General features: G+C 41.0%; 1 protein-coding gene across 1 annotated transcript; it reads right to left on the bottom strand.

Moving 5' to 3' along the window:
- Positions 1-999: 999 nt before the first annotated feature.
- On the bottom strand, positions 1000-58005 carry zp2l1 (zona pellucida glycoprotein 2, like 1). The gene is given in 12 exon segments (XM_052141845.1): positions 1000-1281; positions 14017-14114; positions 14166-14338; positions 14423-14615; positions 14687-14844; positions 14911-15011; positions 15074-15273; positions 15341-15488; positions 51099-51398; positions 51801-51922; positions 53630-53698; positions 57735-58005. Coding segments are annotated over 12 exon segments (2115 nt in total).
- Positions 58006-72089: the final 14084 nt, after the last annotated feature.

Raw genomic sequence — 72089 nt, forward strand, 5'->3', positions numbered from 1 at the left:
GGTGTAATATCTTGTTTAATCCAATTTGTGTATTATATAATTTAGTGCCTTGCAGATATAACTTTCTAGATAAAATGTTTCATATTTCCGCTTTGAAGTATTTTAATGTTACACTGTAAAAATGACAATATACTTTTCTTTCAGTTGATGAAAAACTGCCGTGTCTGCAACACCGGATAATGAAAAGCCGAGGGGTCTTACAATTTCTTCGCGCATCGGCCATATATATGAAATATTATGTATGATTTCCAAAAAACAGTGTCAGGACGAACACAGAAAGTGAGGGGGAGCATCCCATTTAATAGTTTCCAAGTCAGGGAACTCTTCTCCGGCCGGACTTCTCAGACCACTTCCCATCCCTCTCGACCGTGGTCACACATCGCCTTAGATTTCATCACCGGACTCCCTGCGTCGGCTGTCACTGTCATCGATCGATTTTCTAAGGCGGCCCATTTTATCCCCCTCACTAAGCTCCCCTCCGCCAGAGAGACGGCGCAAATAATCATCGAAAATATTTTCAGAATTCATGGCTCTGATATTGTTTCGGATAGAGGTCCGCAATTTACGTCCCAGTTTTGGAAGGAGTTTTGTCGCTTGATTGGGTCTTCCGTCAGTCTCTCGTCCGGCTTCCACCCTCAATCTAACGGTCAAGCCGAACGGGCCAATCAGACTGTCGGCCGCATCTTGCGCAGCCTTTCTTTCCGTAATCCCGCGTCCTGGTCCGAACACCTTCCCTGGGCAGAATACGCCCATAATTCGCTTCCGTCGTCTGCTACCGGCCTGTCTCCTTTTCAGAGCAGCCTCGGGTACCAACCTCCGCTGTTCTCGTCGCAAATCGCCGACTCCAGCGTCCTTTCCGCTCAAGCTTTTGTCCAACGTTGCGAGCGCACCTGGAGGGGTGTTAGATCAGCTCTCTGCCGTTATAGGGACCAGACTGTGAGGGCTGCTAACAAGCGTAGAACTAAGAGCCCCAGATATTGTCACGGCCAGAAGGTTTGGTTATCCACTCTCAACATTCCCCTTAAGTCTGTCTCTCGTAAATTGACTCCGCACTTCATCGGTCCGTTCTACATCTCGCAGGTTATTAGTTCCGTCGCGGTGCGACTTCTTCTCACCCGCTATCTGCGCCGCGTCCACCCAGTTTTCCACATCTCCTGTGTTAAGCCCGCTCTTCGTGCTCCCACTCGTCCCTCTTCCCTCCCCGTTCGCGTTGAAGGCGCTCCCATCTACAGGGTCCACAAGATTCTGGACATGCGTGCTCGTGGTCGTGGTCATCAGTTTCTGGTTGATTGGGAGGGTTACGGACCCGAGGAGAGAAGTTGGGTCCCCTCTCGGGACGTGTTGGACCGTTCGCTTATCGATGATTTCCTCCGTAGCCGCCAGGTTCCCTCCTCGGAAGCGCCAGGAGGCGCTCGTTGAGGGAGGGGTACTGTCATGTCTTATCTTGGTATGTCTCACTTCTGTTCTTTCCCTCTACTCTGCCGCCCTCTGTTGATCGTTATATGTTACCTTCCCTCTCCTTCCCTCCTCTTCCAGCTGTTTCTCATCTCCCTGTATTCCTCGTTAATCCTCTTCCCACCTGTTCCCTCTCTCCTCTGATTAAGCTCTCTATTTCTCCCCTTGCTCTCGCTGCATTCTTTGTCGGATTCTCACTAAGTGTTACTCTCCGCTTACCCTGTCTGTTGCCCATGGACTTGCTCGGGATCTAAGGAAGCACTTGTTTTGTTCCGTTTTTTATCGCCCTCTCTGCGGGCTGTTTGTTTGTATTCCTCTCAAGGAGAAGACTTTGTGTTTGACATTATTCCCTGAGCTTCATTAAAAGACTCTGTTTTGCTACATCGCTTTTGGGTCCTCACTTACCATCATAACATATTACTGCACAACCAAATTATGAATCTCTGTTAAGTCTCTTAACAGCCTCTTATTTAACCTAACTCAACCAGCCAAATTGTCATAATTCATAGTTTCTGTTTATATATTCATGCCACAGTATAGAAGCTTAATAGTTTTAAAAAAAGCCATTTTGAAAGCTATTAAAGGCATTTGCTACAATAATTTGCTGACAAGATTTCCAGAGTGGCCCACAGGAGCCTTTCTACATTTGATGCAATTACCATAATTTTGTTTTAGGCAAACAACTGTATGTTACTGATATAATGCAAAGAATCTGGTTGCGAAACACCTGACTTTGTGCCTTTTTTGTTGTTAATCATGCTGAAACAGAGGGGAAGCTGTTCCCCAACAATCCAACACTAATGGTTTCATTTTAGTGGTGAGAAATGACTTGATGTTGGGTTGGAGTGATGAGCTGGTGAAAGCAGATTAACATGAACAATTCTACAGACATTTATTTCAAAGATCCAGGAAGAAGACTGGGCATTTTTCCCAATCGTTAGTCTTTTATTGCCAACATATCATTCAATGGCAAGTCATATTCCATCCCACACTCCCACTTCACTAAATTTAACCATCTGTTCAAACCCAGTCTGCTGTTTAACTGAACTTTTGGGAGTTCTAAGAATCATGGTATAAAAAGTTGACTAAATTGAATACCATATCATGATGGGTGAGTTTATTAGAAGTTTTCCTATATAGGCAGTGGCACTCTGCTTACCAGATCAGTTGTTTCTGAGTCAGACAGGATAGATGACCACTCAGCTGGGTCAACTGGAGGAGCTGCTGATCCATGGTGTAAGCTGGAAGTTGCTAAGGGAGTGAATGTGACATCGATCCCAATGACCACAGAAGTAGAAGGACCTATAAAGAAATACATGAATAATTATAATTAGAAATATTAATCTCAGGATATTCTACAGTAAACTGAGCAAATACAAAGGCTGCTGTGCTATTAACTTGCCACATCTGCTGAGGTTGAAACAGACATGGAAGGAACAGTAGGATCAGTGGATGCACGTGCTGGGAAGTGCTCCTCGCCTGCAGAGGATGGACCTGATGAAAGATGAAAATAATAATAATAAAAGCTAGGCATGTTAGATGTCATATTAGAAGGTAATGCAACTGTCTGTCAAAAACAAAGGCATGGTTTTAATATGGTTTATTAATGATGTGGAATTGTTGAAAAATCATCATCAGCTGTAGCAATTGCACTTGGGGCAAGTGGGGCACAACCAAAGTTGGTTATGCCCCACCTCCAAAATATTTCAACAGTGCTCCCAGGGAAGTTTCATAAGAGTACATATTTGACAGAATATTTGACAAAATATGTTATTTTCTCAACACAAATTATTATACACAGCAGCAAGCCATCTGTACTCCAACAACAACTCTTAATCTATAACTAGCTAACTGAGGCATAATGATATTGGAATATAATAGCAAAGACCCCAAAATGGTACACTAATGTAAATAATGTTAAGTTGTTATCAATACAAAGTTTATGGAACAGAAGCTTATTTTATTAAAAAAATATATACACAGGAAAGTTATTTTTACACAGAAGACAAAAACTTTAATCTAAAACTTGCGAAGTAATATGTTGTACTATAATATATTAAGATGTCAAGGCTATTTATGGATGTTTAATCAAACTTTCCTAAAAAAAGAAGATATGCTACATAGGCTATGTTAACTAACTAGCCAGCTAATGTTAGCTCGTAACATAGCCAGCTGCTTAACATACCTTTATCATGCATTTTTTTTTTTCTTCCTCTGTTTTCTTCTTTTTCCTTTTCTTTGCACCAGAGGATATGTCCTTTTTTGCTGTCTGAATGTGCTTGCATCCTGCAGCCCGTTAACAGAATATTGCGTTTAATATTGCGTTTTTGTATAATTACCATTGTCCATTGACAGTATAATCACACACACACACAAAAAATATCAAGCTGTCATTTCATGTGCTCTTGGGGGCCCCCTGGTGGCCACCAGGGCCCTAAGCAGCCGCTTAGTTCGCTTATGCCTTGGGCCGGCTCTGGTTTTGACTGTAAACAGATCGCAATGCCTGCACCCACCCTGCCGCAATGCAAGAACAACATGCTCTTCCCCCAAACACACAAAACAACACTGGTGTGTGTTAGTTTCAGCCAAAGAGCATAAACATGAGAACACACACTGCTTGCTTTGTTTATCAGCCATTCTTTTGCTTCTTTTTTTTTTTAAAGAAAAGAGAAAGGTTTCTGCGCACTGCCTAACAAATTCTAACTCCTAACAGAGGAAAGAAAGTTCTGACAGGTTCATGAAACACACAAACACAGAGTGATCTGAAGACAAAAGATCTGACGGTGCACCTGTGACACATCTATTTATAGCCCTGCCACAGGTGCATCCAATGATTGCATTCTGGTCAATGTTCATTGACGTGTTGCACACATCTTCACAGCTGGTTGCACCTAAAGTTGTTCCCAAAGCGCTTTTCAGCGCAGCATCATAAGTGTAGCTTTTTGGAAGGGAACACTTGTCACAACTTTCGAGCATTGTAATCACATACCTTAGCGTAAAATGTGGTAACACTTTACAAAAAGGTTGTATTAGGTATCATAAACTAACAATGAACAATATATATTGTACAGAATTTATTAATAAAGTTAATAAAAATACAATTGTTCATTGTTAGTTCATAGTGCATTAACTAATGTTAATTTACACAACTTGTGATTTTATAAATGTATTACTATATGTTGAAATTAGCATTAACCATGATGATTTAATAAATGCTGCAAAAGTATTGTTCATTGTTAGTTCATGTTAACTTATGTTGTTAACTACTGCTGGCCATCATGGTAGCCGCAGTGTGCATCTTCATTTTTGCAGTCACATGTAGGTTAATGTATTGTGATTGTCTTTAGGGAGCTCCGATGTTTTCTGTCATACTGATTTCGATTTTTATGCCTGCGCTATAGCTGAGCCTTATAACTTCCAGTTGGGAGGGTTACTTTTAAAATGTATTCCACTACAGATTACATAACACATGCGGTAAAATGTAATTTGTAACATATTTCATTAGATTATTCAAGGTCAGTAACGTATTCTAAATACTTTGGATTTCTTCTTCAACACTGGTTGATTTCACTTGTTTTGACTATAAAAACTCTGCCACTACAGTGAGACAAAATAAACATGTTAAAAATACATTCTCTGACAAACCTAAATATCTTTTGCAGTATTGTTTCTAAAACAAGATCAATTAAATGTTTTGATATTTTTACAGGAAAACACTACAAAAATTATTATCAAGAATGCACTTTTTGCTCTAATTTTCTTGATAATTTGTTTTTGTAAATGTCTAGAAATAGCATTTTAGCTTAGCATAAAGCTGACAATTTAGACAAGGTTTATTTATATTTCTTCTGCTCCAAACTTACTTCAAACATCTCTGTCTGCTCACACATCATAAGAAAGTGTTTCACTGCTTTGCAAAGGCACTTTGGATTGCATCATTAATATGTATAGGTAAATGTTGTCCATCTGAAAGGACTAAATATTAAATTAAACAAATGACAATAAATTGCAAAGTAATCTCCTCAGTAATCAAAATACTTTTTGAATGTAACTGTATTCTAGAAGACATGTTTTCCGTTACTCCCCAACCCTGCAGCTCCATTATTCTACATGCCTGATTTCAAGTCTCAGCTAACCAGAGGAGTAGAAAGGCAATATAAAGAAATACAAAATATAAGACAGACCTGATTGAAAGGCTAGTTGCATTTTCCAACAATTTTTGTTTGAAAAAAATCTTCTGGATTGCCTTCTGTTAATTGCAAGTAATTTCCTCAGTGTACAATATTACACTGTCGGCGCATCACAGAATTAGTTGCAACATAATTAGCGCTTGCAAGCGAACTAATCATTTTTATTGGTTCCAGTTTCAACGACATATTACTGTTCGGGTTAAAATAGATGGGACATGAACTGGCAGCCTCAGCTCCTCTGATGCTCAAAATGGCTAGAGTTTCACTAATAATACAGTTAGGGGTGCCATTAAAATTTTCTAATACCAGGCCTATCTGGGTAAGCCAGTTATTGAAACACATTTACACCTTTGAGCAGATGTGGGATCTTGAATGATAAAGCACATTTTGTAATTTGTCGTATAAATTTAGATAATGGTTTATAAAAATGCAAACCAATATTTACAAAGAAATAATGAGTGACTATTTTAACATTTTATGACTTGAATTCTAAACTGAGCAGAGGCAGTTGTATTTGGGAGACAATGTATGGCTATTAAACAGAAAGTTGGGAAAACATTGCAACATGCATCTACATTTCAAATTGTAAAAACTAGGGCTGTCAATAAAAAAATACTATTTACATGATATGCTAATTCATTACTCAATCACAATGAATCAGTACCTAGAACAATATTTGCAGAAAAAAAAAAAAATGAAGATGATTCATACACATTACATTGTGTCAGGCAAGTAAACAACTGAATAGACAAAGTGGTTTTAAAAGTCCTTATATTGTTTTATCTTTCAATATTTCACTGACCTATGTTAAAATGTGTCAATCTCTGGAAGATTACACAAAATATGCAACAGGCCTAAATACGTATCAGATCACTGTATTTGACCATTGCATTATTTTTTTTTAAATAGCTAAATTAATGTGTTAAACTGACAGCCCTTGTAAAAAATAGATAATTGTTTTGCTCTCTTAACATCCAGGTAAAACATGCAAGAGACATTTCTCTTGAGCCTTTTTCCTAGCATCCATTATTGAAGTAGATCAATTCTTGATATTTTTGTTCTACTGTTAATTCCCAAATGGCTCATACTCAGACAATAAGACTTGTAGTTCCAGCATATGACATATGTCATTTGTGAATGCTGGAGGTGCTGACATACATGCAATCACCCAATTCAATCATAGTGTCTCTCCAATATCTATACACATGACCTAAAACCATGCAATATTTATAGTTCAACAACAGATGATCATGCAGAAATTGCTAGAGTAATGGCTCACTTTATTATCTGTATTTGGCACAGTATTTTTCCAAAAAAAGTATAATCACTTTTCAATTCAGAGAACTGATGTGCTAGAAACAACCGCAAGTCTGTCCCTCACACAGCAAGACATGTCACTGGCAAAAGGAAAAGACCAGGGGATTCCCAGACATGCAAATGGTGTTTGTCAATGAACATCAGCAGCTGCCACCAGCACAACGAGTATAAAAACGTACTACAAACATTTGCTCCCCAGATGCTTTGTAGACAGTTGTGAATGACGTTATGGCACAGAGGATTGATACTGCCTGAATACAGTCACAGGATCACATTAAAAACATCCCAATCTTTTCACAAACTTGTGAGCATCAAATTTGCTTGTGTAATTTCATACCTAGCCATTTGATATTGCAGCACTTGGTGTGAGAGAAAACGAATCGGTTACTAACGTAACCTCGGTTCTCTCTAGATGAAGGAACGAGTATTGCGTAAGCTAGCTTACGCTACGGGAAAAACTCATCTTTTCTGAGATATTGAAGCCAAAATATTATCCTTAATTTTGTATCCATTGTCAACGCAGTGCGGCAGCTGCAGACCTTGAGCGGGCTAGCTAGCGAGCTCATTGGTTGCTCTGCGGCAACTGCTGCAGCCTATAGACGAGCTTGGGCGAACTCGCATCCAATGAGAGGCGTCCGCGCGCTCACTGCATCAAAGCCCGCCAAAAAGGGCGTGACTAGAGTGCATATAAGCGTAGTCCGTAGGCTGGAACCCTGGTCTTCATTGAATGAAGTGAAAAATCGCTCGTGGCGCGAGCACGGCCGGTTACGCAATACTCGTTCCCTCATCTAGAGAGAACCGAGGTTACGTTAGTAACCGATTCGTTCTCTTACGAGAGGTTCTCTCATATTGCGTAAGCTAGCTTACGCTACGGGAACCCTTTGTCAACGCCTTGCGCGGCAATCATCCACTGCATGAGCCCCAGGGAATTAAGGGGGACCCGGGGGAGCCCTTGTGAGTGGGGAATTAATATTTTGGCGGGCCAGTGTGTGTGTAGTACATAAGCACATAGACAGAGCGGCGGTGCCGGTCTGTGTGGACTGTGTCCCATTAATGCAGCTCACCAGGGGAGCTGTAGCGTATTAAACCGCTAGCAGTTTAGCCTGCAGAGCGGGTACTTCCAGATTGTAAAATCTGACAAAGGTGGAGGGGGAAGCCCAGCCCGCTGCCACACATATGTCTGAATGGAAATCCCACTGGACCATGCCCATGAGGAGGCCATGCCTCTAGTGGAGTGAGCCTTAATGCCTAGCAGGCATGGTAGGTCTTTTGACGCGTACGCGGCAGCAATAGCGTCCACTATCCATCTGGACAGTGTCTGTTTCGAGGCGGTGAGACCTTTGGTGCGCCCTCCGAACGAAACGAAAAGCTGCTCGGAGCTTCTGAAAGATGCGGAGCGCGCAGTATACAATCTCAGTGCTCTGACTGGGCAAAGGAGATTGGCGTCGCGTTTGCTATCAGATGCTGGTAGCGCCGACAAGGAAAATGATCTGTGCTCTGAAAGGAGTACCGACCACCTTGGGGACGTAGCCCTGTCTAGGCTTTAAAATGACCTTGGAGTCACTTGGTCCAAACTCAAGACACAGGTCTCCCACCCGTTTAACTGATGATAGGGCAGTTAGAAAAACGGTTTTAAATGAGAGGTGTTTCACATCCACGGATTGAAGCGGTTCGAAAGGGGGGCTTTCATAGCTTCGAGAACTATAGAAAGGTCCCAGATAGGAACCGATGGGGGGCGCGGAGGGTTCATCCTTCTAGCTCCCCTGAGGAAGCGGATGACCAGCTCGTTTTTACCCTGTGACTGGCCGTGCAGAGGTTCATCGAACGCCGCGACGGCCGCCACGTACACTTTGAGCGTGGATGGGGATCTGCCCTTATCCAGCAGCTCTTGTAAAAACACGAGCAGCGGCGACACCCCATATGTCCGTGGGTCCAGGTCTCTGTCGGTGCACCATTTTGAAAACACAGACCATTTTGACGCATAGAGTCTTCTCGTGGAGGGGGCTCTAGCGTGTATGATGGTGTTTATTACTCCTTCTGGCAAAGCGACGGGTAGTCGTTGATCACCCACGCGTGTAGCGACCAGCGCTCTGGGTGGGGATGCCAGATCGTTCCGCGAGCTTGCGAGAGGAGATCTGCTCTCACTGGGATGGGCCACGGCGCTGTCAGTGACAGCTGCGTAAGCCCGGGAACCATGTTTGATTCTCCCAGCGGGGCTATGAGGAGCACCGAGTGGCGCGTTTCCCTGATCCTCTGCATTACCTGTGGCAATAGCGAGACGGGAGGGAAGGCGTAAAGCAGGCGGTTGGGCCAGTCCTGGGCCAGCTGCGTCCTCGCTGTTCGAGAAAAATATTGGGCAGTGAGAGTTCTCTTCTGACGCAAAGAGGTCTATCTCTGCTCTGCCGAATATGCGCCATAACGTCTGGACTGTTTGAGCGTGCAGGGACCATTCCCCTGGGGAATATTGTCTCTGGACAGTCTGTCTGGGCCGTCGTTCAGGTGGCCTGGCACGTGCGTCGCCCTCAGCGAGCGCAGGTGGCGCTGGGACCAACTCAGTATGCGTTTCGTCAGATGGAAGAGGTTCCTGGATCTGACACCGCCCTGATGGTTTAGATAGGATACCACAGACCTGTTGTCCGAGCGGACCAGGACGTGGTGACCCTGAATGATCGGGAGGAAGCGCACGAGCGCGTACTCGACCGCTATCATTTCCAGACAATTTATGTGAAGGAGCTTTTCCTGAACTGACCATAGGCCAAAAACCGGAGCCCTCGCAGACCGCACCCCAACCCGTGTTGGACGCATCTGTCGAGATGACTTTTCGGCGAGATACAGCTCCCATCATCACTCCCCGCTGATACCACTCGGCCACTGTCCAGGGCTGCAGAGCTGAAATACAGGTCTGAGTCACTCTGATTGGCTGGCGGCCTGTGGCCCAAGCCCGGCGAGACGCGCGGGTGTTTAGCCAATGCTGAAGCGGGCGCATGCGCAGTAAACCCAGTTGAAGTACTGCTGCGGCTGAGGCCATGTAGCCTAGCACTCTCTGAAACCTCTTCAGAGGTGTGAGGCTGTTCATCTGAAATGACGCGGCTAGTCGCTGCACACGGCGCGCGGCTGTGTAGATAAGCGAGCCGTCATTGCCACTGAGTCTAGTTCTATTCCAAGGAAGGAAATTGTCTGACTGGGCTGTAGTGAGCTCTTGGTCCAATTGACTGCAAGGCCCAAACTGTTCAGATGACTGAGGAGAACTGTCCTGTGAGACAGAAGCTCCGTATGTGATTGTGCCAAAATCAGCCAATCGTCCAAATAGTTCAGAATTCGCAAACCCTGACTCCGCAGGTGTGCGAGCGCCAGCGTCCATGCACTTCGTGAAAGTACGGGGTGCTAAGGACAGGCCGAACGGAAGGACGGTGTATTGATAAACCTGGCCGTCGAGGCGAATCTCAAGAATGGCCTGTGACAGGGATCTATCTGAATCTGAAAGTATGCATCTTTCAGATCGAGAGAAATAAACCAGTCCCCTGGCGCACATGCGCGAGGAGTTTGCTGGTTGTAAGCATTTTGAACGGTCTTTTGCAAGCGCTTTGTTCAAAACCCTGAGATCTAATATTGGTCTGAGGCCGCCGTCTTTCTTGGGGACAAGAAAATAACGGCTGTAAAACCCCGACTCAGCTCAGGGAGGCGGCACTCTCTCTATGGCCCTTTTGCACAGAAGGTTTGCTATTTCTGAACGAAGCATGCACGCTGCTTCCGTGTTCACAGTAGTTTCGAGCCGTGCTCTGAAGCGAGGAGGGCGGCGATCGAACTGTAGTAAATAGCCCTGTTTTATTGTGCTTAACACCCATTCGGATATCCCTGGGATATCCTCCCACGCTTTGAAGCGTAATGTTAGAGGGTGAGTGGCCAAATCGCTCTGATTGCCGCACACAGCGCGCTGAACAGAATGTGTGAGCGCGCTTACTGTGCTTATGCTGGACTGCTCGCAGACAGCATGGACAGGCTGTTCTGTGAGTGACTTCCCCGATTGAGGTGAATGGGGAAAGAGTCACGTCTGTTAAGTGATACGCAAGCATAGTCACGGGCACGGGACTTACATACAGAGAAGTGTTTGCTGGCCGTGTGACAGAGCGGCAGAGTATGGGCGTGCGCACGTATTCGTGAGCGCATTTATTGACTCTAACACTCGAGTGGTTCGTAACCGCTTTTGAGTGTGCTCTGATGGGGACATGGAACGTGTAATGCTTGTGTGTAGAGGTGAACACAGGATTGTGGGCACATTTTCTACACATAAGACATGTTTGCTCTCTGGTATGGACACGGGATGTGTAATGTTTGTATGTAGAGGTGAACACTGGGTTGTGGGCACATTTTCTACACATATGGCATGCTTGCTCTTTACCAGATTTATTTGGGTCGCCGTGAAAACGGCGTTTGAGCGCAGGCAAGCGGGCGTTAACACCGGCTTGTTGGCTGCTGAATCTACCACTGTAGTAGCCTGAAGGAAGGGGACTGACAGGGGCTAAGCTTTGACGGTGGTCCGGCCGCAGCGGGACTGATCCGTCGCTTTGTCAACAAAGCTAGGAGGACTTCGGTTGTTCAGGTTTCAGCGCAATTCTAGTCCGAGGCCCGCTGGGGCGGCGGTCTACGGCGGCTGTCTGAGCCTGATCGAGGGCGGCCGCTCTGTCGACGCTGAGAAGTCTGGCTTTGTTGAGCTGGGCGCTGTGAAGAGGCTCGTGCAGGAGGCTCACGTGGGCGGCCTGCAGAGGAGCTAGCGCGACGAGGCAGAAAGAGATTCATGGCTTGTGTGGCTTTTTGGACCTCTGAAAACCGGTCAATGATACCACTCACCGCGGAGCCGAAGAGACCAGATGGAGAGAGCGGTGCGTTGAGGAACGTAGAGCGCCCTGCTTCTCCCATGTCGGCTAGCGTTAGCCACAGATGTCTCTCGGTCACAGTCAGCGCGGCCATGCACTTCCCTATAGCTTGGGCTGCAGCTTTGGTAGCACGGAGGGCGAGGTCTGTAGCACTCCGTATGTCTGCAACTGCCTCTGTATGCCTGCTTTCCTCATCCCACTCCCGCAGAAGGTCCGCTTGGAGGATCTGTAGGACGGCCATAGAGTGAAGAGCAGATGCAGCTTGGCCAACACAGGCGGAAGTTGTTCTGCAGGCATTAGACGGGAGCACTGGTTTAGACCGCCATCTCGCGGAGGGCGGGCAAAAGGTGTGCTGCTACCGCATCCTCGACCTGAGGGATGGAAGCATAGCCTTTCTCAGTGGCGCCGTCCACCGATGTTAGTTCCCCTTCGACTCCGGCGCAGGTCCTGCTGGATTGCTGGGCCGAGGAGGAGGCATGTGAGCCTGACCGCTCCTCGCTGTCCGAAGCCATGATGGAACAGCCCTTATCCTCCGCTTCTTCGTCCGAGATGGCAGCAGAGCAGCCGCTCGGCAGCAACTGCGCGTCCCGGGTGGGCGGGGAGGGTGAAGGCGATGCTCGAGGGATGGGCTCCGGCGAGGCAATCGCTTCTACCACTGTTTCCGGCAGCCTTTGAGAGCGGCGCTTTTTTCTGCGCGGCTGAACGGAAGGCGGCGCGGCGGCTTCGGTCCTGAGCGCTTCGAGTCGAGCCCGCAGGGTCGACATCGGCAGCTCCTCGCAGAGATCGCATCCGCCTTCGGCGAGGGCGAGCTCTGCATGCCCCAATCCCAGGCAGAGAGCGCAGATGATGTGGCAGTCTCCGGTGCTGAGAGGAGCGCGCAGGTGGAGCGAGGCATCTTAAAAAAGACGCTCGTACTCTTTTGTGAAGTTCTTTAAGAACTAGCTTGCTTTTAAAAAGGATACGTCGCCGGATGGCGTAGCTCGCAGGACGGCTGAAGGTGGCGAAGACGGCCGGCTTCTTCGAGCTCTGTCCACGCTTGCTTGATGCCCCTTGAACGGCGACGCGGCTTCCAGTTCAGTGATGCGAAGAGCTTCGCTGAAGAGATGAAAATCAGGGTTCCAGCCTACGAACTACGCTTATATGCACTCTAGTCACGCCCTTTTTGGCGGGCTTTGATGCAGTGAGCGCGCGGACGCCTCTCATTGGATGCGAGTTCGCCCAAGCTCGTCTATAGGCTGCAGCAGTTGCCGCAGAGCAACCAATGAGCTCGCTAGCTAGCCTGCTCAAGGTCTGCAGCTGCCGCACTGCGTTGACAATGGATACAAAATTAAGGATAATTTTTTGGCTTCAATATCTCAGAAAAGATGAATCTTTCCCGTAGCGTAAGCTAGCTTACGCAATACGAGAGAACCTCTCGTAAGAGAACTGATTGTATACTGGTCCTTTGTTTTAGCACCACTGGATACAAAAACTTAAGCTCATGGATGTTAACCTGATGGCAGAAATGATGCCCAATAACCCAAATATCTGAAGCACTACACAGTGTTTAAAAAAAAAAAAAAAACCCCACACACACCTTCATCATGGTATGGTAACTGGAAAGATGCAGATGATCGCTTTAACAGGCACAATTAAAAGCATAGCAATTGCAGTGGGTCCATGTACAACTTTTGCTTAATTCTCTCATAACAGCTTTATTCAAGACAGAGTCATTAACTTCTTGGAAGAGTTAAATTTTTGGTCCATGGAGGAAAAGGGTTGCTTCTTGCAGAATCATCTAGTATAACCCATTGCAGGGGACAGTAAGGCAAACTGGATTTGTTCAATTTATTATTGAAAGGGGAATGACAAGTTATTGTGCACACCACGAGACCAAAACAAGACAAATTTTCCTTTGGGGGTCAATTACAGTGGTTCATACCAACCAGGCAAACTAGAAACTGAAATTCCACAGCTGACGTCCAGGCATTGTACAAAATAACCACAAATCACCCAAATATATTATACACTTTATTTTAATGCAAAAATGACAAAGCTTAAGAACAGAGGATAATTTTTCCACTAGAGACAAGAATATGGGCACCCTCCTCTCCTGTCCCAGCGCCTCTCCCTGTAGAGAGAAACATTAAAAGAAAGGTCTCAAGATGTCACAAGTATTTTGTAACAAAGTTACAAAATACTTGTATTTTTGCAACAGAATCACTCCTTCTGTTGCAACTCTGAACACAGGAGTCTACTGTAGTTGGAGTGCAAACTGATGTACTGCAGTGAATAAAACCTAAGAAAAAGGGTTTAGATGCATGCAAACAAACAGGATACAAGATAGCACAGAGCTTCAGAAGTGTAAATTTCACCATCTGCATCTTTGGAGCCATAGTTGCAGAGTCCACAAATGTGAACATCTTGATAGTGAACCGTTTGTAATGGGTTGGAAACTGCAGACCTGAAGACTGATCCACTGAAATAAAGTTGGTCAGGTAGCGGTCATCCTGGTAAGGACATCTGCACAACAGTAAATTGTTAAACAAACAAGGTACTCTGCATTAACAGATGGGTGAAGAATACTGGAGTCACATTAGCAGTTACCCATTCACAAGAAGATCCCACTGGGGCAGGCTCACAGGGTCAGGTTTAGAAGTTGCCCAACAGCGACCCAGAGTAAGTACAATTTTGGGGTCAGTCCTCTCTAGAATGTGCACTTCTACATAGACTGGCTCCCGCAGGACTTTGGTCACCGGATACTCAGCATCACTGTAGTATGTGGAGTATGCCTGATCTTCTGTACAAGTTGGATAAATTCAGGTCTAGCCCAGTAACAAAGGACTGCATGATGAATGGAAGATGCATTACCTTCCACACATCCCTTTGCAAAACATTGCCCATTAGCCAGTCTAAGCTCCACTCTCAGGGGGCCTAGAGCAGCAACAGGAGGTGGTGGAGGAACTGTGTTGACTTCAACAACCAGTGCTTCAATACTACTCCCAGAATATCTACACTGGAAGAGGAGCCTAAAAAGGAAGGTTTAAAAGTTAGCAGAAGATCAGAACCAAAAACATTTTTTAAAAAGGCAATACTCACTCTAATGACTATCTCTTGTGATTGCACCAAGTGGACCAACACCTACTTCAAAGGAAGAAGTAATTCTGTTCTCATAAACTAGATAGTCAGAATCCATCTGCAAGGAGATAAAATTAGCTTTGGACAAGCATATTGCACTTTAAAATCTCACATACCAACCATCATTGTGGTGCCACAAGCAGTGACAGGGAACTGGTAAATGGCAAAAGCTGTAGTTGTGCCAACAGGACCACAAGGAGGATCACGTCCACCCTAATAGAGTCTAGACTTGGTAAGTCTAAATAAGTTTAGACTTGGAAGAGTTGAATCTCTTAGCACCACAATTACAAATTGCCCATGTCTTGTACACTGGACAGTCACTATTAAGATGAAGCAAGTTAGTGTCCCATCTACATTTACTGCCAGGGAATAACATTAAGGACTCACCTGCTTTCCCATAGTAGCACTGCTGTCCATCAAAACAACAGTTTATAGCTTCACAATTTGCAGGAGTAATTGTAGGCTCTCCACACTGCACCTTTTCATAATCTTCTACATTACACTTCTGAACTGGGTCTGCCTGAGGTGGCAGCTGCTTAGCCCCAGAATTGAAAAAAACTTGAGATTGCTCCCCAAGCCATTGCAAAGCTAACTAACTTTGGGCCAATACTCTTTCAGCACAAAAGCTACTGGAGGTACAAAATACTATAACTACCAAGCAACTCAAAAGTGCTGCCATTGCTCCCCAACTTGAACACAACTGTTTAGCACCCTCAAACAGCTACATTTAAAGGTTGATAATTAGTCATTTTGAAGGGACGATCATCTCCTCCTCTGTTTACCACCAATTAGCACCCAGCCCTGATCCATTAAGGTCTTACATTTTCAGCTGATCTCTTCAGGTGTGACATCACAGAAGTTCACTTATAATGAAACTTAATTGCTTAATTCTCCAATTGTGTGCTAATTTAATAACTCAAATTATCATATATAGTTATTTATATATTCTCTTGCAATACTGTGATCTGTAAACATAGCTTAGCCTAGTGAAGTTAGCTTTTGCTCCTCTCTCAAAAGGTTATTGCCAACTTTCTTTGCTTTGTTTTGATTTCAGTAAGGCCTAGTTTTCATATTTGTCCCTTATTATTTGGATATAATATTTGATTTAATATGCTGTCTGAATGTGCTACAGAAACTGACACTTTGTTTAGCAGGAAATTTAGGGGATGTTTACACAACTACGTTTTCAACTAAAAACAGAAAACATTTTATGAGTTTTGGCTGTTTGTTTACAAGACAACAGCATTTTGGGGCCTGAAAACGCAAACTTTTGAAAACGGGTTTCAAAGTGCCAGTTTTTTAAACAATGCTGTTATCGTCTCTGTGTGAACATACAAAAACATGAATTTGTGAAAACGATGACGTCATGCCCATGCGTATTACATGTTCAGTCTATAGGCATGAACTTCGAGAACTTCGTCCTTGCCTCCAGATCGAACAGACCAACATGAGATCAACAGTTAGAATCCTTAAAAAGGTGGTGTGCTTTATAGTCCAGGGTCACTTGTAGTAATAAAGCAAACTCTTCGTCCATCCAGACAAAATTGCTTGATGCTTTCGCCATCTTCATTGTTTGTATTCATCGCTCTGTGGAAGAACACTAATGTGCGCAGGCGCGTAGTGTTTCTTTACAAAGTGACATCACCAACTACTGGCCTGGCATGCACAATACAGCATTTTTTGTAGTTTTCGAGGATCCGTGTGAACGGGGACTGTTTTGACATCGTTGTTATCTGTTTGCGAAACTTTTCAAAAACGCAAAGGAAAACATTTCCGTTTTTAGTACATCGTTGTCATGTAAATGTACCCTTAGTGTTATTTGCACTTACAAAGACTGCTTAATGTGAAGATGGACTCAGCCAATGTATTTGACCATCTGATCCCTTACAGTACACACCCTCTCTCCAAAACCTTGTCCTATAAAGACATTTCAAAATTAAACATTGAAAAGGCAAAGAAGTTCTCTAATTGTCTAAATATTCTGATTAGCTTATTAGTTAAAGTGTCTTCTGACTCTATATTGCTGTTTAACGATTCTAGGGCTGTCTCAAAGACAGGTGTGACTTCTATTTTAGTCAGCTTGTAGGGACATATTATGCATGGTATTCCAAAATAACATTTACAGCACATTTAAGAGGACTATATGATGCGTGGCTAAATCAAGAATACAAAGTACAATTAATGCATTAACAATCATTATCACCTGCATTAATACAATTTCACCCTAATAATATTTCACCTATGTCTCACTTTTACAAAATATAACATTAGCAACAGCAGAACTCAGAGGGCATAAATTTAAATTGTTCTGTGGTTGATTCAGTTACTTTACTCGCACTATGCAAAGTAATGTTCAAAAATCTTAAGCACTACTGCATGGTTGACCTGTAGGCCATGTAAAAAAATTGCATTTGTGATTCATTTGTCTTACACTTTGTCAAACATATTTTAAATTGCTAACTTTCTCTGGCTTCAACCTAATTCAAATCTGACCTCCCATAATCATAAGAACAAAAAGGCAATATGGTAGTGTCATTCACACATTCCATTGCACAGCAGGTAAAACAGAAAGGAGAACAGGCAATAAAGGAATGCAAGAGGAGGTCTGAACTTATAAACCTGTATATGAACAGTGTGCTTAAATTTGAGAAAGTCTTGCATCAATTAAACAAGTGAAATGAGAAGCATAATGTATAAGTGTCTCTCCACAGGGTGGATGTGGCTCAAATTCGATTTTTGCCTACTTGCAACATTACCTTTCTTAGAGGAAAAAATTAACTCTTGGAGCCCAACATAGAGAGAACATACAGCAGAAGTACTGTAACCAATATTTGGTGATATGCTTCATTTTAAACAACACATGAGGGATTGTATCACAATTGAACAGTATTAGCAAATAAACTTTATAATGAGTGCTGGTTCATCATTTTATTCGATAGATTGTCTTGCAAATTATATTTTTCCTTTATGCATGTACGGTGATTAATTTGAAGTTCTTGTTTTTGTAAATGTGTAAATGCAAGTCTGTACAGTGTGGCGGTCTCTATATATACTAATGAAAGATCTACATGCAAACAGTCAAAACAAAGATTGCTTCTATGCAAAATCCCTTTGTGGTTATTCTGCGATGTCCTCCAAGTGGTTTTTATGGTGTATGGCTGAGAATTGAGACAATCTTATTCACAAACTTTACATTTCTCTGTGCATTTATCGGTTTTTGCTTAAAAGCAAAGCAGAGACGTATTCAAGGCTTATCAGTCCAAAGCCTAAAGGATTTGTTGGAATTCAGAAGTATGGTCTATAATGTGAACCAGGGACTATAATGTAAATCTACAGTGCAACTATTTCAGTAGTACATAGTAGTAGCGTAGATGTGATAGTAGTTCAGTTTTAATTTAGCTTGCAAGGGGACCTAGTTCAAATCCCCTAATGTGAATGTATCACATTCCTTCTTGATTATCCTTGTCTCACTAACAGAGATGGATGTTCTTTAGCATATTAATATAATCAATATACAATTAATATGACATATGATGTACATATAATCAGAATCTGTAGATTTGTGAAGGGCATTGCTTCAGTCTAAAAATAAACAAACCAACAACCACAGCTGTCTATCCGCCAAGAGCAATGTCTGCTTGATGTTCGAATGGGTGCTTGCTGATTTACGTGTTTGGTAATGACATTATTGGGGCTCTACATAGTCCTCCTTTTTCTCTGTGCCTGTGTGGTTTTGCAATTTCACAGGCGATGACTTTAAAAAAACATACACAATATGTTAACCTATCTAAAATGTCATATTTCCTCAAAAGTGCTCACACAGCTATTCATTTAAATGGAAATGGAGTGAACTTTGAAACGTACAACCTATGCTTTCCCTACTAATTTGAGGGCATTTCACCTCAACAGGGACTGATGAAGTTAGTTGAATGGGGCTAAAAATAGCATAAATACATCTGGTCAAAATTTAGACTGGTAAACAAACCTGTCAGTTGTACATGAAATCTTTTTACCAAAATCAGCTGATGTATTCTTACTGTAAAACTCCTGTGCATATTCCTGAGCAGAATATACGTGTCTGACACTGTAATCATGCATACAGTGGTTATTAAGGGCGTTGTACCTGTATGGTCAGATGTAGATGTACACCCAGTGAGTGGACATTTTACAAACACATACAGTAAACCACATTCGCATGCCTTTGTGGTTATTCTCCGATGTCCTCCAAGTGGTTTGGCTGAGAATCTAGACAATCTTATTCACACACTTTACATTTCCCAGTGCATTTGTCAGTTTTTGCTTAAAAGAAAAGGAGAGACGTATCCAAGGGTTATCAGCCCTGAGCCTGAAGGATTTGTTTAGATAGCTTAGTAGAGCCCATGTTTAAATATGAGTAGTGTAGTTTTGTCTCTCGCTACAGAGATTATTTAAAAGAGATGGGCCACTTTTATTCAAATGAATGTGAGAAATTGGAACGCTCAACCAAGGAGCTCTGAGCACCCAACAGTCAATGGATGTAGAAAGGAAGTCCCGCCTAACTGTTAAAAGAGAAAATCACCTTTTAGATACAGACATCACCTGTCAATCAACTCTAGAATGTGCATGGGCATTATCTATACATGCCGGGAAAATTGCGTTTTTGCATAATATGAGGATAAGAATCATAATTTATGACTCCAGTATTGTCAGACTTTATTGCTGATTTGAAATATGTTCTTTGATTGCAATCTTGTCCAACCATTTTTGAGATTTTGTTTTTCTCCATTCAAGTAGATTGGCTTGAATGGAAATGTGGACTGACTTGCTAGAAAGACTTTGCTACAAATGAGCCAAGAGAGAGAGAGTTTGTCTCCTGAGAGGACAGAGAACTATCACTAATATATCACCCATAGGAGTTCTGAACACTGTGTATAATCAAACTCAGTTTCACTGCCATGCAGATGCATTATTCAGGGACAGTGGTAAATTTGTTCCCATTGAGTTAGTTTCTTTTCCTTCACAAACAGTCTGTTTAGAAAACCTAATAACCTGCCACTCCATATTGCCTATGTAGGCAGCTGACTTCTATGTCCAAACTAATACATTTTCAGTTGAAAAACAACATAAGTGACTACTGTACAGTCATTTGAAATGCAGAAAATGCCATTCTCAATCAGTGCTCCACACGGGAGACAACTCACAACTGATTCCAATAGAGTTAGCTTTATCATGTTGCTAAGCTAACAATAAGTCTGCACAGAGCGGGTGTAACTGTAGCCATCTGGTATGTGATATGCCTTAGGTGATGCAATAGAAACTGAAGCTAGAGGCTGTGGCTTTTATAGCCTCCTTTCTAGCACATCCGAATCCCATCCTGGGGATCACCTATTCATATCCTGCCATATATCCCTCTCTGAGAAAGATATATGGAATGCTGCTTTACTGATTCTGCCTCCCTTTATTGTAAGATGCAATAGCCAATAATTAAGTTCCAATTTATTGCAATAGCCAATAAATAACTTTTGGAACAGCCTTTGCATCGAGAGGACAACTATTATTACTTATAATGTGTCTCTGCAGGAAGCTCACTAGCTTTTGGAGCAGAGTAATTCTCTCACTTTCTGAGTGAACAGTCCCTGGGCTGACTATCTGAAGCCTGTGACTGTACTGGGGCCTAAATGCCAAACTGTGAAACAGAGATGTGTGAAGTGTTTTCCCTCGCTGGGCAGTCAGAATCATCAGTTCTCCATCTGCCACTATCAGTCACATCTCTTGGCTTTAAGAAGCTCTTCGCATGGATCCACACAGCAATAAGGTACACACACACTCTAACAAACACTCACGTAGGCAGACACAGGGGCTCACTAATGCTGAGGTCTGACATGAGATGCTACAGTAATGGAATGAGAGCAGCATCTCTTGAGTTTACCACACACACTTAAATGGGAACAGCACAGCTGTGGATTCTATTTTAGCATGATGGATGCTGGTTGGGGAAAGAGACCTCCCATTGCCCCATACTAATAGCCCTGTGGATGGTGTGTTTGTGCCTCTGCAAATTTATGCCTTCCATCAAAAGGTCCCTAGACTTTGGAAATGGTTTCTCTTTCTAAACATATTTGCTGACATCTTCTGAGATAAGAGGGTTTGTAGGGGTTGGTATGAGGACTCATGTTTGGCTACACTTCCACAGGTGCTTGTTTTCCATTTGCCTTAAGTTTCTTGTGGATTCATGTTTTATCAATGGACATCTAAGCTGGTTTGCTGGTCTTAACTGGTGTAAGCTTGTCTAGCTGGTATCTCAGGCTGGCCAAGCAAATGCCCAAAACCCATCTAAAACCAGTACACAGATCAGCTTGACCAGGCAAGGAGTAGCTATGACCATCAAACCATTGTATGCTGGTTTAAGATTTATTAAAATGTTTATCTGGTACCACTACATACTTCATGTTTAGTAAAATATTTATAAATAGATTGATCTGGTACCACTCCATACTTCCTGTTTGGTAAATTATATTAAGGGCATTAGAGGGTCTTAACTGGTTTTAACTAATCTAGCTGGTGTCCAAGACTGGTCTTCAGATGATCTAGCTGGTCTCCTAGTCTGGCCACTATTGTACTCTGCTAGTTTGGCTTGTCGACTGGCTAGTAGCCCAGCTCGATTAATTGACAAGTACCCAAATCCACTCTAAAACAAGAAAACTGACTAGGCTGGGAGACCAGCTTAGACCAGCAAACCAGCTTAGGCTGATTTAATATGTGTTTTTGAGCAGGTGTTTTTTTGGCAATACTTTATACTTTCCATTTGACGAGTGATCCAGTATATTGTCTTTTTTTAATGGAACATTTGTCGTTTTGTCTTTCTCACTGTCAGTCTCTGGCTGCAACAAAATGTCTTGTAATTCAACAGCAAACACCTCACAGCTTCTCTGCTTTATGTGCTGCCTCCAGCCCATCTAAATGTTTGCTGTGTAATGGATTTGACACACACTTTTAAAACGGTCTCTTAGATTTCCTTCCACCCACTCCAAAGCTGCCAGTGGGAGTGGAAGGGATGGGCCACTGTCTCCACTTTACCTTTGCAAGACTGATCATTCAGGCTTAGAGGCTATTAAGCTGAGGAATTCTTTGTTTATCTCACTACTTCGATTATGTGTAGAAAAAGCAATAGAGCTTGTATCCAAGATTTAATTTGGCACCAAGCAGAACGCTTTCTGGTTAAAATGTATGCCAATTATGCAATATCACACATGCAAGAGTGCTGTTATACTGAATGTCAGCATGACTGTGACCAGCCATGCTGGTTTTCAGTACATTTTGAGTGTTACATTGATTTTATACAACAGTTATATACAGTAATTGACAGTACCTTTAAGTCAAAATATGGACAGTTATTTTGTCAATTATTGTTCCGCTAATGAGAATAGTTCCAAAGAAGCCAAAGCAGACTGACAGCCTGTCTGGAATACCGAAAACACAGACAAGCAGGGTGATGCATACAGTGAAGCATCCCAGTGCTTTTACACTAAATAACAGCACTCTTCAAACACTGCTTGTCCAATCACATTAGAGGACCAGAACTAATTGTTGTATAATAGATATATACAGTAGTGGTGCTAACCACCACACAAACTACTAAATTGTTTAGGGCCCCGGATGTCTGGGGGGTCCGTTCCGAAAGCGGGGCAAAAAAGTTATAAAAAAATAAAAGAATGCAACACAGTATCAAAAGAAATATATGAGGTGACAATGTTTCACATTCACCAGATTTGTAATAATGGACATTGTAAACTGTCAAATAATTTGACACTGCAGTGCACTATCAACGTTTCATCAAAATAAAAGCACCGCAGGATTGGCGGTTCGAATCCCGGCCCAATGTGACTCCACATGCCGAAGTGTCCTTGGGCAAGACACTGAACCCCAAGTTGCTCCCAATGGCAGGCAAGCGCCTTGCATGGCAGCACTGCAGCCATTGGTGTGTGAATGTTTTGCGCTTTGGTAACCTCTAAAATTAAAAAAGCGCTATATAAGTGCAGACCATTTACCATTCTTAAGGGTATCTTTCTCATTCTTAAGTTTTATTTGTATTTGAAAATCTACAATTGACATTGGTAATATCCACAGTGGAATTCTGGATAATATCACAGTTGGGCTAATATCACAGTCTGCAATACCAACTGCTTGTGCTTCCCTGTTAGTAATCCATCCAAAGCTTTTAATGTTTTTGTTTCAATGTTTCCAGCATTCTTCTATCACTCCCTTTATTTGATGACTCCCTTTATGATCTTTTATATTAACCCAATAATTAATTCTTAGTTTATACTTACAAAGGTATAAAGGAGCTTCCCCAACTTCTACCTGCTTGGCTGCAATGGGAGATGTTCTGAACGCACCACAGCATATTCTTAAAGCTTGATTCTGTATTCCTTCAATCTTTTTGAGTATGGATTCAGATGCAAATGCAAAAATTATACTTCCATAATCCAAACTTGATCTGATTAATGTACAGTGTATTCTTTCCAATGATAATCTACAAGCTCCCCATTCAACCCCAGCTAAATGTCATAAAATATTTATTCCTGTTTTACATTTACTGATTAGCTTTTTTAGCATGCATTGCAAATGTCAATCTTGGTATTTTTTGCTTGAGCTTTCCTGATATCGGCTTCTAGGCTTAAAACAGCATCCATTGTATTCCGACCCGCCCTAAATCCACTCTGGTATGACGATATAAGTCCTCTTATTCCCAGTATATAGTTTAGTCTATATATAATAATTTTTTTCTTCAGTTTACATATATTAGAAGTTAATGCAATTGGCCTATAATTGCTCTCTATCAGGTGATATGTGCAGATGAGCACCTGTGCTTCTAGGTCATGTGACCACATGCAGATATATAGCATGCAGTCTACGGACTGCCATTTTGAATTTGCCCTGAGGAAGGCCAAAGAGGCCGAAACATGTTGGCATATGTTTTTTAATGGATAGCCAAGTTTAAATAAAGGCTTTTTAAACTTATATTCCTTTTGAGTGCCTCAGACTTTCTGTTTATTTGGGAAACATTTTGGATCTCCAAACTGAAGAGCATCAAAGGAACACATCTCTCAACACCCAAGTAGCACTCCTAGTAACTCATTTGTGGCCTATAATTAATCGGTATGGATTTGTCCTTTCCAGGTTTGCCTAATGGTACTATTGTTCAAGTCAAGTCAAGTCAAGTGGTTTTTATTGTCGTTCAACCACATACAGCTAGTACAGTACACAGTGAAATGAGACAACGTTCTTCCAGGACCATGGTGCTACATAAAACAACATGGGACAAACACAGAACCACATGAGACTACACAGACTAAATAACATACCTATATAAAGTGCACATGCAAACGTGTGCAAAAAGTGCAGGACAGTACAATAAATTACTAAAAATTAACAGGACAATGGGCACATTGGGAGACAGTGCAGCGCCGACTAGTACACAGTAGTGCAAAAAGATGACAGTTTCTAAAAATGCCAAATGTAAACATAATATACTATGAGATAGTGTTCTATGCACATAGCAGTTATTGAAGTAGCAGCCAGGTATAAAGTGACAATAATTAAAGTTCAACTCAGGACACGTGTGTGTGAGTGTCAGTCCAGTCTCTGAATGTTGAGTCTGATGGCTTGGGGGAAGAAGCTGTTACACAGTCTGGCCGTGAGCGCCCGAATGCTTCAGTACCTTTTGCCAGACGGCAGGAGGGTGAAGAGTTTGTGTGAGGGGTGTGTGTGGTCATCCACAATACTGGTTGCTTTGCAGCCAAAATGACAGATGATTGTCGAGTTCCCAAAATAATATAATTTGGATATTAAGATTTCGAATTGGATTGTGTGAATAAAAAAGTATGAAAATATGCAACACAAAAATATCCGATACAACCACCACAACCTCGAATTTCATCAGACATTTAAAAAACCACAAGGAAAGGAAAGTAAATAATTTCGTTATCATTTCATTATCCAGAAAGATTAATATGTTTTGTTAAAACAAACATACATGGCAAAGATGAAGATCTGGAATTAGAGCAGGAATGCAACAAACACCAACTCAAATTTGTTTCTGCTTTTGAAGTTCTGATGAACTGTCACATGCTCTGTCTGCATACACAGTATGCAAAACTTCAAAACAAACAAACTCAGTAACTGTGCTTAACAATTTTGTTAGAGGCAGGAGATATATATATATATATATATATATATATATATATATATATATATATATATGTGTGTGTGTGTGTGTGTATTTATCACAGGGGAATTCTTGGAACCATCATTACGTTATGACATGTTAATGAATGTCTATGTGTGGATTCACTGGCAGTAATTGGTTTTCCCTCTGTTTATTTTTTCCAGAGGGATTTTGAATAACAAATACATGTAATAAAGTTGACTATATTTGTGTTTTCCCCTAACATGCTATTTCAATCAGAATAGCGATCTTTCAGATGTCTTTAAAAAAAAAACAGCCAGAGAGTCTGACTGAGGTATGACTGATCTAATGACTGCAATATAATTAAGCCATTGTTTTCAATGATGGTTCACTTCATGTTCAAATAATTGATATATTTCTCACTATAGATTTTAGACTTTTAATTTCATTCATTATATTCAGATCAGAAAAGGCCTGTCAGTCATGTTGCTTCCTGAGTCACGAAGATAGCGATGCAATATTTAAAGGTGTCTTTTCATGTATAGCACATTGATTTAATAAATTTTCACAAAAAAAGCCAAGAATCATTTAAAAAGGTTTGTCTTTACATTGTTAAACGTGTTGGGATGAGAATTCTAAGGAATTTACTAATTCTGGATTGAGGTTTGAAAAGGTTTGAGTTCTGATTCATGATTCTGGTTACTTAATAATTCCATTACAGGGATATTTCACCCAAAATAGAAAATTCTGTTGTCATTTACTCACTCTCATGTTGTTCCAAACTTGTATGATTTTATTTCTCCATGTAACACAAAAGATGTTAGACAGAAGATTAGTGACTGACAGCCTTAGTCAGCATTCACATTTATTGCATATTTTTCCATTCAATGAAAGCGAATGGTGACAGGCTATCATGTTCCCGAAGAAAGAAAACTGTGCAGGTTTGGAACAAAATGAAGATGAGTAAATGATGACAGAATTAAAATAACTATCCCTATAATACATTTTGGGGAAGCACCAAATAATTGATTCTAACAATAAATTTGACTATGTTTTGTTTCTAAACATTGTAAAGAACATTTTTCTGGATTTCTGTGGGGTGTCCTTTGACTCTTTTGGGGTGGGGGTTGAGTTTGCCTCAGCCAACCCACCCTCAATACTAGTTAGACCATGACCATAATGTGATTCTTCTCAGGGCCTGTTCACATAAAGGCATTTGTATTTTAGTATTTGTCATTTTATGATTTCACAGTATTTCTTTCCTTCTTCAGGTTGTGCCAGTCGGCTATCACAGGATCCTAAGGCGCTCATGATAGAAGCCTGGTTTGAAGCCCATGGCATTGCTTCTGGCAGTATAGTAAGTGTTAGTGAGGGGGTGAAAACGGATTCAGAATTCTATCTGTAGATGCATGAGTTTGTCTGGTGGATGATAAGTCAAATCTCTCTGTGGAGGGTGTTGCTAAAACTCAGTAAACCAGATTACTATATAGTCAATGGTGTACAAGATAACCCTGCAGTCCCAAACCTATGGCATTTTCATCTAATTACATTTAGCTTTAATTTGCTTAACTAGAGGCTTCTTTTAATTGCAACAGATGCTGTGTTGTGGATGCGGGCATGATGGAGATATGCCACGTAAAAATTCAAACATTCGTGAAGGCTGAACCGTGCGAGAGACGGATGCCACTGGGTAACTGCAAGTACTTCTTTAAACTATGTTTATTGTTTTAAATAAACAATATTTGATGGCTGAGCAATGCACCACTGTGTGTTGTGCATCCAATGGACATTACATTTATTTTAACACATCTTTCAGATTTTCGTTCTTACGACACTCTTTTCTGCAGCGTTTTACTACAGTAATATTAATTGTGCTATCCATGTCTTTAGTAACATTTATTTTTATTTTACTGTGGTAAAACTGGAACACGATGATTGAACTACAATAATAATTATACTAGCCATAGGTTTAATAAAATAATATTGTAGTAACTATGACTAGTAATCATGGTTCATTTGTTAAGTTGTTCTGGTTTTACCCTTAAATACCATGGTTTTTTATGCTTACTAAAACACTGGGTAGTTTTTGCAAATATCTGATGGTGTTTGTCTTTTTTACTTTACTTTGAAAAGACTTCTCAGTTTTGAATCCTGACTCCACTTCAAAGCTTGAAGAGAACTTGGTGCCTGTGTTTAAGGACAAGATCCTGCACTTTGCCAACAGAGAGAAGTGGCTCTTCATCTCCTTTCCAATGTGGAAACTATGACAGCAGGTATTGAGGATAAAGAACATCTGTATTTAAGAGAACAGCAAGACTGTGCTGTCATTCAGGTTTAACCATTTAAAATACATAAAGGAAATAGTTTACCCCAAAATTAAAATTGTCATTACCCTTGTCATTGTCATTGTATGGAAAAAAAAAAAACATTCACAAAGAATTTGAAGAACATTCAAATATGTTTCATTTTTTGTTCTATTGGAAAAATAACAACATACGAGTTTAGTATGGCATGAGGTTAAAGTAAATAATAACTAATTAAGAGTATGATTCATACAAAGAGTAGGTGATGATAACATTTTAATTTTGGGTTGAACTATTCCTTTAAGAAACTTTACATAAATGAATTTCACATCATACATCCAAAAGTTATAGCTTTAAAATTTTCTTAACAAGACCTCAGATTTTTAGTTTACATTCAACTTTTGTACGTTTCGTTTTATTTTAGACAAACAAGTTGACATTGTCTTTGTAGTCCCTATTGTGCTGTCAACATTGATACATTGATACTAAAATCATAGGATTAAATGCAAATACACATTTGCACGGACACATACCAATGCACAGTTGCATGATGCCCCACCTTCAAAACTGCCTTTAGATCTAGCAATATGTGATAGAAAAATGTATTAATTTGTGTTCACAGTTTTCAAGTGAATCCTTGTAGTCATGTTTTAATGTGTTTTAGTGTGGCATATTGGTTCAAAATATTTAGTTTTTTTTTTATGTAAAAATCACCAATTAAAAAGGTAGCTAACAGTGATAGCACATTCCGCGTAATTATGAAGTTTGTAAAATGCATTTATCAAGATTTTCTCTTCGGAGCCGAACAGTCGATGGTTCAAGCTGAGCTAGCGATTTCCATCCCTCACCCCTACTGGATCCTTACGCCGCATTACAGCTGCTTTCTCCCCTCTCTGCATGGGCGCTTCAGCAGATCTACATGATTATATTATGAAAGAGCATTTTCCCTTGTAAAAGAGAATATATTCCTAAAAGAGCAGCACACATTGGAGCGTCTTTTTCACGACGGGTTTTTTTAAAGATGCCTTTCCGGTTGTTTGTTATTCCCGGTCGATACTTCTCGCCTTCTAACGGCCACGATCGCTGTCTTTCGTGCCTGGATACTGCCCATGCTGAGACATCTTTCGTAGATGCTTCATGTCCTCATTGCGAGACAATTTCTAATGTAAGAAAGCAAGCCACCCCAGCGGCTCCCTCCCTTGGTACTTCTACCTACAGGTATGAGGCCAGAGCACTAGGCATTCGGATGAGTGCGGCCCCGCCTGGCCGTCGAGCCCCCCGCAGGAAGTAGACGTCACCCATCTCATGACCTCAAAGCTGCCCTGAGACGGGCAACCCAGGGACGCGAGAAGCCACTGCCACGGAGCTGGTAAGCAGACACATAACCAGTGTGTTCAGCCGTCACCCCGAACACCGGCCTTTCTCCCTCTCTGGCAGGTTCAGTGCCCTGGTGGCATCTCCCCTGCCCCGGTGCCCCAAGCTGTGGCACGGTACTCAAACCCGGATGGCTTCAACGGACTACGGGGACGAAGCACCTCCTCTCCCCCTCGGCCAACCCGCTGGTGAGTGCCAGGAGTCAGGTAAGTGCTTTTAATGTCTCTTAACTCAGCATCGCCTCAGGGCTCAAACCCCATCAGTGTGGCCTCCCTGGCTCTGCCCCGCCGTGATGCCCCACCCGCCGGTACGTCTGACAAAATCTTTCCCCTAGCGCCTTGCATGGCAGCTCTGCTGTCATTGGTGTGTGAGTGTGTGAATGGGTGAATGAGTCACAGTGTAAAGCGCTTTGAAAACCGCTAAGGTTAAAAAAGCGCTATATAAGTGCAGACCATATGAGACTGCTTCAGCACTGGCTCCGGATATGAGTCTTGAGATGGGCATGGCACCACAGCACACATCGCGTGGCCATCACGGCGATCTGTCGCAGTCTGTTCATCCCTTGGACCTCGCATTTCAACGTGCAGGGGTTCCCCTAGAGCAGGTCTCCAGGCGTGTCTTGGTTACAATTGACGCCTACAAGACAGGCTGGGGCGCCACATGCAACAGGCACGCGGCTACATTAGCACATCAACTGCCTCGAGTTGCTGGCAATACTGCTTTCCCTGCGGAGGTTTCGGCCATTGATCAAGGGCAAACACGTGTTGGTTCGAACAGACAACATGGCGACGATCGCATATATCAACCACCAAGGCGGGTTACACTCCCCTCGCATGTCACAACTCGCCCGCCGTCTCCTCCTGTTAGTTCACAATGCTGAACTATCGCTGAATGGCCGGGACCTTGTTCTCGGCTCCTCAGCACAAAACCTAATGAGCGGTTTGCACGTTCCCTCCTTTTATACCGGTATATCCGGGAGGGGCATGCAAATACCACTCACCAATTCCCATTGGCCTTTTATCAAAGATCATAGGTGTTTCTGGGCTCTCAAGAGTGACCCCTAGTGTCACTACATCGACACACACACTCATTCCCTCAATCAGGGAACAGAGGTTATGAAAGTAACCAGGATGTTTTTTTTTTCTTGAATACATTTACAACTGTATTGTTGTTGAAATGTTTAATGAATTAGTAACATTGTAATATGAATAAATATTTGTAATTTATTTTGAAACACTTTTTTTTATAATAAGTAGGCTATATTAGGTAACTTTGAATATAAAATAAATGCATTTGAAAATCAAGTGTAACAAACTTCAAAGTCTGTGTAGCCTATCAGAAAAAAATATTACTTGATAATGGTAGTTCCCTAAAAGATAAATATTGTCTTTATAACTTAACACTTGTGCGTCAATTTAAAAAAAGTTACTAAGGTCCTTAGAGGACAAAAATGTACACATAAAAAAACTGCCATAACAATATTTTATATTAATATTATTTTCCACTTTCACTGACTTTTAACCAGCATCCTTCCTGATCATAACTAACAAATATTCATTCATTTTCAGGATTTTAACCCTTTAAATGCCAGTTTGTTTACATAATGCAACTGTTGTTTTATACAATCAAACAAACACACACATATTTCTCAATACACATACAAAACACACTCTGACATCCATACCAACACACTTACACAATTTTAGCTGCATCATTTATTCAATTGGCCTGCAGTGCTCTATAATACAGCAAACAGAAAATAGGAAAAAATCAAGTATTTGCTCCATATGCTAAACATAATACAAATGGTAGCATCTGCTGGAAAATATATAATAAAAAGCTAGGGCTGTGGAATGAAAGCATAGTATAAAAGAATTCATGAGTTTATGCGTTAATGGCATCAAATATTGCAGTTTTAATGGGTTTCAATGTGGAAATTTTTGTCCTTAATGTCCTGAGTGTAACTATTTTGTTTACACAATGTAATATAGATGTGTTATAGGAACTGAGGTTGAAATGTCAAAATTCTGCACAAAATGCACACCTTTGTCAAATTTGTATACCTTTGGCATTAACACAGCCAAAATGATTGAGAAAAAAAAAAATTAAAAAAGAAAAAAATGTCCCAAAGGTCACACAATGGTTAAAAAAATGGCCTGTATCAAATGATACATTTGAGTTGGCATTACTTGTTAAGTCTAATATATCTAACAAAACATTGTTAACTTCAAAACACTCAAAAATGCAAATAGTTGCCTCAATTTATTTGAGTAAAACCAGCACAATATTTTTTACAGTGCAGAGGTCCACACCAGGCTTCTTAAGTAACATAATCAGCAAGATTCTGCAGGTCAGTCAGCTTCTTCAGAAATTCAAACATTCAAATTCGAAATTTGAAAAATTCCGAGCATTTCTAGCTGGCTATGCTGGTAAGCCTGCTAGACCAGCATCAATCCAGCATAAATCCAGCATAAAACAGCATGAAAATTCAAGCTGGTCTAAGCTGGTCTTTTCAGTAGGGATTTCTGTATTTTTTCCTGTAAATTGGGTGCACAGTTAAACTGGTGTGATTTTTTTTTCACTATGTAATGTTAAAAGACAAGCCCCATGACAAGAATGGTTAAAATTGAACACTCAATGTTTGGAGATTTTGGAATTCACATCCTTGGCTAACACTCCAGTGCTTATTTGATGAAGAAATATTTCAGCATGTGGCATTTGACACCATTCTGATCTGTACATGTATGCCACCCAAGCTGGAAAAACTTTCAGAATGGTACTACTGAAGAAGCTCAAAAGTTAAGTTTTAAATGCCAGTCAATGCATAAAAAGGATGCACATAATTCATATTAAGTTTTTGTGATCTTATTGGTTGGAAGGATGAATGGTTTGATAAACTATATAAAGCAATGCTTAAATAAGTGACCTAAAACTCTACCAAGCCTTTGCAGATGATAAAGAATACAGAAGCACATTCAGTTTTAAAAACAAAACAAAAAAAACATCACCCCTCTTAGGCTATATTCATTCTAATGATTCTAGTGTTTTTTTTTTTAAATGCATTGATTTTGCTACATTTACTCTTCTCATCCAAACAAGAACGTCATTTTCCGTAGACCACACTGAAAACCCTAATTGTCTCAATGAATTGAGCAAACTCATTCCCTCAATTGAATTGAGCAATGGTGTCTCCAAAACTTGTGCAATCAAGTTTACTTAATGTGGTGATCATATAGAATAAACTTAACTGTTTAAGTTAAGATAACTAGATGTAAGAAGACTTAACTCTTACATATAGAGTAAGAGTAATCATAAATGTGAAGTGTTGTGTTGACATTCAGCTGTCAGTTCATAGTCAGTTGCCAGTGTGTTATTAATTGAAGTATAAAATGTGGGTCCAGTCTGAGGTTAATAAAGTGCAGTACTGATATATGTATCGTGAGAGATCAAGAGTTCAGAAGTCTAATTGCTTGGGGAAAGAAGCTGTCATGACTTTGGCTGGTGTGGTCCTGATGTTGCAATACTGCCTGCCTGATGGTAGCAGTAAGAACAGCCCATGGCTCAGGTGGCTGGAGTCTCTGATGATCTTCCGAGTTTTTTTCACACACCGCCTGGTATATATGTCCTGGAGGGAGGGAAGCTCACCTCCGATGATGTTTCTGGCATTTCGCATCACCCTTTGCAGAGCTTTGCGGTTGAGGGTGGTGCTGTTGCTGTACCAGGCGGTGATGCAGCTAGTCAGGATGCTCTCTACAGTGCTGGTGTAGAACCATGTGAGGATGTGGTGGTTCATCCCAAACTTCCTCAGCCGTATCAGGTAGAAGAGGCACTGGTGAGCCTTCTTCACAACAGTGTGGATAGACCATGTGAGTTTCTCAGTGATGTATTCTCCTGATGTCCTCCACAAGCTCCTTGGTCTTACCAATGTTGAGGGAGAGGTTATGCTCCTGACATAAGCATGTCAGAGTGTTCACCTCCTCTCTCTTGGCTGTTTCATCATTCTCAGTGATCAGACCTACAACCGTCACATCATCAGCAAACTCAATGATGGCACTGGAGCTATATGTTCCATACAGTCATGTGTGTACAGAGAATACTGGAGTGGGCTGAGAACAGATCCCTGCATGGATTCAGTGTTGAGGGTCAGTGATGAGGAAATGTTGCTGCCCATTTTAACCACCTGGAGTCTGCTTGACAGGAAGTCCAGGATCCTGCTGCACAGCAAGCTGTTTATGCCCAGATCCCAGAGTTTCTCATCAAGCTTGGAGGGCACTATGGTGTTGAATGCTGAGCTGTAGTCTACAAACAGCATTCTCACATATGTGTTCCTTTTTTCCAGGTGGGAGAGAACAGTGTGTAGTGTAGATGCAACGGCATCATCAGTGTAGCTTCACTACAGTGAGTCCAGTGAGGCAGGCAGCAAAGAGCAGATGTAATCTCTGATTAGCCTCTCAAAGCATTTGCTGATGATGGGGGTCAGAGCAACAGGACACCAGTCATTTAAGCAAGTGATTTTGGATTGCTTTGGTGCAGGCACAATGGTGAACGTTTTAAATCATGTGGGGACCACAGACAAGGAGAGGGAAAGGTTGAAAATGTCAGTAAAAACACCAGCCAGTTGGTTCGCGCACGCTCTGATGATGTGGCCCGAAATGCCGTCTGGACCCGCACCTTCACAAATATTCAGCATTTTCAAAGATTGGGTCACATCCGCTACAGAGACGGAGAGTGAACCAACTTCTGTGGCTCAGCCGCGGGAGCTCTCGCCATGAGGGTGGTGTTATTTCCCTCGAAACGAGCATAAAAAGTATTAAGCTCATCAGGGAGTTTTTCACTTTGAAGTCTGTGATGATATTAATGTAACAATGCTGGCAAGGACGAAAACGATGACGAAGGAGTGAAGAACCCAAGTGCAGTTGATTTAAATAAACATGAAACCAAAAACCTTAACAATAAATGAGAACTAAACATAAACTTAGACTTGACTTGACTTGACTTGACTTGGACTAGACAAGACTTTACTTGGCATGGCACTAACAAAACAACAAAGTTTACTTACAAACATCAATACTAGACAAAGGACAATGGTAAACATGAGGGCTAAAATACATGACATGGGGAAACATAAACCAATGATCAAACAGAACACTAAACAAGATAACAAGACTAATAACCTTTAAACCAATGACAGACTAGAACTGATAAGACAACAATCCAATGAAAACAAGCCATATGAACATGGAGGGAAACATGAAATCACATGAACGGGAAACAGGAACTATAATGCCAAAATAAAAGACATGAAATCAATACATGAACAAAACCACATCTAAACATGACAATTAATTCTCTGCTACATGCTTTTAGAGTTGGTGGTGTTTAATTGTCCTTCACTCTAATGGTGACATCACACAAAATAACTATTTGCAAAAAATAAATACAAAAATAAAATAAAAATTAATTAATATGAAATTCTTAATAACACTAATTTACATCAGCATCAGAATCAGAATCATATTTATTGTCAAGTATGCTTACACATACAAGGAATTTGTCTTGGAGACAGGAGATTCCAGTGCACAGCAATACAAAAAACAATACAAAAACAGCAGCAAGACACAAATAATAATAAAAAAATAATTACACATATACGTACATACACACAGACACACACCTTCATACATACACACATACACATAAGTTGTGCAAATCTAATACAATCCGTTATTTAAAGTACAAAAATACAGTATGTTATGTACAGTGCAATGTATGTAATGCAGAAGAGGATATGTTGGATAATATAAATAGACTAAACTGTGTATTGCACTTATTATTGCCCAATGGGGCAGCTTTAACTGTTTATGAGATGGATAGCCTGAGGGAAAAAAAACTGTTCCTGTACCTGACAGTTCTGGTGCTCAGTGCTCTGAAGCGTCGGCCAGAAAGCAACAGTTCAAAAAGGAAGTGTACTGGGTGAGAGGGATCCAGAGTGATTTTTACAGCCTTTTTCCTCACCCTGGAATAGGGTTGCAACGGTATGATATTTTCACAGTATGATAACCGTCTCAGAAAATATATGGTATACGGTATTACACAATTAGTATTATCAGTGAAAACAGAAGGGTTATTTATTTATTTATTTTTGAGTAAACACTTTATTATAATTGAAACTTGAAACCATTTATTTTATTGAAGTGTAAAAAGAGTCTCAATTTTGAAAATAAATAAATATAAAAAATAAGAAAGCTAAAAGAATAATAATAAACAGAATTATAAACATGATAAAAAAATTGCATGTAACTATAACATGTTATATAACTAAAGCATGTTAGTTTATATGTTAAATTAACTACTAAATGAAATATAACATCAGCTGTGTGAGCTTAGTAATGTCCTATGATTATTAACAGTTAACATATACTGTAGGTGCGCGACAGCGAGGCCAGACTGCTCTTGTCTGTCCCTTTAACTCAGTGGTTCTCAACTGGTTTTGCTTCAGTGGTTCTCAACTGGTTTTGCTTCAGGACAGATTTTACATTGGAAATCAAGTGGCGACCTGCCATAGATTAAACATAACCTGTATTTAATGTATCCTGGGTTGCATTTCCTTTTATGTTGCATAGTTTTATTCATGGTTTTCCAGTACAAGGACATGCATCAAGTGACATTAGTTTTGTTATTGATGTCAATAACAAAATGTACAGGAAGTTGTCTCTCCCCCTTTTAAAAATTGAAGAGCATATTTACATCTATGAGCCCATTATTATCCCATTTGTTACCTAATATTACATATTTGTACACATATTACACAGAAGGAAAGGCTCCTCATTATCATGGTTAGGTCAGTGTGCTAGTCTTAAATAATAATAATAATAATAAATTAATGTATTTATGAAAAATAAATACTAGCTGAAACACATCTTGCAACTTTAACTACAACTGCCTCTTTTGATATAAAATGAGGTCTAATAGATTCTACCTTTAGATTATGTCATAAGAAACTATAACAGTCAAGATATAACTTTTACTCATGTAAAATCCTGAAACAAATTTGTAAAGGTGATGTGTGTAATGATTAATATTTTTAACTATTTTGGTAAAGGGGCCCACATCGGGCTTTAAGTAGTGCATGGGGGGCCACATTGTATTGCTTTTGAGATACAATGTTCTGCATTGATTTGGTTTTTGTATCTTTTGTATCTGAAGTGTATCTGTGACTAATGGGACTTTTCTGCAATTGCCTAAAGTAATATATTACTCTACATATGTACTTTTCTATCAGGCATTAAAAAACGAATAAAGGCAGAGATTATAAATGTATTTTGCCATCTCTACTTCCATGTTAATTTATTATTCAATTTAACAATCTCTACATCAGGGGTCTGTTTTAATAAAAAAAAGAAAGACATTTATAGAACTTTTCATGTTTGTCCCAAAGCATGCAAGTTTCCTTTTTTTTCTAGAACATTACCCGTTTACATGCTAAAAGGGTCATGATGCGGGTCTCCTCGATGGTTTCAGCACACAACTGAATATCACAGGCTGCATGACTATGATAAATGATTACTGCAAGAGTTAGATTAACATACACATGCAAAGGGACTTCAACATTTCTAAATTGCACAAATAAAAAATACATATACATATTCGTCTCTGGCTTGCTTTTGCTCACATGTCAATGATTACCCTTCTGTGCGTCAATGATGCCAAGATCTACTTTTATATTTAATTTAATCACTGAGAAGGTTTACCTGCACCAAACCTCACAAGCAGACTCATGAATGGACACAGAGTAGCCCTTTAACACTTTTCCTTGAGCAGAATATTGCACTACAGATTGCTAAATTTGTTCAAAGGAGAAAGCGAGACGTGCATGGTTGTCAGATTGCTCAAAATAAGTATAACATTAGGAGGAATATTTCCAATTTGCCAAGTATAAATCTCAAACTGGGGGTGTTGCGTCTCTTATCTGGCAACCTTGAGCATGTTAAACGCCTGTGGAGACGAGTCTCGGTAGTGCTAAATAGCCTATCACTTGGGCGGCCGAAATATCTTCAATGGAGAGAACCATGGCATTGTTGTTTCCCTGCTGTCCACGACCCATTCCGAATAGACCAGTTGAGAAACACTGCTTTTCTCAGCATGAGTGTGTGTGTGTCAACTCACACACACACACACTCATGTCAGTCCGCCTCGCTTCTCTCTGACCTTTTCTCCACTGCGTGTGTGTGTGTGTGTGTGTGTGTGTGTGTGTGTGTGTGTGTGTGTGTGTGTGTGTGTGTGAGCGTGTATTTATCACTGTGTGGGGACCAAATGTCCCCATAAGGATAGTAAATCTTCAAAAAAAATTTGCCCTTGTGGGGACATTTTGTCGGTCCCCATGAGGAAAACAGCTTATAAATCATACTAAATTATGTTTTTTGAAAATGTAAAAATGCAGAAAGTTTTCTGTGAGGGTTAGGTTTAGGGGTAGGGTTAGGTTTAGGGGATAGAATATAAAGTTTGTACAGTATGAAAACCATTATGTCTATGGAAAGTCCCCATAAAACATGGAAACACAACTGTGTGTGTGTGTGTGTGTGTGTGTGTCGCAAGTTCATGAGTCTGACAGGCAGACAAGGAGGAAAGGAGATGTGCACGCACATGTGAGATTCTCCGTCCGGTCGCATTTTTTTCTCAATACCGTAGATAAGCAAATGTACATGGTATGATAACCGTCTATTTTCAAACCGTGGTATACCGTGAAACTGGTATACCGCTGCAACACTACTCTGGAAGTGTATAGTTCTTGAAGGGTGGCAGGGGGCAACCAATAATCCTCTCAGCAGTCCAAACTGTCCTCTGTAGTCTTCTGATGTCTGATTTTGTAGCTGCACCAAACCAGACAGTTATTGAAGTGCAGAGGACAGACTCAATGACTGCTGAGTAGAACTGTATCAACAGCGCCTGCAGCAGGATGAACTTCCTCAGCTGGCGAAGGAAGTACAACCTCTGCTGGGCCTTTTTCACAATGGAGTCAATGTCTGTAAACCACTTCAGGTCTTGTGAGATGGTAGTTCCCAGGAACCTGAATGACTCCACTGCTGCCACAGTGCTGTTTAGAATGGTGAGGGGGGGTCAGTGTTGGGGTGTTCCTCCTAAAGTTCACAATCACCTCCACCGTTTTGAGTGTGTTCAGCTCCAGGTTGTTATGATTGCACCAGTGAGCCAGCCGTTCAAACTCTTTTCTGTATGCAGACTCATCGTCATCTCGGACGAGGCCGATGACAGTGGTGTCAACTGCAAACTTCAGGAGCTTGACAGAGGGGTCCTTGATGGTGCAGTCAATGGTGTAGAGGCAGAAGAGTAGTGGGGAGAGCACACATCCCTGGGGGGTACCAGTGCAGAACTTACACTTATGTTCTAGTGTTGTATATTCTAGTACTCAATTGAAATTTGTATGCTAACACTATCTGTATTGATTTTCCTCCTTGGATTAATCACTTCTCCTTGCATTATTTTCATTCGTATGTCACTTTGGATAAAAGTGTCTGCTAAATGAATAGATGTAAATGTATTTCAAATATGAATACATGAATAGCTAATAAAATATTTGTCATACTTCACAAAATGCAAATGCAGCAGGTCAAGGGGAAAACACTTAATTAAATGTGCTTTAAATCTGCTTTTCTGATCAGTTTGCAATGCAGCAAAAGTTTTTTTATTGACTTGGTGTCTATGAAAATGTAACTTTAAAATTGTACATTTAGAAATCCCATTTCTCTAATATAAATCTAATGCAAAAAAATATTGTTTCATTGTGATACTTTTAACAAAACATTATTTAAAATGCAAAAAAAAATATATATTGTTTCATTATGATACTGTTAACAATACATTATTTCAAATGTAAAATAAATATTGTTTCATTGTTATACTGTTAACAATACTTTATATAAAATGCAAAAAAATATAGTTTAATTGTGATACTGTTAACAATACATTATTTATGTCTCTACGCAAAAGTAATGTATAACAAAAATAAACAATAATAATTTATAACAAAGAAAGATTGAAACAAGTATAGCTTGCATCAACATAAATAGTTAGTTCAACCAACAAATGAAAATTCTTTCATAATTTACTCACCCTCATGCAATCCCAGATGTGCATGATGTTCTTTCTTCTGCTGAACAAAAACAAAGATTTTTAGAAAACATATTTCAGCTCTACTGGTCCTTACAATGCCAGTGAATTATGACTAGAACTCAGAAGGTCCAAAAGGACATAAAGGCAACATAAAAGTAATCCATAAGAAATCTTTGTTTGTGTTTAGCAGAAGAAAGAAAGTCATACACATCTGGGATGTCATGAGGGTGAGTAAATAATGAGATAATATTTTTTGGTGGACTATCCCTTTAAGACTTTCTTCTTTGATATATATTTTTTCAGTCTCAGTCTCTCTCTCTCTCTTTCTCTCTCTCTCTCTCTCTCTCTCTCTCTCTCTCTCTCTCTCTCTCTCTCTCTCTCTCTCTTTTTTTTTTATACAGATTCCCTAAAACAAATTGTTCAGACTGATTTGAATGATCCAAAAGAATTGACTAAATAGATCTGACTCAAATGATTCACAAAATGAATTGTTTTGCTTTCTTTGAGAAATAATTTGATGGATTCAAAAGAATTGAATCAAAAGATTTGAGTCAATTGATTTGTTCACAAATCAAACATCAACCGCATACATTTGCAGCTGTGATATTTTTTGTGGTTTACAGCAGCGCCATTTATAGTCGCAAAAGTAACAAATGGACACTTTTCACAGACCTGTTATGATATACTTCCGCCTTCTTTAACAACATTCACATTTTACATTTATGCATTTGGCAGATGCTTTTATCCAAAGCGAATTACAGTGCACTTATTACAGGGACAATCCCCCCGGAGCAACCTGGAGTTAAGTGTCTTGATCAAGGACACAATGGTGGTGGCTGTGGGATTCGAACCAGCGACCTTCTGATTAACAGTTATGTGCTTTAGCCCACTACACCACCACCACTCCATACTGTAAATGTAGCAAACTTTTTCAAATTATAACATTGTACTTTGTATTCCATAGTATTTCATATTCCATGTTACCCTAGAATACATTTTAAAGAAATCAGTTACCACAGATGCGATGAGGCTTCTAACACATCTGATGAGGGAGTGACAGTAAATTTGGCCTGTTTCTCTCTTTTTACTGATGTTATCCAGCACTCTTCTATTTATCTTCTATTGTTGCTGATGTTTTTTTTTTTTTTTTTTTACTTTTACTTTCAATTTTTCAACTGTGTAATGCAGTTATAGAAAAATATCTAGTTTACAATTCTGAAAAGATTCAGTTGGCTCAGTGTATCAGAGCAATATGCCTGATGTAACAAATACATGGGCACCCATAGCTAGGATTCAATTTCCTTTTTTGTTCTAGTATAAACTCAAACTTTAAATAGACTCATAAAATGCTGACATAAAATGGTTTGTGGGTTACACAAGCAGAAGGTTTGCATTCTGACAAATAAATTGTAAGGGCCAAACAATTTTATTTGACAGGGCAATTTTAAGCATGAAAAGAGGTATATAAGCATAGTTGCCTCATTTATAATATACAGTAGGTGGCCTTAGAAAATAACTCAAGCATTAGTTTCTGTCTGACCATTACAATATGATGACACTGTCTAAAACAGAAGCTATTAGTTTCATTAGATTGTGTTAATCAATGTTATGTAAATGTGTCAGCTCCTCTTGTGAATCACTGCTTACTCCTATTAGCTATTAAGTGATTGGTATCATTGTATTTGAACTCTGAACCCACAGAGTAAAAGTATGTTTTAAAGTCCAGCCTGAAAACAGAGTGGCCACAGCCATTCCACAAATGGATGAAGACATTCTCTACCAAAACTGTCAATTTTTCCCTCACAAAAATGTTGTATTTTATTTACATAGTCATTTTAACTTAACATATTTTATGGGTGGAAAATCCATTAGGCTGTCATTTCACTGGCAGAGATAAGGTTATTATTCAGGTTGAAGACTACCTGCAATTATATCACCAGTCTCGTTGTCAGGGTTTGCAAGCAGATGTAAGACACAAACATTATGTGTTTATTTCTAGAAATGGGATGATAAAATCAGCAATATGAAAATACATTTAAATATAAATAATAACTGACCCAATTAAACGTACTGGCCCATTGGCTGTGTGCTACACCATAATCGATGCTAACAGGTAATGACACTGCAGGATTGAAAGGGGGAAATCTGAATAGTGATCACCGTTAATGAAGCAATTATTCATACTTTCATCATCTGGAGGATGAGAATCAAATGAAGGCTATTAAAATGAGTTAATATATTTGGAGCCTTGATCAATTGCAGTGTTATGTGAGTCAGAAAACCATTTGAACTTGCACAGGATATTTCCATCTTCTTGAGGTTTTTATTAACACATTTTCAATTTGATCGAACTTTGCATCCAGTGAGCAAATGTGACTGCATCTTAAAGGGATAGTTCACCCAAAACTAAATAATTTGTTCATCATTTCCTTACTCTCATATCTTTCTAAACCCATTTGAATCTTTCTTTTTTGGAAAGCCTCATTCACCATTCACTTTCAATATATGGAGAAAAGATGCATTGACAGTGAATTGTGACTGAGTGTTGTGTTTCAATTACAAAGTTATTAGTTACGGTAATCTAATTTCTTTTCTGTCAAAAAAAGTAGTGTAATGTATTACAATTTAAATACCTGTAATCATATTAAAGTTACTGACTTTCAATTAATTTAATAACTTTTAAGTATATTAGGGTTATGCTTATTTCTTACATAATTTATGTAGAATACGTGAATCATGGCCCCGGAGGAGATTGTGGAGGATAAATGATATGTGCTGAGTGTTTAACTTGTTTGTAACAATGAAAAATGAAGTAATATAGATATAATTGTGGAAAAATGTTTTAAAAAAGTAACATAAAAGTGAATTAATTAGAAATGTGATTACCTTTCCAATTAAGTACTTAGTAAAGCAGTCTGATTACAATTTAAGAGAATTACATTTTTAATTTGTAGTGGATATTTTTAAGTAACTTACCCAACACTAGAAAACAATTATTATTTGTTTGCAAATTCAAATGACACAAAAATGACACAGTAAAGCTTTCATGATTTATAAATAAATATAAATATATATATATGCCTATTTTATATTTGACATAAATATTTTACTTAAAATGGATTATGTATGTGGCTGGGCCAATGAAAATATATTCAGGGCACAACTATAAAAATCCCCAACTGGAACAGCAAATTACATGAGTGCATAATGACATAAGTCCTTATTGTTAAGGCTTGCATATCGCCCTCTTAGAGGTTTGGTTTTAAGGCTTGATTATATACTTTTGTTGCAGGCTGACCTCAGACTTCCTCAGCCTGTGTTTTCCTTATTTCAGTGGTAGTTTTTCACAAAACACAAACTTAATCACTAGATGTTTCTGGTGTATAATTCAGAAATAGTTAACCTTGTACACTACATTGTTCAGACAAGAGCATTCCAGAGATTTTTGCTTTGAGTTCATGCTCTGTGTTTAGTCTTTAGGATTGGCTATTGCTTTTAAGCTCTCAGAAAAAGAGGACACATTTCACATGGAATGGTATGTGTTTGATTGATAATTGCATCTTATAAAGTATATGTGCTTACTGGCTTTTGATTCCCAAACCTTACACAAATTGTAAGATCTGTGACTAATAGCTCTGTGTAAATCAAGAGTAATGTTTTACTTGAGTGCTTTTTCCACAATCATTCTGTTAGAGCTTTGAATTATTAGTACAAAAAGCTATTCAAAACTAATATGCACTCAAGGTGGTCCACTTCTATAACTGTTATAACCTCACAATGAAAACATTTTTTATTTTTATTTTTTATGTCAGACATGATTCTAGAGAGGATAAACTTTTCATGCTTTCAGAAAGAAGTTTTGATCTGGCAAAAATAGTCGCCCCCATCTCGATCTATTTGAAATGCTTATATTTATATTTTGGGCGATTCAGCCATACAGTTTTAAAGGTTTTCAGCAACATATTTCACTCAGTATCATAATTCATACACTTATTTATGTAATGACATTGGGGCAGGTCAGCAGTAAAATGTAATTGCTTTTTTATGACACTCAGAATATATAACAGAGCTGAGGTTAAAGGTTAAGTCACATCAAGTGATTGTATCAAGTGAGAGATTTACATAAATTAGCATGATTGCTGTTACCATCTGTATGCTACAAACAGTGTGAGACCAGCACTTATGTACTATAAATGCATCTATGATTTTCTTCCCCCCCCCCAAAAAAAAATAAATAAATAAGAAAACTACTTTTCTCACCTCCCTGCAGAAATGACCAGCTCAGATGAGCATGAATTTCCCTGCTGGTCCCAGATAATTTATGCTGGCCTAGCATGTTCAAATTCTTCCAAAACCATATTATCTGGGCTACTCCATCAACATTAATTGTATGGCACCATAATCTTATTTGTTACTATTTTTAAGAAATTTTAACAGTTCACCCAAAAATGAAAATTCACTGTCATTGTTTACTTACCCTAATGCTGCGCCAAACCCTGATCAATTTATTTCTTGCATGAAACACAAAAGGTGAATTTCAGTCTTCACAGGGTTATTTGTCAAACAGTGAAAGTGAATTGTGACTCTGGCCTTTCAAGCTCAAAAAAGGAGGGGGAAAATACCATAAAATACTTTAAAAGTAATTTATGGTCTATATTCCAAGTCTTCTGAAATTATATGATCTTTGTGGGATGAATAGAATGAAAATGAAGTTGTTATACACTCTCAAATAAAATAATAAATACAGTGGTTTGACGTCATCATCATTGCTGCCATATTTGAAGCACTTTATTATCGATTTGATTTGTGAGTAAATAACAACATCAATTGTATTCTGTTTTTCACACAAAGTGATCGTATGGCTTCAAAAGTCTTGGAATATGATGCACAAGCAGGATGTACTTCTTTTTTTTATGTCGTACACTGTTTGTGTTGTCTGTGCAATAAATTGGTCAAACGTATTAACTCATCCACTGCAAACCAAATCTACCTACGGCTATAAATAAAGTAACCTGAACCTGAACCTGAACATTTTGAGCATGATACATTTGGGTCTTTTTTAAGCTTTAAAGTAAGGCACTTCCCACTGCCATTGTATTGACAAGACAGCCTGAGATATTTATAAAAAACATAATTTTGTTTTGGGGTTAACAATTCCTTTAAAAGAAACACCAGAGACAAAATGTGTTCTTAAAGAAACATATCTGCAACCTGGAGTCAAGTGTCAAAGATCAACCTCAATAGGCGGCCCTACAAATGTTTAGCCCGCGCTAAAGACCTGTTCACACAAAATCACTGACAATTTTGCGAGACAAACTTCCGATGAAAGGTCTATACACGAAGTACGTAAATAAAATAAAAAGGAAAAAAAATATCACCCCTGTACATTAGGTGGCACTGTTGCTACAAACGTTTAACCCACCAGTCTCCTGCCCAGCTGTCAGTGCTAGAGATTAATATATTGACCGCTGTTAAAGCATTTATTTACCTATTTTGGCATAACTGTTTCATTATGTTCTTTCCATGGTTTTTATGCATTCTGAGGAGTATATAATCTGTGTTTTTAGGTGAGTGAGACGAGTAAAGAGCACTGTTGCATAAATATACGTCCTATTTATATTTGCACATGTATTTTGCAATGAGTATATACCAAACGGACTGCCAGTGAAAACTACTCATTTTTTTTATTTTTTTTATAATGCCTGGATTAATGCCTGGATCATATAACACAAAGTGCTTTGATACAAATACACAGGGAATACGGCACAATAAGAATAACACTGTACCAAAAAAATAATAAAAAATGCATATACTATACATAGCCTAATATTCAAAATAATTTGTAAGAAAACTGTGGCAACGGGGGCGTGGTCAAGCGCCTGTCCGGGAGAGAAAAGCGGTAAGGGCGCTTACACCTGAACTAAATTATGTCTTACACCTGTCTCTAATTTCAGTGAGCATGGGGAGAGCGGCATAAAAAGCAGCCACAGGGCCTCCATCGAGAGAGAGAATCTGACACCAGAAGCCTGCTGTGTGCTTCAGTTGCATAAAGTTGTCTGTGTAAGTAATAAGTCTTCCTGTCTATATAAGTGCTGTGTTGAGTGTCAGAAGCATATATATTAAAAAGCCTCACCTTTGAGCCTTGCCTCATGTGTCATCCTTTGGAGGAAATTGTCACACTGGTGCCGAAACCCGGGAAAATAGAAAAGTTGTCCAAGCATAGAGAAGGGTTGCCCCGTAGAGTCCTCCCAGCTGACGGAGGTCCTCTAGTCCCTCGTGACACTACATCAGAGCCACCAACAATCCCTGCTTGAGCTCTGGCAGGACCAGGATCGCCGATTTTTTGAGATCATGCGGGCTCAGGCAGAGGACCGGCAGGCCATCCGGAGCCTCCTCAGCCAGGAGACACACACAGGTGGTGTGCGGCGTGCCGTGAATGTCTGCTGGTAAACCCACCGGCCACCGCAAAATCGCCATTGTGCCCTCTACCATTGATCGAGGTCCCCTTCGAGAGAATTGGGATGGACCTCGTCGGGCCATTAAAACAGTCAGCACGCGGACTTCGCTTCGTGTTAGTCCTAGCAGATTACGCAACGCAATATCCGGAAGCAGTGCCCCTGAGCAACATCTCCGCATGTAGTGTTGCAGGGGCACTTTTCAAGATATTCTCCCGAAAGAAATCCTCACCGATCAAGGCACGACTTTTATGTCACGAACACTCCACGAACTTTACGAGCTCTTGGGCATTAAGTCATTTGGCACTAGTGTTTACCATCCCCAGACCGATGGCCTAGTGGAACGATTTAATAAAACGCTCAAGAACATGATCCATAAATTTGTACTCGATGACGCTAGGAATTGGGATAAGTGGCTGGACCCCCTGTTGTTTCCATTATGAGAGGTCCTGCAAGCCTCCACGGGGTTCTCCCGGTTTGACCTGTTGTATGGGTGGCACCCACGCGGGGTCCTTGACGTCATCCGCGAGGCTTGGGAGGAGGGACCTTCTAACAGCAAAAATGAAATTCAGTACGTTCTTGATCTTAGAGCATAACTCAACACACTGGGGCGACTAACACAGGAGAATTGGCTCCAGGCTCACAAACGTCAATGCCGGCTGTATGACAGGGGTACTCGGCTAAGGGAATTTGCACCGGGAGATAAAGTACTTGTATTACTCCCAACATCGAGTTCTAAATTGCTCGCCAAGTGGTAAGGACCCTTTGAGGTCACATGACGAGTAAGGGATCTCGATTATGAGGTTAAACGTACCGATATAGGGGGCGCACCACAAATTTACCACCTCAACCTCCTGAAATTGTGGAGAGAAGAGGCGGCCTCTGTGACGTTGGCCACGGTGGTTCCGGAGAGGGCGGAGCTCGGGCCAGAGATAAACAAAGCCCGCAACCTCAACACCCCGGTTAATTGTGGAAACCACCTTTCACCGCGCCAACTCACAGAGGTTTCCGATTTACAAAAATAATTTGTAGATGTATTTTCCCCTCCACCGGGCCGTACAAATCTCATACAACATCACATCAAGACCGAGCCGGGAGTGGTCATACGTTGCCGCCCTTATCGCTTACCTGACATAAAAAGAAAGTAGTTCGGGAGGAATTGGATGCGATGCTTGAGATGGGAGTAATAGAAGAATCCCACAGTGATTGGTCCAGCCCGGTTGTTCTTGTTCCTAAGAGTGATGGATCTGTGCGATTCTGTGTGGATTATAGAAAAGTTAACGCAGTGTCTAAATTTGACGCATACCCAATGCCCCGTGTTGATGAACTGCTCGATCGGTTGGGTACTGCTCGATTTTATTCGACCTTGGATCTAACAAAGGGCTATTGGCAGATCCCCTTGACACCAATATCCCGTGAGAAAACAGCCTTCACTACGCCATTTGGATTACACCAATTTGTGACACTTCCTTTCGGTTTGTTTGGGGCTCCGGCCACGTTTCAGCGCCTCATGGATCGGATCCTCAGACCTCACCCCGCACATACAACATCTGAGGGCTGTCCTAAGATCGCTCATAAGTGCGCGATTGGGCGTGTGGAGGTACAGTATCTGGGGTTCCACTTGGGTCATGGCCAGGTGCATCCCCAAATTGACAAGACTGCGGCGATTACGACTTGCCCTAGACCTAAGATCAAAAAAAGGGTGAGGCAGTTCCTGGGGCTGGCTGGCTATTATAGAAGGTTTAGCAGTGTCAACAGGCGTTTACACAGGTTAAAGCCGCACTCTGTGGGGGGCCACTTCTTCATGCACCTGACTTCTCTCTCCCTTTTATATTGCAGACAGACGCTTCAGACAGAGGGCTGGGGGCCGTACTCATGCAGGTGGGGGAGGGGGAGGTGCGACCAGTGCTGTACATTAGCCGTAAGCTCTCCTTGAAGGAGACTAAGTACAGCACCGTGGAGAAGAGTGTTTGGCCATCAAGTGGGCGGTCCTCACCCTCTGTTACTACCTGCTGGGGCGGGCCTTCACCCTCTGCTCTGATCACGCCCCACTGCAGTGGCTCCACCGCATGAAAGATACTAACGCCCGGATCACCCGTTGGTATCTGGCCCTCCAGCCCTTTAAATTTAAGGTGGTCCACAGAGCGGGGGTGTAGATGGCTGTCGCCGACTTCCTCTCCAGAAATGGGGAGGGAGTGGTAGATAGGCCAGATGACGCCCGGGAGTGAAAAAGCGGTAAGGGCGCTTACACCTGAACTAAATTATGTTTAACATCTGTCTCTAATTTCAGTGAGCACGGGGAGAGCAGGATAAAAAGCAGCCACAGGGCCTCCATCGAGAGAGAGAATCTGACACCAGAACCTTGTTCTTCAGTTGCATAAAGTTGTCTGTATAAGTCATAAGTCTACCTGTCTATATAAATGCTGTGTTGAGTGTCAGAAGTATATATATTAAAAAGCCTCACCTTTGAGCCTGGCCTCACATGTCATCCTTTGGAGGAAATTGTCACAAAAACACTTGCACACAGCCTTTTCTTTATTGAAATTATTGCAATACTTTGTTAAATTATCCTTAAGAACAATAACAATATTAATGCTAATAGGTCTAATAATTGAATCTGTAATTCGAGACAGTGCAGTTGACTCGCATGTTTATGGATATCCAGATTCTTCATTAAAGTTTTTTTCTTCTTTTTTTCCCAGCAGGAAAAGTTGTGTAGTTTTGTGTATCTATATACAAACAAAATGTTCATAATTGTTTGAATAAATAAAACATGCTACTAATACTGAGAAAAAAGCTAATAAAATAATAATTTAAAAAGTAATGATAATAATAATAGCAATAGCACAAACACTTTGTCATTACATCAAGGACCGTGGCCCTTGACTTTGTTGTGTTGACAGAATGTGGCCCTTGGTTAAAACTAATCGGGGAACCCTGGCTTAAAACATATAACAGGCAATTCATCTAAGGATATGCCTTCTCCCAGATTTTCCTTTTCCACAAAACTCGTACAAGTCTTCTGCTCTAGACTCTGCTTTGTATCAAAAACATTTGATAATTACATCCAGGCTTGTCTTAAGTCTCCAGGTCCAGAGTAATAGCTTGGCCTGTCAGCACACTCAATCTGGCTCTTTCTGGTTCTTCTCAGTGAGTACAGGTGCAGAATTTTTTTTATTGCTGAGCAAACTCTCTCTGGGAAGCAGTCCACATCTAAAAGGCTTTCATCTGCACTTTGAAATCAGGCCTCCTGGTCAAAGCTTCAACCACACCTTTTTTCTTATTGTTGCTCTGTTTGTATTCAAGCCCAGCATCTTTCATTGGTCTCAGACATACATCAAGGTGAATCTTGATGTTGGGGAACAGACTCTCTAATGTGGCTTATGCAGCAGTTTTGTTGCTCAACATCAAATGAGTTTGGTGCATATGTTGTAAAGTAAATTGACCTGTAGACAACAAAACAGCAGTGCAAACAAAAAGTTGATAAAACAAAAGATTTAGCACATAACACCATTTTAAAGAATTAATCCACAACTTAATGCAACTATGGAAATAATGTAACAAAATCATCTTTTAAATGTTTTGCAAATCATGAACAATCAGGGCCTACTTTACTATATAGGCCAACTAAGCAGCTGGCTAGGCACTTCAGAGCGACGGCAAAATCCACACAAACACATTTGCAGACTGATGCACTTGTATAAGACTTATGGCCACTCTACCATCACTGCCATATAATTGCTACTTTTAATTTAAGTATTGCTCAGTAATATAACTTTTGTCCATTCAAACCACTTCATTAACCTGGATTTTAAGTTCGGGTAGCTGAAACAGATAGGAGACTGCAAATCGTCCTGGAATCTATTGTGATTACGAACAGTTCAAGCAGTTAGATGTGAACAAAACTATTCTTGCTTTTCGACAGCTCTCATAAACCACATCTCTTATTTCCATTCTAGTCCTGTCTCTGTAATTAGACAAGTATTGTAAGACTGTATTCTTCTGAGAATTTCATCTGTGCCAGCCAGTGATATTCAATGTGTCTTGTGCTGCTCACCTGGTGAGTGTTCTACTATAGAACACAGCTTCACATTCAAATGTCATGGGACTTCAAAGGGAATACAAACTCTGCTGTGAACACCGCTGTCTCTCTCCCAGATGAGCTAAATAATTTAATGCTCATTTCGAGCATAAAAAGGTTAGTACACTTTCTGTCTTTGTAGTGGATGTAACCCAATCCTTCCGTAGGGTGAATATCTGCAAACCCGCGGGTCCAGATGGCATTCTGGGCTGCATCATCAGGACCAACAGGCTGGTGTTTTTACTGATATTTTCAACCTTTCCATCTCCTTGTCTGTGGTCCCCACATGCTTTAACATATCCACCATTGTGCCTGTACCAAAGCAATCCAAATTCACTTCCTTAAATAACTGGCATCCTGTTGCTTTGACCCCAATCATCAGCAAATGCTTTGAGAGACTAATCAGAGATTACTTCTGCTCTGTGCTGACCACCATTCATGGGACTCACTGCAGTTTGCATATTGCAACAATCACTCCACTGATGATGCCATTGCATCTACACTACACACTGCTCTCTGCCACCTGTAAAAAAGGAACACATATGTGAGAATGCTGTTTGTAGACTACAGCTCAGCATTCAACACCATAATGCCCTCCAAGCTTGATGAGAAACTCTGGTCTCTGGGCTTAAACAGCCCACTGTGCAGCTGGATACTGGACTTCCTGTCAAGCAGACTCCAGATGGTTAGAATGGGCAGCAACACCTCCTCATCACTGAACCTCAACACTGGAGCCCCTTATAAGGCTGTGTTCTCAATCCATTCCAGTATTCCCTGCACATACATGACTGTGTGGCAACACATAGCTCCAATCATATGTTATCATATGATGATAAGACAGTGGTAGATCTGAACACTGACAAAGATGAAACCAAAAATGACAAAGCCAAAATCATGCTGGTGTCAGGAGCACAACCTCTCCCTCAATGTCAGCAAGACCAAGGAGCTTCAGGAGAAAAGACAGAGATCACAGACCCATCATCATTAATGGAGTAATGGTGGAGAGAGTCAGCAGCTTCAAGTTCCTTGGTGTCCACATCACTGAGGAACTCACATGGTTCGTTCACACTGAGGCCATTGTGATGAAGGCTCAGCAACACTGCTTCTTCCTGAGACAGCTGAGGCAGTTTGGAATGAACCACCACATCCTCACATGGTTCTACACCAGTACTGTAGAGAGCATCCTGACAGGCTGCATCACCGCCTGGTACAGCAACACTACTGGGAGTCAATAGCGTACATCTTCAGCTCAGTGGAAGTGAAAGGCGCTATGTGCAAGTGATATACCCAGCCAACTGTCTAAGACATGGGACAAAACTGGCTCAACCCGGAGGTGGTAGAACCTCACAAATGTTTTGGGTGTTGCCTAGCCCGCTGCTCTACAAATGTCTGTTAGAGAGGCGCCACTGGTATGGGCCCAGGAGGATGCCACACTCCTGGAAGAATGGGCTCGTAGCCCTGCGGGGGGCGGCACGTGCTGGGTGTGGTATGCCATAGCTATGGCGTCAATGATCCAGTGGGCGTTCATCTTCTTGGAGAAAGTGCTTCCGTTCCGCTGTCCACCAAAGCAGACAAAGAGCTGGTCAGAGACTCTAAAGCTCTGCGTATGATTCAAATATATGCGTAAAGCACGCACCAGACACAGCAACCTCAAGGCTTGGTCTGCCTCCTTCTGGGGCAGCACGTGCAGGTTCACCACCGGATTTGTCTCGGAGGTGTCGGTCTGAACCATGACGTGCCTGAAGACCTGTTCTAGGGGAACACCTGCCCGTAGAAATGTGAGGTCATTCCAACGGCTGAAAAGGCAGCGACAGATCGGCATGATGGCCAAAGTCCATTGAAACCGAGAAAAGAGATCCTCTGAACCTGGAGGAGCTTGCTCTTTTGCCAGTTGACCCGAAGCCCTAGCCTGCTGAGGTGCGAGAGCACCAGGTCCCTGTGTGCACACAACACATCCTGAGAGTGAACTAGGATTAGCCAGTCATCAAGATAGTTGAGGATGTGAATGCCCACTTCCCTTAACGGGGCAAGGGCTGCCTCTGTGATCTTTATGAAGATGCATGAAGACAGGTGCCGGCCGAAAGAGAGGACCTTGTACTGGTACGACCGACCATCGAATGCAAACCGCAGAAAGGTTTTTTGCCAAGGTAGAGTCGAGACGTGGAAGTATGTGACCTTCAGGTCTACTGCCGCGAACCAAGAGAGTGTGAAATCAAAATGCATGAAAAATAACGGCCAGCAAGCCTGCCTAGACTCGCCCAAGGCCAACCGGACAGCCAGTAATTACCGACGTCATAATTCCGCTCATCAGGAGTTAATGCAACACACAAGGATGCACCTTACCATCTGAGGGAGTGCGCTGAGTGAGAACTACACCAACCCCCACCTCCGATGCATCCACCTCCACAACATACTGTAAAGCAGGTTTGGGGAAAATGATACAGGTGGTGTGGAAAACAGCTTATTGAGTTTTGCAAAAACAGATTCAGCCTGCGGAGACTAAAAAAATTCAGTGCATGTGGAGGTGAGACCCGACAGGGGTGCGGTAAGACTATAATTTCTTTGTGCCCCATTTCAATGCGCCGTAGTAGAGTTTTCGCCACTACCATCCACCCCATTGGAGCAGCCACAGCCATCTGCCGGAGGACGGAGGAGCCCAGCTGCCTGAGAGTGGACGATCGGCCGCTGACCTCAAAGGGAGAAGGGGCACCTAACTGACTGCCTGGAGCGGTCAGGGCTGCTGCCAGGGACAAAGGAGACCCCTACCAGCCAACGAAATGCAATGAAGTTGCACTAACCAGTAACCCCCTAACTACTGATGAGTGGGGTCTTTTAACGGACAGGTAGCAGAGAGATAGCCAGCTTGGCCACTAGTGAAACAGCCCTTGAGGAGCCATAGCGGCTTCTCCCTATGCAACGCCGGGAGTCTACCCACCTGCATGGTTTCTGGGTTGGGACGAGGATCAGGAGATGCGGAAGCAGGATTGGGCAGAGGATGAGAATCAGTTGCCCAGGTAGAAGGTTAGCGGTATTCTCTGCATTGAGCTGGGCTCTGATAGACCCAAATGGCCAGGTCCATGAAGTCATTAAATCGTGGGGGTGGGTCCAAGGAATAGATTTCGTTTTGAATGTCAGATAACCCCTGCAAGAAGCGATCCCACATAGCGTTGTCGTGCCAATCACAGGAGGCAGCCAGAGTGTGAAATTCAATCACAAAATCCACCACAGTTTGTTGCCTTGGGAAAGTCAAGAAAAAATTATCCCTGCCCCAGCCCTTGAGGGGTGTGGTCAAAAACCTAGTGAAGCTCCTTAAAAAAAGCCTCATAGGATGAGCAGAATGCATGGTGGTTGTCCGACATAGCTGTTCCCCTTTCTCCAGCCTTCTTGGAAAGGAGCGTGATAACACAGGAAACCTTCATGGTGTCGGAAGTGAAGGTAGAGGGCTGCGTGGAGAAGAACACACAGCATCGACTGAGCAATGTCCTTACAGATCCCTCACCCGAGTGTGGATCTGGGGGTATAATTTGCATGTCAGACAGGGGTGTAGGAATCAGTCGAAGGGGGAGGACGTAAATCCTGCACGGAATAAGATCAGGAGGGAGGCAGAGATGCTGGACCAGCACCGTAAGCTCAGCGAGCTATGACGCCATCATCTCCATGACGCAGTTAGATGCAGATATCTGGTCCTGGTGTCGACCAAGAATGAGCCCCTTGCTGGTACTGGGCGGAACAAATATAGCTGGCTGGTTTATTCTGTCAAGGTGCACACAGACAAAGACCCAAGAGCAGAGGAGATAAATGACAAAGTCCTTTTTTAACAGAAAAAGCACTCCAGTGCCAGCTTGTTGAGCTCAAATAATGAAGCCACAAAGGGCAAGGAGTGTGTGTTCATCAGTTAGTGTTGTTTCGTGGAAGTCCGGAAAGATCCATAGCAGTTTGGTGTGATGCGAATCAATGCCCAGGCACACAAGTTCCACGAATAATCCTCGAGAGCAAACAACAGGGCAATGGCAATCTGTGGGGTAAACACCACCTTGAGAACAACTCCACACAAAACAAGAGACAAAAGTGAGTGGTACAGCAAACAATAAACCAGCAAATGTACAGGGAAAACACAATGGATGAAATAGGGAAAGCAATAAGAGGAGCGCGTGAGAAAACCATTACCATAATCAGCGTCTCCCCGGGAGCGATCTGCATTCACATGGAGATGCCGATTACGCTCATCGACTCCACCTGTGACACAGGAGGGAGAAAGAAAAACTACAGAATGAACCGGCAAATGCCGGAGCCATGACACAATGTTGTATTTTTTAAGAAACCCTTGATGGTTTGGTGATTTAAACATTGAAATTGTCTTCAGTTTATAAATAGGTTTAACTTTTTTATTTTGTAGTGCTTTAGGGATGTAGTGGTATTTCGTTTGTGTGCATGTGTGTGAAGATATCGAGGGGCAGCATTAAAGTGCTTTGCCAAGAGCAATAAAATGTCTAGTGGTGGGCATGTGAACAAAACACATTCATGACTGATATGACAAAAACACAGAGATATGATAAATAAACATGATCTGTAACAGTTTGAATCTGTCCTGAACCTTCTTCATCTTCTTCTTCTAGATGTTCCAAAAACAATGATCATGCAACCCAAAATGCATATGGCATATGGTCTGTTATAAATAACATTATCAATACAGAATCATATTACAAACATTGATATATTTAATTTTGTTGACTTGAAAAAGATAATATACTGTTACTCAGTTGTAACCCTAAACCAGGGTTTTTCCAGAATCCCTTAACCAAGTCTAACAGTGGCAGTTGTAACCCCTCCTACACCCTTAAGCTCCCACCAAACTTCAGTCTGTCTGTCCATTTATCTCTCTTTCTATCTGTCTGTCTATCTTCTGTTGAGCCGGTAAAACCTTAAAACTTCAAGCTTTTAAAACTTTTTCAAATTTTCATCTACTAAGAACAATATTTGAAATATATATAATCTAAAAGAAGAATTAAATCAGTCTGCAAAAGAAGACTACAATAGCTATGTTGTCTTGACATTAGTATGCATCATTAATTTAATCTCAGTTTTACATTATTTTACAGAGCACTTTGATACATATATGCACACCGAGGGGTTAATTAAGACAGTTGTCACTTTAGTTGTGCCATTGTCTACCCTGTGGTGCATTGCATTAGTTGTAAAAAATAATATTACCAGCACTGTGCAAAAGTCTTAGGCATATAAGATGTTTCACAAAAACATTATTACCAAATATAGATTTAGCTTTTTATGTTTACTGGGCTTTGTATGGCGGTATTGATAAATGAAAACTGTTTACACAGAGCCTAAAACTTTGTACAGCACTGTATATATTTCATTCCTACACAATATTGTTTGTTCATGTCTATGTATATTTGGCATTATGTTTGCTTTGCCACTAAATGCACTCTGCAAATTAGGTTTAATTGTGCAAGAAGCCCCAATTTTGTGTTTGTTATTTCAGCATTGCGTGATTTGCGTAATTTTATGTATCTGGTGCTAAAACAGTGCAGACAGTGCATGAAAATAAACAATACTAGCAGCAGTGATGGGCAACTAACTAAAAATACAAAATACCTCAGTTTATACTATCAAAATGATACTGAATGATACCAAATACTGGATGGAAAAAAATATTAAAATAAAATACAATATTTTGTATCTTGAAAATACACAAAATACATGTAAAATTTGCCATTCAATGAAGTATCACTATTAGGTTGAAATCTAATGAATTTCTATACTTATTTCTCTCCAGGTTACACTGCAGTCTGCTATCACTTGAGGGAACCCTATTAAATAAATCATGTTTAAAACAGTGGAAACATTTCTTGCTATCTAGCAAGGAGCAATGCTTTACACACTTGAGTAGCTAGTAAATACACAAGCAGGTGTTAACACCAATAAACAAATAGCTATCAAGACTGACTAGCTAGTGCTATGTCAAGTCAAGTCAGTTTTATTTGTATAACGCCTTTCACAACACACATCCTTTTAAAGCAGTTTTACAGAAGATCAGGCATTAACAGAAGATAAACTGTAATGTCTATAATGTCTAAGAGTCATCATTCTGTAATTTGATAAAAATACAATTGTGAATTGTGTTTAAAAATAAGTAATGAAATAATAATAGTATTTATAATTCCAGAGAGCAAGCCGAAGGTGATTGTGGCAAGGAACACAAAACTCCATAAGATGTTGGTTAATGTAGAAAAATAATTTTGTTATTTTGTATGAACTGTAAGATTAATGACTGATGTCTTTGAAGTCCATCCTGGATTAACTGCAGAAGTTCACATATATGCAATTGTTATTGTTAGTTGGCTGATGAAGAGTTTTTTTTGGCAATTAATTGATAGTCGATGTATTCCATTTCAAGAGTGTAGTCCATCATTAGACCGAGGTGTTGCAGGCAGAGATCAGTGAGGTGTATCGCAGTTCAATCTGGTCGGTAATTCCGGTGACGTCTATCCTAAGTCCAAGGTTCAGGCAGTGGCATATGAAGTATCCCATGTCTTATGGTTGGAATTGGCATCAGTTCCTCCTCTGAAGTCTATCGTAATAGACTGAAGTGATGTTTGGCTGGCACCGGCTTCTATTTCCATTGCATCTACAATACACACTGCTCTCTCCCATCTGGAAAAAAGGAACACATACGTGAGAATGCTGTTTGTAGACTACAGCTCAGCATTCAACACCATAGTGCCCTCCAAGCTTGATGAGAAACTCCGGGCTCTGGGCTTAAACAGCTCGCTGTGCAGCTGGATCCTGGATTTCCTGTCAGGCAGATGTCAGGTGGTTAGAATGGGCAGCAACATCTTCTCATCACTGACCCTCAACACTGGAGCCCCGCAGGGCTGTGTTCTCAGCCCACTCCTGTATTTACTATACACACATGACTGTGTGGCAACACATAGCTCCAATGCCATCATCAAGTTTGCTGACGATACGACGGTGGTAGGTCTGATCACTGACAATGATGAAACAGCCTACAGAGAGGAGGTGCACACTCTGACACACTGGTGTCAGGAGCACAACCTCTTCCTCAACGTCAATAAAACCAAGGAGCTTGTAGTGGACTTCAGGAAGAAAGACGGAGAACACAGCCCCATCACCATCAATGGAGCACCGGTGGAGAGAGTCAGCAGTTTCAAGTTCCTCAGTGTCCACATTAGTGAGGAACTCACATGGTCCGTTCACACTGAGGCCATTGTGAATAAGGCTCACCAGCGCCTCTTCTTCATGAGACGGCTGAGGAAGTTTGAAATGAACCACCACATCCTCACACGGTTCTACACTAGTACTGTAGAGAGCATCCTGACTGGCTGCATCACCGGTACGGCAATAGCACCGCCCACAACCGCAAAGCCCTGCAAAGGGTGGTGCGAACTGCCAGAAACATCATTGGAGGTGAGCTTCCCTCCCTCCAGGACATATATAACAGGCGGTGTGTGAAAAAAGCTCGGAGGATCATCAGAGACTCCAGCCTCCCAAGTCATGGTCTGTTCTCACTGCTACCATCAGGCAGGTGGTATCGCAGCATCAGGACCCGCACCAGCCAACTTCGCAGATATCAGCAGCAACTCTCTCCCAAGGACGTTCTGGCAATGGAGTGGTTATGAGTAGCTCTTTCTTTTGAGTAGGTTTTGACTCTTGACAGTCCATGCAGCTATTAACTAACTGCTGAATCTCTTTACCAATGCCAGGCCACAACACATACATTTTTGCTCTCTCCCTGCATATCACTATGCCTTGGTGACCATTGTGCAACCTATGATACATGTCAGGCCACATGTTTTGTGGAATTTCAATCCTATCATCATGCGACACTAGATTTTGTGAGATTGAAAAGTGAGGAATTTTATTTTAAAAAAAAAATCACAGCATTGGGGACATCAGCTGCATACCTGGGCCAAGCGACTTTCACGTACAGATTCCAGCTTTGTTGCAGAAATCGGCCATGCACTGTTGACTGCTTCCTCATAAGCTTCTACTTCCTACACTAATTCAAAAACATCTGATGAAATATATGTCTGAGTGTGTCATGAAATCTTGTCAGCAACTACCAACAGTTTAACAGGTACATACTGTGCAACTGGATTGTAGCACATATTGTGTAGCAGCAGTCTTTTGCATCTCAGCGGAACTGAATCAAGGTCTCATGGAATGAGTGGTTTGTGATCAGTTTGTAGGGTAAAAATTTCCAGTCCATACAAATATCTTGAACATTTCTTACAGGCCCACACAGATGCCAGGCACTCCTTTTCAATCTGTGCGTACCTTTTCTCAGCATCGGTCAGCGCCCTTGAGCAGTAGGACACCGGTTTCAGCTGTCCGTCATGGTTCTGCAGCAACCCCTCCCCCGTGGGCTTTGTATAATTGTAAAAGTCAAAGACAGGAGCATCTGTGATTAAGCACTTCACCTTTCTGAATGCCTCATCTTGCGCAGCACCCCAGCACCAAATTGTGTCTCTTTCCAGCAACTCGTTGAGATGTCTAGTTGCCATTGAGAGATGAGGGACATACCTGCCTAAGTAAATAATCTTTCCTAGCATTCTTCTTAAGTCTGAGATATTACGTGGCTTTTCAATGCGAGTAATGGACTCAACCTTGGCTATGTCTGGCTGTATGCTGTCTTTATCTACGACATGTCCTAAGTAACTGAGTTGACTCTGGTACAGCAGACACTTTTCTGTAATCTCTGCTCATGTTTCTCAGGGGTAATGCTATATACCAAGATGTCGTCCATGAAGACTGCAACTACGTCCGAGTCTTTGAGGATTGCATGCATCTCTCGCTGGAAAATCTAAGGGGCTCTGGTGATACAGAAGGGTAGCCTGTGGAAGAAATATCTTCCAAAATGAGTTATGAAAGTTGTTAATTTAGCACAGCCTTTATCTAGTGGCAACTGCCAGAAGCCACTGAGCATGTGCTAGTTTTGGAAGAATATTGTCGATTGTTGGTAGCACATATTTCTCCCCCTTTACTGCTTTATTGAGTTGTTTGCGATCAACACATATTCTAATATGCCCTGTCTTCTTTGGAACAGCCACCATGGGAACGCACCACTCTGTAGGCTCAGTAATCTCTTCTATAATGCCACTTTGTACCATCCTCTCTAATTCTGTTTTAACCTTTTGGGTTTTCCAACTTGCACCAGCAATGTCACTGATCTGTGCATTAACGATAGCAGCCCGTTCACTGACATGTCCTCGGACTGGTTTAGATTGCTTCACAAACTCTACGGCGTTAATGAGAGTCAAATAAGGTATTAATTGGAGCTTTTCTGATAACTTTCGGTCCAGAATCCCTATCACAATCCTTATTCTCATCCTTAGTGGCACCAAAGTCACACGTATTCACTAGCACGAGGAGACTGCGAAAATATTCCTCGGCCATTTTGCCCAGCTTTCAGATCCTCATGTGAAATCGCACGCACTTGTGAATGACATTATTTTTTGGTACAAAGTAGTTGTCGAGCTTTCTGATTCATAGTATCATAGTCCTCCCTTTCTTCATTTATGAATGTGAATAAAGCAATGTACAGACCTTTCTTTACCTTAGCCTCTTCTTTATTAAGCTTGGTAGCTATTCTGCAGTGGTGAAACCTCTGCCACCATTCTGGACTACGTGCAGGGTGGCTAAAATCTAAATATTCCGGAGAATGGAACTTTGCCATAGTTTTCTGACTATCCCACTTCTGACACCATGAGATGTTCAAAAGACTGGACTATGTTGATTCAATGTCTGAACTTAATTAATGCCAACTTGCTCTACACAAGGTAACACGTAACTCTGCAGTTACTGTACATCTAGCGTGTTTCCAGACAGTTAAGTACCACAGCTTCCCTTAAAGGGATACTTACTCATTACATGACACATACATCCCTATATTTCTGTAAGGTAAGCAAACTATGATCATGGCCATAACCACCATAGACATTGAGAGAGAAAACACTCTTAACTTCTAGGATCATTCATTATTGGGAAACAAGGCCTAGTCTGACCTCATCAAAATTATGTGATGATGGCAACATTTTTACAAATCATCAGCTGTATGGAGCATCAGCAGTTCTGATCTGAAATGTTCACTGAGAAGTCCTAAAAGCAAGTTAAATTTTCTCCCAAAAAATGTCAATGTTTTTTAAATTTTAAATAAGCAAAACCAACATCCCTACCCTAAATCCTAAACCTAACTAATATTGTTATTAAAGGAAATGTGAGATGAAAAATGCAATGGCTGAAACAACCACATCATTTAGTGGCACTTTCATGACGTTTTGGCTCACACATTGTAAATACTAATAAATATCTCAAATTCTAAAATCAAAAATAGTTTACTCAACTTAAGCTTAAATTTGTACTATTCTTACTAGTTTTAATTAAGTTACTGTTACTCTCTAAAGCCTAAACTCAATGGTAAAAACATTATGTGGTCCTAATTAAACAGTACTTGAAATGTCACATTTTGGAATCATAACTAAAATTTATGTTCTTTAAACTTTGGTTCCCTTCTGTCACTCATTAGATGTTGTGTCTATTGTAGTGACACAAGGGGTCTCTTCTGAGAGCCTCGTGTACCTCTGAACTTGAGAAAAGGCCAATGTCAAACTGGCAGACAGAATATGCATGTCCTGCCCCCGGACATACAGGTATAAAGGGGAGCGGGCGAGCAACTGTCAGACAGATTTTTTCTTCAGAGCCGAGCGTTTGTGTGATCAGCGAGCTGTGTGTCATGACTGCTTCACCCACCTCTGAAAGAGAGCTTTTATAGGCCAACTTTTTTTTAATAAACATGAATTCTGTTCATTTTATTATATTATTAAAATAATTATGTTTTAATTATTTATTAATTACTGTTTTATTATTAATTTATTATGAATTACAGTCAAGGTATTGACAGATTACATGCACATGTACGTATAAACACATGCACAGAAAATAAACTTTTACAATGACTCTTCAATGAGTTTTTCACAAATGTGAAAAATTATGCTCGACTGCGTTACCTATAAAGTGGATTATCTTATAGCTAAATACAATATATATCAATTAAAAATATAGACAGTAGACCTATAGTAGCCTATATTTTAAAAATAACGCAAGTATCTAGATTTTACCATTTATTGTTTCAACTGAACGGCAGAAGGAAAGTGAAAACTGTAGCATCTGTAGACATCTGTAGCTATATATATATATATAATATTCATACATTTTGTACTATATATATATATATATAGTACAAAATGTATGAATATACACACAATATATTCACATATATACTTGCGTTATTTGAAATATTTAGACTATAGCCCTACTGTCTATATTTTTTATGTATATATATTGTATTTAGTTATAAAATAATACACTTTACAGGTAAAAAAACAAACAAACAAAAAAAATATATATATATATATATATATATATATATATATATATATATATATATATATATATATATTAGGGCTGTCAAATGATAAAAAAATTTAATCAAATTAATCAGAATTTTCAGTGGATTAATCAGGATTAATCACTATTTGCAATTACACCTGAATCCTAACCATTTTTTTTCTGAAATGCATACCAAAAGATAAATAACAGGACACAGATACATAATTTTCATATTATGTCTGTTTATTAACACAGCCAAATAATGGTGGTTTAAATCAAGCTGAAACATGCTACACACCATAATATTTGTCTTTGTAATGTCCCATCGCTTCCTCTTTGGCATTCCTCTTAACCAGGATGTACAATTTACAGTATTCAATTGAACAGAAAGCAATAAATGTAGTCAAATCATAACAGTGGCCTACCACATTTTTGCACAATTTGAGTCATCTGTTGCGTTTTTATGTGGAAAAAAACATTTTCAATAAAACTTTTAAATCAAACCAAAGAACAATCTTTTACCTTTTCCTCCATTCTTTAATCCAGTTGCTCAAAAATCCAGTTGCTAACTACTATAACATGTTGCACTGAAACTGGTCTTTTTGTTTGAACATCACCTTTCAAATCTACTGAGCTTCATCATCTTTCAGCCAGTTGCTGAGGCAAACTAACTTGTTCACATTTTCTGAAAGTAAAGCTGACCTTTTCTTGTTCACAATGTGACCTGCAACTGAGAAAAGTCATTCACAGGGAACAGTGGTTGCAGGAGTGGCTAGATATTTGTGAGCTAGTGAGGCCAGCTTCTCATGGGCTCCTGAATGAGATGCCCACCACCTCAAGGGGCAGTCCTCCAATTTAATGGTGGGCTCTGCTCTGTACCTCTGTATGGCAGGTTGGACCTCTTCATCTTCTGATTCTGAATCTGAGCCCATTTGCAGAAGCCCAGATTTTCTTCCTGGGTGGCCCATCATTATGTGTCTGTGAAGACCTTCTGGGTGATTCTTGTTGCAGCATCCCTTCAAGTGTGGTCCACACCTCTTCCCTGTCTGTCTTGGGCAGGCATTTCAAGTCTTTGAAACGAGGATCCAAAACTGTAGCAATCTGGAGCCATGCATTGTTGAGCTGTTCTTGACGGGATGCTAGGTCCTCCTTGAACTTGGTCTTGAATCTCACCACATATGCAGGGTCCTCATCACAGGCTTCCATCTTGAGACGCAAGTGGCAGAGAGAAGGTAGTACCACAGAACAGGAGACATAGGCCTCTCCACCCAGGAGCTCAGTTACATACCTACGCACACAAACACACACATGCACACAGAGACAGTGTATTATTAGAACAGTGGTTATCAACATATTATTATTATTATTACTATTATCATTATTATTATTATTATCATTATTATTTTTTACATACAAGTTATTGATATTTGACTTGGTTTAATTCATTCCAGAAAATAATCAAAGCAATGTTAATTGATAAGTTACAGACTGATTTACCTGCATGGCTCTAGAAGTGTCTCCAGCCTCTGCAGTTTATCCCACTCTGCTGCGGTCGGCAAAACGAGTTTGTGCTCCTGATTGTCCAGGGCTGCGATGACAGCCTCTTTATTTCTGCTCACGCGCTTGACCATTTCCAGCGTCGAATTCCAACGTGTTGGAACATCCTGGATCAATGGCTCTTGCTTCTTTCCCAGGCTGACTTGTTGTGCTTGAAGCTCCGCAGCATTTGCTGGGCTGTGCTTAAAATGACCGACAACTTTGCGAGCCTTGGCCAAAGCATTTACAAAGCCGCTGTCAGCAAGACTCACTGTGACACTTCTCTGCACCATGTGAGCGACACAGTTCATGTGTTCATAGCGTGTAAGTCGAATTGCGGCAACCATGTTGTGTGCACTGTCAGTCCTAATGGTTGTCGTCTTGCCCTCGATGTCCCACTTACGTGCAACAGACAGGAACTGTTCTTTACAAGCCTCCGCAAAATGACGCTCCTCAGTTTTTAATATAGTCAGCACAAAAGACTTCAGTTCCCACGTGTCACTGATGAAATGTGCAGTTACTCCGAGGAAATTGTTGTTACTCACTGATGTCCAATGGTCTCCTGTCAGGGCGATATGATTTACTTGAGCCAAGACCTCTTTCCTTTTTTCTTTTTCGTTTTCATAGAGCTCGTGGATTTTCGTCATAACTGTGGCTCTTGACGGTGGCTTATAGGATGAGTCTTGAGACGCCACTTGCAAAACATCAAGGAAACCTGAGTCTTCTACAATGCTAATGGGTCTACAATCATTTGCAATCCATTTTGCTATTGTGTTGGTCAAATTATCTGAGGTTGATTTTGTTAATGGCCTGCGAACATTCAGTGTGGTCTGGCGCAAACCACTTGCTGAACCTGACGGCCCAGCAAACGCATGTTTGGCGTTGACATGGTACCTCAAGCTTAAACAGCTCCGGTGAAATTGAAACTCCTTGTTACAAATCTTGCAAATAACCTTGTACTTGTTAACTGTACCATCATCATTCTTTTATATTTGAATCCGTCAATAGGCCCACTTTGCTCACCTTGCTCCATCTCGCCTCTAGCTCCCAACCACTTTCCTGACTTTCCTGACCTGAATAATTTGTCACACTGAGCATGCGTGAAATGCGTTAAAAAAATTTACGTAATTAACAACAAACAAATAATTAACGTCGTTAACGCACTATTTTTGACAGCCCTAATATATATATATATATATATATATATATATATATATATATATATATATATATATATACATGTTACACACATACATACAAAATTATTGTAAGACTACAAGTGAGACCCTGTGCCATCTGCTGGGAGAAAAGAGAATAAAAATGACATAGACGTGAGGCGGCCGTCAATTCACAGAATTAGAAGCAAAATACCTGCAAAATATAGCTTTTCCTGGTGCGATTTTGAAAGCACACTGGCACACACTGGGCGATAAAACTCAAATATCTAGGAAAAGTCAAGAAAGTACTGTAGGGCCCTGGAATTTGATCAAGCACAAAAATGTATTTATTCTTTAAGCACAACGGTCGTATGACCGCATGCTCGGCCCTTCTTGTATTAAATAAAAACAATGATACTTTAATCACAGATCAGTTTACTTGTAACTAGTTTCTTTTACTTAACAAAATTAAGTCAAATAAGAATGTTTACATAAAAAGCATGCAAATCAATTGCCTTTAAAAATATAAGGTCAACTAATTTGATTATACAATGCATGCTTTGCTGGCCTTGTACACAGATCTTCGTCACTTCTCACTGGAGCTCACTGGATGTCATACGCCGGAAGTCGACTCTCTTGTGAGCGTGCAGACGCTTCATAAGGCCTTTATTAACCCCCTGGAGCCTTATGGATAAATTTTTTGATGGACCGATGCACTTTTTTGGGCTTCAAAATCTAAGGTACCATATACTCCCATTATAAAGCTTCGAAGAGCCAGTATATTTTTTTATATAACTACGATTGTTTGGCTGAAAGAAGAATGTCATATACACCTAGAATGGCTAAAGGGTGAGTAAATTATGGGCTAATGTTTGGGTGAACTAACCCTTTAATCTGCCATTTTAGGCTTGATTTGTGTGAAAGTATATGAAACGTGTTGTAGAACCACCACTAGTGTTTATTATTTCACAAGAAAACTGTTGCAATATGTTGAACGGTTCACATAAATCTGATTTTGCTAAAATGTTGTTATAGCAATGTGATTCTATGAGACCAGGTTGCGACTCTCAATGTAGTTTGCAACACTGTGTTGAGCAATGATGTACTTTATAGCATTCGTCCCTATTGTGCCAGTAGCTTCCACTCATCACAGTTTTAAACACAAGTGTAGCACATACACTTGGACTCAAGAAAAAGTCAGTGCCCAATGGCCTCCTCACCTCACCATTCATGTGTGACCTCTCATTAACACAGGTCAGATCTGGTGTGTCTGTGATCGGTGGTGCTGTATCTGCCAGTCCTCTTTAACCGACCTTATCCAGCTCCCAGCTCTCCAACTCCCCCGCCAGTGACATTTGTGGTTTTCAGAGCAGCTGTTGCTAATAACTGGGGTCACACACCTCTCAGAGAAAGCCCAGATCCTGGCATTTCCTTTGCTGGATGTAATATCCAATCATACTGTCTCCAATAACATGTAGGTCACAACCTACATTATTAAACAGGCTCTTAGCTTTTGTTACAAGTTCTCTGCTCAGAGAATCTGATTTTCAATAAAGATTTGTTTGCTGAGAGAAGTGGCACAGAGGGGTAAAATGGGCTATAAGACAGATGACTAAGATAAGGGGAGGAAAGTTTGATTAAATTTTTTCCATATCACTGTAAAAAAATATTTTCTTACCCAATATTTTTGTTTTGTTTACATTTTAAAATTGCAAAAGCAGCTAAACAAGATATCTAATTTACCTCATAATCTAAATGACATAATCTTGTTTTCTTGTTTTTCAAAATTAAAACAGAAAAACAATATTTGCCAATGGGGTAAGACAAAATGTATTTGTTTTCTGTTTAAATTAAGTGTTTCCTTGTTTTAAGCATAAAGCAAAAAAACTAAAAAAACAATTCTCTGAAAACAAGAATTAATCTATTTTTGCTTCTCACATGTATCGTTTTTTAAGGATGCTCAGATATTGTACTGGAAAACAAGTTACAAATACTGTGTAAGAAAATTATTTTTGTTATTGTATAACTACAAAAAATTATTAAATAGCAAGCAATCATATGATGATAAGTTAATATCATTAATATTTTAATTCTGATATTCAGAATGCAATTTCTTGGCTGAAACATGCGTTCAGTGTAAATGTCAAAGCCGTTGGGAACTCAATCTCTGAAACCAATGGTTAAATGGTTAATCTATGACATCTTCAATTTAGATGTCAAACAATCATGCACACAAACACCAACGCTGAGAAAATTGAGATCATGTTGCTTTCACAAAGGTTAACTAGTTCTCAGCCCCCATCAATATTCAACGGCCGGGCTGGCCCCTTAGATTAAACTCATCTGTCACTCAGTGACCTGAAAAGAACAACCACAAGTGCTGCTCTTTAAACTAATCACACACTTATAGACACACACACACACACACACACACACATAGAATGTAGAACTGGCATCAATATGTCCACATTCCAGATGATTGGCATTATCATTAAAGGTAGTTCTTTATTATCATTTTGATTATTGACCTTGATCTATGTTCTGACCTCAGACTGTAATATACTCCTGTAAACTTCATTGAATCATACTCATCAAAGATACATGGGGAAAAATTATTGTTTATCTTGTGAACTTGATGAAGAGCTAGTTGGTGTTATCGTGTATCTAAACATGGATGAATAATTTAAAACTACAGAAAGAGAGTCTATCAAGACAACTTTTATTGTTGACTTGATGGCCATGCAAAGCCATGCTAGAAAGTGAAAAAAATAAATAAGTGTAAAACCTTGAAGTTTGAAGTTTTTATAGACAGACAGACAGATAGACTTTAAATAGACAGACAGACAGACAGACAGAGAGAGAGATAGATAGATAGATAGATAGATAGATAGATAGATAGATAGATAGATAGATAGATAGATAGATAGATAGATAGATAGATAGATAGATCATAGTTATCATCATCCAAGTGTAGATTAGTGTACAGTTCTTCTGTACTAACAGTGCAATGATTTATATACGTAAATAATAGGCAGTGACATCCCTTCATGGTCATCCATGTTTAAAAAACCTAATGAGCTGCCTCATTTTAGGTCTTTATAAAAAATAAACAATAGATATATAAATATAATTAATCACTAAAAGTATCAAAAAGCAATAACTCAATTCAATTTTCACCATATATTTGTGTGATATGCATTTTTATGCTTATTAAAGTATTGTATCTTTAGATTAGCAACATGCTAATGCTAAACTCAAGTCTCCCGTATGCTTTGCTACCTGTATAAAGCATTCCAGATTGTTCACTTTTGAGATTCAATGACAGTTAGGATGCTTTACCTTAAGGCCGATTTATACTTCTGCGTTGAACCTACGACGTAGGCTACGTGAAGCTACACCGGCTACTGCATAGCCTACACTGTAGCCTGACATGCGCCTCTCCAAAATTGAATAACGCATCACATCTGCGCAGACCTAAACAGCTGTGTTCAGTCCACTTAGTATGAGAAACCATCCCCCAGAATTACAAAAAAAGATAAAGTAGCATCACATTTTCTCTAAGATTATTTTAAGAACTATGCTTCATGTCACATTGTAGTTAGAATCGGAGCATTGTTTTAGTCACCTGCTGTTTTTATATTCTGTTAATGTTTTCTGAAGTTACAAGCACAAAAAAGACAAAAAGACACATCTGTTTACAACTTATAAACTCTTGGGCTTCATGGAAATGTGAAAATGTGCTTTGTCCCTGGGGCTTTTACTCAATATGTATTTGGTATGTGAGTGACACAATACTTGTTGTATTCTACTCAATGACTGTCCAATCGGTACTACTGTATGTTTTGACCATATGTTTGCCAATATGTATACAGTAAAATAATTATATTTTGCAGGTTATTAAAACAAAACACATCTAATTTGTCAGCAAATTAAAAATCATCTTTTAAAAGGATGGTCAAGTGAGTAGTTATTTCTTAATCTGATGGGATTGTATTTATTTATTTATTCAGCGTAGAGAATCAATGAATGGCATAATATTTATTTAGTAATATTGAAGTGATTCTAGAGCAAGCATAAAGTGTGTGACTGATTTATTTTCAATCTGCATGGCAGGCAACATGTACAGTATAATAAATTATATTTACTTAAATACAACATTCTTTGATTAACTTGTTTTTAATGCTACAATAATTTAATACATACTTTTGAATCCACAAATGATATTGCATTTTATTTGCAAAATGTATAATTACATTAGAAATTAAGACATTTTCTATTAATACGCTAGCACTTTTTACTTACAGATGGACCACCGCAAAATGAATGCAAACCATGGCGTTGGCCACTATGTGGAGCCTATGTCGTTGCCATAGGTTCACCACAGAAGTATACATTGGCCTATAGAATATAGCTGCCTATTTAGGCAGTAGACAGGAAGACAACTAACTATAGATACTGATGGATATAGTTAGATTTAGATACACACAATATCTTATGAACAGAACCAAACTGCTCGCCGGGTGCACCCCCTGTGGTGGTGAAAGCCCAGATGGCTCTGCCCCAGCCCGAGTCCTCAGCCCTGGTGTAGAGCCCCCCACAGGAAGCTGACACCCCCCACCTCACAGCCTGATGCTAAGACCGCTAATAGACAGACCCAGGCACGGACACCGAGCACGCTTAGCCAGGGCCCCACGAACGTGTCCAGCTGCACCACACAGACCACACCACCGGCCAGCTGCTTGTGACGAGACTGGAGGACGGGCCAAAAGGCCCTTCTCCTCAGTCGTTGACCCGCCCTATGCTGGGTACACAGAGCAAAGTAAGTAATGGCGAGGTGGTAATTTCGACTTGGCACACATCGAGTGGCCATCAAGCTGGTCTGCCGCCACTTATTCAGCCCTTGGACAGACCTTGAACTTCTGTGGGCAGGAGCCCCCATAGAGAGAGTGTCCAGATCCATTGTGGTTACGACAGACGCCTCCAAGTTAGGCTGGGGCACTGGCTCTTGGACAGGACCGCAGCTGTGTTGGCACATCAACTGCCTCAAGTTGCAGGCAGTACTGCTCGCCCTGTGGAGGCTATTGCCGTGGATCCAGGGTAAGCCTGTTTTGGTCCGGACAGACAACACAGAGATGGTAGCGTACATAAACCGCCAAACCATCCGGGGCAGCCTCAACACCACAGCGGACACGCTGTTGCGGCAGGTGATGCTCAGGGGAGAGTGGAGACTCCACCCCCAGGTGGTCCAGCTATTTTTTAATTGATTTGGCAAAGCACAGGTAGACCTGTTTGCTTCCTGGAAATCCTCCCACTGTATGCTCTGGTACTCCCTGATTGGAGCTCCCCTCTGGAAAAACACGCTGGCACACAGCTGGCCCCGGTGTCTGCACAAATATGCGTTCCCCCCAGTGAGTCTACTTGAACAGACTCTATGGAAGATCAGGGAGGAAGAGGAACAAGTCACCCTTGTGGTGCCATACTGGCCCAACCAGACATGGTTCTCGGACCTCAAGCACCTCGCCCTGAGGGAGGACCTCCTCTCTTAGGGATGGGGCACCATTTTGCACCTGGTCCCAGACCTCCACAACCTCCATGTCTGTTACTTGGATGGGATGCAAAAGACCTAAGTGGTCTACCGCCTGAGGTGGTAAACACGATCACTCAGTCCAGAGCACCCTCCACGAGGCAGCTCTATGCCCTGAAGCGACATGTTTTTTGTGAGTTGGTGTTCTTCCCGAGGTGAAGACCCCCAGAGATGCACAGTCAGTTGAATGCTTTCCTTCCTGCAGGAGAAGTTGGCGGGGCGGCTGTCCCCCTCCACCTTGAAGGTGTATGTAGCCACTATATCAGCACATCATGATGCAGTAGATTGTAAGTATTTAGGGAAGCACGACTTGATCATCAGGTTCCTGAGAGGTGCCAGTAGGTTGAACCCTCTTAGGCCATGCCTCTTTCCATCATGGGACCTCTCCGTGGTCCTCTGGTCCTTTGGAGAGCCCTGTTTGAGCCCCTAGAGTCAGTCGAGTTGAAGGCCATCTCATTGAAGACTGCCCTCCTGACTGCGCTCACTTCCATCAAGAGGGTCGGGGACCTGCAGGCATTCTCTGTCAGCGATACTTGCCTGGAATTTGGTCCGGAAAACTCTTATGTAATTCTGAGACCCTGACCGGACTATGTGCCCAAGGTTCCCACAACCCCATTCAGGGATCAGGTAGTGAGCCTACAAGCACTGCCCTGGGAGGAGGCGGACCCAGCCTTGCCGTTGCTGTGTCCTGTGCATGTTTTGCGCATCTACTTGGACCGCACGCAGAGCTTTTGCTCTGAGCAGCTCTTTGTCTGCTTTGGCGGAAAGGGAATGTCGTCTCCAAACAGAGGCTTGCCCACTGGATCGTGGATGCCATCGCTTTGGCATACCAGGCCCAGGCCTGAAATGCCAGTCTTCATGGACAGCCACTTCAGGTCCACTGAATCTAGGGTTTCAAAGGGAGCAACAACAAGAGCCCTGAGAACACTGTCCAAATACCACAGAGGCAGTGATGCAGACTTCTAGGGCCAAAGGTGCCCGGTGCCCTTAAGAAACTGGCTTATCAACCTGCCATCATAGGGAGAAAGATTCAACCTATTTCCTTAAGCCACAGATATAGCAGCCACAAACCCTCTAAGAGTAGTAGGTGACTTCCCTACATCAAAGCATTCCTGCAGAAATTCTAGAATATCAGGAGTTGAACATCCCATTGTGTCAAGCTCATGCGAAGTACACCAGGCAGAAAACATATGCCATCTAAGATGTATAAATTCCTTGTTGACGGTGCCCTGGCACTTTGCAACATGTGCACTACAGGCTCAGAAAGCCCTTTAGCTAATAGCTGCTCAGGGGCCAGGCCCTCAACTTTAGCCCTTGGAGAAATGGGTGGAGCAGTGTTCCATGAGCCTGTGAGAGAAGATCCCTTTGGTGCAGGACCCCAAGGCCACTCTTGTGACAAGGCAGGGATGCCTGCTTTTTCTGCAGAGAGAAAAAGAGAGGGTAATGAGTAACGACTCCCAAGAGATGAAAAGATCGATGTCTGAAATCCTGAAATGATCCAAGATGTGATAAAGAACATCTGGGATCATTTTGGGATGGCAGACAACGATCATTTCACCTTGCTGATGACAAGCATTCTCTGACTGTGTGCACACCGGCCAGACCTCCAAATCAAAATTCTCACCCCATGATGGCGAGGCAAGGACCCCCAAGGACCCACTTTGACAGCATATCTGCCGCTTGATTCTGCAGTCCTGGAAGTTACACCGCTTTCAGTGAGAGGAGTTGTGTTTATGCCTAATTGTGGAGAATGTGAGACATTCCAGAGTAGAGGGGGCATCTGCCCCCCCTGCCTGTTCACGTACAATGCTGCCACCACATTATCTGTCCTCACTAGGACATGATGACCTACCAGGTAAGGTAGGAAGTGATCTAGTGCTAACTGAATGGCCTTCAGCTCCAGCACATTGATGTTATGAGATGTCCAAAGGTGTTCCCAGAGGCCTCTGTCCCATGTGTCATTGAACACTGCTCCCCAGCCTTTCAGGGAAGAGTCCATTGAGACTAGTTGATGCTGCAGGACAGGTCCCAACCGAGAAATCTTCATGTTGTTCACTGGGTGCCTCCTCCAGTGGAGGGCTTTTAGTGGTCTCCTGGTGACAGGCACCATGCATGACAGATATTTCTGAGAACAGCGCCCGGACCTCAGTAGACACCTCTGGACTGGACGCATAAACAGAAGTCCTAGAGGGATTTTCTGGGAAGCTCCTCCCATGAGGCCTAGCAGCCTGAGGAATGTTCTCCACTGAACCCTCTGACCATACTGAAAAAGGGAGAGACCGTGGCCATGAGAGAATGATGGCGCTCCACTGTCAGAGAAACATTCATGCTCAGGGATTCCAGGGTCATCCCAAGAAACTGAGCTGACTGAGATGGACTGAGTCTGCTCTTTTTCTTGTTCAGCTGAATCCCTAAGACTGAATGTGATCGATGACCAGCTCTACATGCTGTACCCCTGAGTCTTCTCTTTTCTGTTGTCCATGAAACTGGTGTTGAGTGGGTAAAATTCAATGAAGCTGTCAGCTGAGGACATGTGAGGCATCTATCTCTCAAACTAGAGACGCTGATGTACTTATCCTCTTGTTTAGTACATCTGGGCCTTCCACATCTCTTTTTGTCCTTGTTAGAGCCAGTTGTCCTTTGTCTTTGAAGACTGTAGTGTGCACCTTTGTATGAAATCTTCAGGTTTTTTTGAGCATTGCATAGACATTATTCCTCAAAACAACGATTGACTGATGAGTTTTTGACATTTTTGTCCTAATATTGACCTTAAGACATGCCAGTATATTGCATACTGTGGCAACTCAAAAACAAACACAAAGGCAATGTTAAGCTTAATCATATTAATAGTGATGGTGCTGTTTTTTACATCAATAATGTCCTGATGGTACTTTGTGATCAGTTGAATGCCACTTTGTTGAGT

Source organism: Xyrauchen texanus, chromosome 14, assembly GCF_025860055.1.
Source record: "Xyrauchen texanus isolate HMW12.3.18 chromosome 14, RBS_HiC_50CHRs, whole genome shotgun sequence".
Lineage (NCBI taxonomy): Eukaryota > Metazoa > Chordata > Actinopteri > Cypriniformes > Catostomidae > Xyrauchen > Xyrauchen texanus.